Source organism: Diadema antillarum, unplaced genomic scaffold, assembly GCF_040938485.1.
Source record: "Diadema antillarum isolate AM-2024a unplaced genomic scaffold, OU_Dant_1.0 seq00000222_RagTag, whole genome shotgun sequence".
In the NCBI taxonomy this organism is placed as follows: Eukaryota; Metazoa; Echinodermata; class Echinoidea; order Diadematoida; family Diadematidae; genus Diadema; species Diadema antillarum.
The window spans coordinates 450,646-511,593 of record NW_027271276.1 but is presented as its reverse complement, the minus strand read 5'-3'; the positions used below and the strand labels follow the sequence as shown (position 1 = coordinate 511,593).

General features: G+C 38.0%; 2 protein-coding genes across 2 annotated transcripts; both read left to right on the top strand.

Moving 5' to 3' along the window:
• The first annotated feature begins 590 nt into the window (after positions 1 to 590).
• Positions 591 to 31,299, top strand: LOC139729169 (DNA-binding protein RFX2-like). The gene is made up of 15 exons (XM_071640100.1): positions 591 to 626; positions 12,674 to 12,787; positions 13,463 to 13,637; positions 14,569 to 14,731; positions 18,909 to 19,215; positions 20,101 to 20,282; positions 21,035 to 21,154; positions 21,772 to 22,003; positions 22,849 to 22,940; positions 25,091 to 25,242; positions 26,913 to 27,010; positions 27,794 to 27,943; positions 29,124 to 29,332; positions 29,838 to 29,986; positions 30,679 to 31,299. The coding sequence occupies exons 3-15, from the start codon at positions 13,469 to 13,471 to the stop codon at positions 30,837 to 30,839; spliced, it is 2,184 nt and encodes a 727-aa protein (XP_071496201.1). The 5' UTR covers positions 591 to 626; positions 12,674 to 12,787; positions 13,463 to 13,468; the 3' UTR covers positions 30,840 to 31,299.
• Positions 31,300 to 37,835: 6,536 nt separating this feature from the next.
• LOC139729168 (tetratricopeptide repeat protein 4-like) lies at positions 37,836 to 50,819 on the top strand. The gene is made up of 10 exons (XM_071640099.1): positions 37,836 to 37,975; positions 40,578 to 40,692; positions 41,713 to 41,874; positions 42,488 to 42,640; positions 43,120 to 43,169; positions 43,664 to 43,750; positions 46,362 to 46,588; positions 48,091 to 48,181; positions 49,269 to 49,351; positions 50,104 to 50,819. Exons 1-10 carry the CDS (start codon positions 37,844 to 37,846, stop codon positions 50,192 to 50,194), a joined length of 1,191 nt encoding a protein of 396 aa, XP_071496200.1. The 5' UTR covers positions 37,836 to 37,843; the 3' UTR covers positions 50,195 to 50,819.
• Positions 50,820 to 60,948: the final 10,129 nt, after the last annotated feature.

Here is a 60,948-nt window from a genome sequence, read left to right as displayed (position 1 = left end):
CTACTGCTGCCATACAGCGAGTTGCCATGGGTTTTACGGGGTTTTACCAGTAGTATTCGGAGGGAATTTCTTAAATTGCAATCGAGATAAGTTGACCACATCATGGTTACAATGGAACGCCAACATCTGTAAGGGATTTTTCGAATTTAGCCTTCTCCACATCATGGTATTCCTGTGATTGCAACCTGTCGTCTTGTTAATCTGTAGCTATGACAACGCAGTACAAAATGGCTGCAGTGTGCATCAACGCGAGATAGGAGGATGGGACGCTCACCCTCTGCTGCTACCGCTGCCTCTTTCTCTTATTTTCCGTTTCCTGTAGGACGGTTTGCACAATGGTATTCATGCACCTGGCAACGAACTGTAGTTCCGTGTGCGTTGAAAGCAAATGTTAAACCCCATAAATTTGTAGATTTTGACAATCAATCGTTAAAAAGTTCTGTTTTATACATATTGAAGTGCAAATGATGCTGATATATGTCAAAGAAATCAGGTTGTTGAATAAATATATCTCCGGTGCGGACTAATACACTTGATTTCCTTGTGATGAGGTTTAGCAACAGTTGCCTTGAGAATAAACGCCATAGTCACCGTAGTCCTGGCGACTGTTACCCGCCAACGACAAGGTAATTTTTTCCCTTTTTATCCTACGTGTATACGTTGTGTGTTCCTTATGGTGTGTGGAAGCCATTCGCTGGACTTCACAGAACAGAGTTAATTTATCAAATTGTTTAATAATAATCTGATGGCTTAGGTGTAGAAGAGTAATTCATTGTTCCAAAATGGCGATTTTGCAATTTTCAAGTGCGTTCGTGGATATTGGGTTGTGTGATGTGGAGAGTGGGAAGTTGTATTGCAAAGTAGTACGAACACGCTATTCAGCCATTGCGTGTTGTACGCTGATATGAGTGTTCCTGCTTGATCACGCTACGTAACGACTTAGCGACTGGACGATTTTATGCCGACTATTGGACTTTGATTCTGCAGCTGTGCAGGCCATGACCTTACTTTAAGACATTAGTAATTAATGATCATGTATATTCTTTCGCTTTTATAATCATAAATCGTCAAATTCGTAAATATTCATGGATTCTAATCTGGGCACTTCGCATGCTGGCGATTAGGCAGACTCTTGACGCTTGACGGTAGTAACGGTTGCGCAGCTTGAATAGCGGTACGGTACTTGCGTGTTGGCATGCATGATACTCGTATGTGATATGCATGCATATGAATGGGAACGCGGGTAAACGGGGCACAGCGTATGAATCTCGGATCGGAAAGGGAAACGTGTATCGGTATCATCCGGCAACAACTATCCACACATAGTAAAAGAAGAGTTAGATTATAGATAGTTAATCCAATGAAAACACACATTAGTGCTCAGCTGATCTTGGGAAAAAAAGAATGATGTTACAGGTTACAGCTTACATTGGCATTCATTGCAAAATAGTGGATAGATTACGCTAAAATGTTAGATGTGGATCTCGGTCTAGAGTAAAACCACCACCAGTTTCCAGACACTTGGGCTTTTTTGCAATATTTGTTTACCTAAGATAGACATGCCTAACGTCACAGAGTCATATCTACAACAATGCATGTTAACTATGTCCAATTTCTTTTATTTAATGTTAAATTTTCCATCATAGAATTTCACTAAATCCCAAAACAAAACATCACTTTGATTTGATAATCCACCAGAATGCGGATGCGCACTACAAGTACATGCGCTTTCAATGTCAGTGAGCTTACAAGGCTGCTGAAAAATGTGCTGCACCATACCTTGTTGGTGCAAGGTTGTATTGGGGACACTGTGGCACCCGTTGGTGTCCGAATTCTGGCAAGTTGGCACTTGCATTCAACCCCTGTATGGTACATTTAGTCACTGAGCTGCATTGGCCCTTGTGGAGATTTTTTTTTTCTTTTGTGTTTTGGAGGATACCATCACACTTTGAACTTGCGCTAAGCGAAACTCTCGCAACGGAACGGCTAATTTCTATATTTTTAGCTCTCTTTCGCTGTAAATTTCGGCAACCCTGGTTCTTACCATGGTAATTTACGCGCTCTTTGGAAAAGTTGCGCCGATTCTACATTTTTTTTTTTTATTGTAAAATTTGGGATTTGAGAATTAGATGGATTTTTGGAGGTGATTTTATAAAGCCACCTTCCTGATCCTGTTATGAATGACAGTGCCAGCTTTTTTTGTGATGATAGAATTTGCTGACTTGTGATAAGTGATAGGTGTTCGGATTCTGAAGGCCAGCCCAAAACTGGGAGTTTTACTCGAGTTACATGTACATTTCTAATTTTTCAATTTTAGGAGCATTCTTGAAGTTGTGGTTAATGTTACACGTCTACTGTTACCGGTAGTCTTTCTAGCTAATGTGTGAAAGATAAGGACGGGAGGTGAGGAAAGATGTGATAAATTGGCAAATAATAATTCATGTTAAATTATACGGCCAGTTCTTACGAGAGAAGGTATTTATGGACAGGATGCAACATATGGTACTTCGTTCAGACAACATCTTTGTATTCTGAACATAAGACATTATATGTTTTCTGAACATTAGACTGTCAAACATTCTGTTTTAAAATTGAATTTTCTATAGATATAGTCAAGACTCAGAAAATACCTGTAAAAAAGAAGAGAGAAGGGAAAAAGTTTGCTCGATTGAATTCAATGAAAGGGATCATTAAACAGCATTTAGCGTGATTTTAAAAAATGGAGGAAAAATGGAATATGTGTAGAATTATATACAATTGTAAGCCTACCCTACTGAGTGAGTTACAAGTGTTCATTTTGCCAAAATCATGCTAGGCATCGTACAGAAAAAATGTCATACAGACATCTAATCATGAAAGATTTTTTTTTGTTTTGTTTTGTTTTGTTTTTTTTTTTACGATTTGCTCAATCTGATTAACGTGCTATAACATTAGAACATAAAATTTTATGAAATTTGTATAGGTGATGTACAGAAAAAAAAAAGTTGTGTTACATTGTAGGTCCTACATGTATGTGTTTCAAAGAGCTGTTACTGTAAAACAAATATTAAGATCTATTCCCGGCATGAAATTTCCGCGAATTGGAGCCAACAGCCTCTTTTGTGAATTTCAACTGGCATTCAATGCATGTAGTGTAGACAAGAACTTTCGCATGCATTTTAATTTTGCGAATCGGGGTCTTGGCTCTTGCAAAATTTGTGAAATCAAATGCAGGGCTGCCAACACTGGAAACTAGTTGAGAGTGAGACTCCCATGGGCCAATGCTATAATTTAGGAGTCAAAATGAGTGAGATCAATAGAAATGCATGCAAATGAAATAAACTTTTAGAGTGAGAAAGGACCAAAATGAGTGAGTCTCACGCTCAATGTTTGAGAGTTGGCAGCCCTGTAAATGCACACAAATGTTCCTTGTTTTACAGTATTTGCTTTCACTGGGGAGAGATAAGGAAATTTTTTGGATCATTTAAATAATATAACCCTACAAGTGTATGTCTGTCACATTTGTCGTGGTATAGGCCCTAATTATTTTGAAGCTTCAGGGCACCGTTTCTAAAGTTGTCAACCCTAACAAGTTATCAGTCTCAGACAGTTACCATATAGTAGCAGTCAGTGACCAGAGCATCTCAGGCAATCAAAACCAAGAAGTGTCACTGAAATTGTCAATAGGCTAACCCTATTGCTCCTCATACCCTTCCCCGCTGGCTCCGGCTAGAGACCCATTGCACCCCTTGATGAATAGTTAAAACTGCTGTAGGGGCCTGCTGTACTTTGTAGCACTGCAAGTCGGTATGAAATATCCATCTGATGTATTGTACAAGTACATTTCCAGATACGAGGCAGATATTACCAGAGTTATACCACTTCACAGAATTCGAAGATGTTGAAATACCTTTTCGGAATGTTTTTACTTCATATTTTACTATTTTGACTGATATGAAATAGATGGAATACCCCATACACAGTCTTTTTCTCGCATGCCCCAATTGTTATTACAACATTGATTCGTGCAGATTCTCCACACATGAAGCCTACATGTACATAATGGCAAAACTGTACACAATACATTGCAGTCTGAATGCAAATGAACATGAACAGGGCCACCACAAATTCTTGATCTTTTGGAGGGCTTTCCTGATTGGTTGAAGGGAGTGAAGCAGGGTGCTACATACATATAACTTTTTTTTCCCCACTTGCCCTGTCAGATAAGCAGAATTCAAATTGTTGCAGAATACCTTCCCAAACATGAATTTTACTTGCCCAAAAAAAAAGGAAAAAAAAGAAGTTCTAAGAAAAGATCATATCTAGACAATTACCTGTACATGTAAGTCAAGGGCTTGATGAAACACAATTATGAATTTATAAACAGTGCTCACTTGTTAATTAACACACTTCAGAGACATTCAAACACATTCAAACACTTAAAACACATTCAAGTAATTTACTTGGTTTTTCTGAGTGTTAGTGTTGCATTGCATTGGGGGTTCTTCACAAAAGTGTAGGAAAGTTGCTTAAATGAAATTAAAGTGCATTTCATCTCTAAATAGTCATCTTTTGACTTCTTTATTGTTGACTTCATTTCAAGGTGAAAAAGAAAAGTGGCTGCAGTAGTTTTTGCTCGCAAGCATTTTCCCCCGTTGTTCCAAAATGCATGCCTGACTTTGATTTTTAGCAGTATTTTTGAATATAGGTAAACAATATTGTAACCAACATTTCCTTGACAGAATTAGGAAAGCTTATGATACATTTGCTACATGATGTAGTGATATGATTTTAAGATGAATATCAATGCAGAATACACATTAGGATTACACATTTTGCCAATTGTTATTGAATGTTTCCGGACAAACATGAGAAGAAAATGTCAATGAGAACTCTTTATCAGAATAGAAAAAAAACAACAAAGAAATCCAAATAAGAAGACGGAAACAGAGGGAGTTGTACAGTAGAAATGTATCATTACTATGGCATTAGCAATTACAATCCTTGTAGGTGTGATCGACTGTAGAGTACTAGAAGCATAGTGACTTAATTGTGAACTGGAGATAGTATACCTGATACTTACAGTGTTGCAAAAAATAAGCAGAAATTTGAGTGCACTGCATAGCATACATTATATTCCAGAGGTGCTTCCGCTTTCATGTCATTGAATATGTAGCATCAATTTATAGTCTGTTTTGATAATTACTACAAGTTCAGAGGATCATAAACGTTAATTATTGTTCATTACAAACCGTATCGAAGGCCATCGTCAGTGCATACACTGTCACTGCGATCTTTCAATCTCACAATCACACTTGCATGAATCATTGTGACCTTTACCAGCCCAAGTCATCTTCTGCACAATTGACACAGTCAGCCTGTTTCCATGCAGCTCTATAGTTTCTGAATCATGTGGCAACCTGTCAAGTTTTTTTGGAAGAGCATCAGAATTTTTTTGAGTAAATCATTCATATTACATTGACCAAATATATTTGTTGACCAATAAGAGGTCCTGCAGAATTAATATTTTTGCAGTCCCCCCAAAAAAAACAAAAACAAAAACAAAACACAAGCAAACAAACAAACAAACAAAAATCAGAGCAGCTTCAAGTTGCCCCCCTCCAGTGAGTGGCCCAGGGTCCAATTTTTTTAAATGACAGATGTTAGCATAGCAATGCTTGCTAGAGAATGAGCAAATTGTGGTACTGGTATTAACAGTCAAGCAAGAAAAACGATTAATACTAGTACTTGGCATTGTAACAAGAGCTGTTATTATACAGGTGTAGAACATGGAACAACTTTTTAATAGAGAAGTTGATGTGGGGCCCAGGGTCCCATATTGTAACAGATGTAAGGATAGCAACTTCTTCTATAATGACAACTTCGAGTCGAATAGTAACTTGCAGTAGCAACAGCCAATCAGGAATCGAGATTATTGTCAATTCTGTGACGCTTGTCAGTGCAGCAGGAGCTGCTAACATAGCAACTTTCTATGAGATCTGGGCCCTGTTCGTGACAGTGAAATTTCAGGGCAGCCTCAAGGTGCTCCTCCAGAGAGTGGTTAAAGGACAAGTTCGCCTTCATAGACATGTTGGTTGAGTGAATGCAGCAATATTAGTAGAACACATTGAGAGTTTGAGGAAAATCGGACAATCCTTTCAGAAGTTATGAATTCTTGAAGTTTCTGCTCAGTCACGACTGGATGAAAAGGCTATTATAGCTTGTGATGTCACATGTGTACAACGATATAAAGAAAGCATAAAGAAAATTCAGCATATTTCCATGTTTCTCGCATAACAAATGAACGCTCGACTTCTCTCTTTCAGAAGGCGGGTGGAATAATATTACCCTTAACATACGTCAGTTATAAGTCGAAGAAATGTGCACTTTATTCAAAAAGTAAAGTTTTGTGAAATTCTCTTTTTATTTTTCTTATAGGGAATATAGTTGTAAGCATGTGACATCATACATTGTAGTAGTTTATTCTAATCCAGCAGTGACTGCACAGATACTTAACAAATTCATAACTTTTGAACGGATTGTCTGATTTTCCTCAAACTTTCACTGATGTGTTCTACAATGTATTGCTGCATTCTCTCAATCCTTATGTACAATGTACATGTATATGAAGGTGGACTTGTCCTTTAAGGTGTTGCTCAGTAAATTTCAAGGCAGCCTCAAGGTGGCCTCAAAAGGGTGGCCCTGGTTGTGTCCATTGATTTTCAGGTCAGCCTCAAGGTGGTCCTCTAAACCCAGAGGTGTTGCCCCTTAAAATTTCAGAGTGGCCCCTAGGTGGCCTCCTAAAACTGACCTGGTGGTGTCTATGAGACAGTGTGTTTAAAACGAGTGTCTCTGATGAGGACTCTTTTTAGACTGGCAGTGTATAACATGTAGAATATGATATAGTTCACAAAAACAGTACTACATCTGTATGTTGTATCTTACTAGATACAGAATCTCATTAGTCAGGACTCAGTCACATTGCAGTCTCACCACTTTTTGTATCAAGTTATGAAATTATCATGAATAAAGCAGTAAAGTCATATTGAGAGATCTTATGGTTTTGTGTTCACAGTCACCAACAAGCTTTAAAACAATTGTTCTGGTCCAGAGATTTTGCTTTGATGTACAAGTAAAGTGGATATTCATTCTTTTCTAATTGTATTTTTTAGCCTCAAGGCAGATGATAATTTTGACACCCCCTCCCCTACAAGTACATGCAATTGAGACAATTAAAAAGTAAGTTACAATGATGCACTGTACTCCCTAAAAGTTTTGATGGTTGATTACAATACCCAAGATGTTCATTCCCAAGAATACCAGGTACCTGCCATTCTGTGGTGCTGTTGACTGTAAATGGTGGTCAATGAATTATTCATTGTATTGATTGACGGCTCCATGCCGATTGTCCCTGTTCACACTTAAACAGAAGAACCAGATGTTTGCCTGACACACATCAGCGATCACACAAAATCCTTCCCAGCCATTGGAGAACACTAGAAGTGTGTACGATTGCAGGTTGAGCTTTCTTTTGTGCCTCTGTCTGTTTGCATTTGTAATCATGGTGCACTCTCCTGCAAGTATACAAAATTTGTGTTATCTTGAGGGGATGGTATAGTACTGGTGGAGATGAGGATTGGGCTTTTAACTTTTTGTGAGATAACCAAGAAGCCACTCATGAAATAGTACAGAGCATACCATTTAATTTTATTTGATGAAAATTGGTTTTGGAATGGCTGAGACATACAGTTGTAACATCTAAAAAGTAAACCAAAGCGATTGTAGTAAAAGGTGGGTCAAACCTTTTATTACGATTGCTCTGTTTTGGATCTCAGCCATTTCAAATCCAATTTTCATCAAATAAATGGTTAATTTCTCTGAAAATTACCTGTTCTTTCATATTTCATAAGAGATTTCTTGTTATCTCACCAAAAAAAAAAAAGAAGAAAATGTTAGAAACGTGAAAGTAGGACTTAACCCAAACTATGTACATGTGTACATGTACTACAAGTAGCTTAGTATACATTTCACATCCATACTTCTTTCAGTCATGGTGTTCATTCTGTTTATGACAGTCTATGACTATACATGTACCATTGGGGGGGGGGGGGGGGGGGGGGGGGGGGGGGGGGGGGGGGGCGAGGTACATGTACATTGTAGCATGCAGAAATGCCAAGTTGCCCTGATTCTGCTGGAATCTCCCTCATCAGTTAAATCATGGGGGAAAAAACAAAAAAACAAACTATTCATTTCTTTACATTGTACATGTATGTCCAGACAATAGAGTATGGAAAGTTTCCTAATTTGGGAATCAAACTTGCTTTAAACATTTGTACATGTTGCCCATCAAGACGACATCTGAGACTCCCAAATAGCTGTTTGGAATCTTGATTTTGATGCATGAGGGGTAGCAGCCCTGTTAAATGTGTAGGAGTACCTGTATTTTTGTTTACCATCATCATTGCAGTGCTTGTAGGTAAAACTGCTCCTCTCTTGAACCTTAGTTATTGGTGATTTTGAGCCCAAGTTTTGATTTCTTGTATTCATTATGGCTCGTAAAACACATACGCTGGATTCTCAGAGTATGGCATTCATGGAGTAAAAACATAATACCTTGTACCTTTTGTGTTAGGGGTGTATTTGCTAAACTACATGTAAGCCAGAAGAAATTGTCAATTTTGTTGTACTTGTGAGTTGTTACCCTTCAAGTACATTTTTTTTTTTTTTTGGGGGGGGGGGGTGGGGGTTGGCTATTAACTGTATAACTGAGGCACTACTGGCATCAGCTGAATTTCCCTTTGATCTTCACCAATGTACGTACATAAATCTCTATCAGCATGGACCAGAAATGTCACGTGATGGGCAATCGACCAATCGGATAGCTACATTCTAAATAGGTGTTGTATGTTTGTAGTCAACAGCTAATGTTAGGCTTTGCACATCCATCAAAAGGAGAAAATGTTATGTGATATTTGTGTACTTCCTTGTATGTACTGCTACAGTAAGTGCTCAACTATGAGTAGGACTTGTCTGCAGCTCAAAGCTGCATCAAATTTTTGCAAACTCAAGGCACGTAAAACATTGCTAACTATTTAAATCCATTTTTTTAAGAGAAGGTTTTGTCAGCTTTGCCATTTATTTATCTATTCGTTTATTTATTTATTTATTCATTTATTTATTCATTCATTCATTGATTTCCAGCAATAGGGTGGATAGCCCTTTCGGCACAGCTGATTTTCAAAGGGGTCCACTTGACATGTACAGTCATCTAAAATTCATTTAAAAACAACAACAGCGATAAATACGCATTAAAACTTATACACCATGGGTATGAAATCATTAAAAAAAAGTGACTTATGGTCGACAAATTAATATGATTCATCAAAATTATTTCAGTAGCAAAAGAAAAAAAATTATACACAAAATGACTTGCAGTCGACATGATGATACGTTAAAATAATTGCAGTAATAGAAATAATCAGACAAAAAGACGATAGAAATATACTCAGAGAACTCGATTTAACACAACTAAATACCTAACAACAACAACAAAAATGTGTTAGAGTTTGTGTGTGTGTAGATCTACACTGTACAATGTATTTATACAGTCATATGAGGAAGGGGATATCCAAAACCTAAACTTGGAACCGGTGACCAAATAAAAGATAAAACAATACTTGATATAAAAACAGATATTGAGAATATAAATGAAATATATCAAATTACAACTTATGTAAAAAGTCTGAATCTCATTTTTCATCTTCTGACAAAAACAATGTATATCTTTCGTGTTCCCGGTGACCAATGTCTATGAATTAAATAAGCTTGAAATTACAAAACTTCTATAAGGTTTCATAAAATTTGTTTTAGGTTTACAGGAACCAAATGCCGCAAAAAAAGCCATGAACTATAAAAGAAGCGCACATAGCCATTGCCTACAATGAATGCTACCAGCTTTAATTTCATAATGCAGCTTTTAATATTTTCTTTTTTTAAGCCAAAGCTTTGCTCCAGTTTTGCATCATACAACTTCATCTTGGCACACAATTGATCCTGAAGTTCCTCTTCATAAGATCTTGTGTGCATAAATAAAAGTTAGACTAAATGCACCACCTATTTTACTGCTTGAAGCACTGAAGTGTGCCTGCAAACAGTATGGAGCTGGATTTAGATGTCATTGTAAATGTCAGGAAGCATTTTATAAGATGATCAGGGCGTTAGCCAGCAGTTCATGCAAGTCCTGAGCAAAGGACATGACCACAACCCCGTAAAGTTCACATGACCTCAGGGTTGTTCTTTTTTCTCACTTTTTTGTTTTGTTTTTAGTGGAACTCTTCTTGACGTTCAGTGGAGTGCAGTGCCCACATGTGAATTGATGGTGTAGGATTTTATTTCGTGAGCACTTCACTTAAAAAACTATCCTATTCTCCTCTCTATCCCTTCCAGAGAAGCAAGCATTTTTGCAGCGCTTCAGGATGTTGTCAAGCAAAATATCCAATTATAGTGTCAAGAAATCTGATGAGTAATAGTGCTGTCAGAGAAGACCCTGCCACAAATGGCTGAACATGACAAGAGAGGTAGCCTGCACTCTTAAATCAGGGATTAATCTTGATAAAAAAAAAGAGCAAAAAGAAGCAAAATGGGAGACGTTGGAATATCGCTCTCAGAACCATAATTTAAAAATACCATTGACATCCTCTATGTATTTTGCTTTCCTGTAGTATGGAAAGTGTTCCCGAGGGCTTTGTAGTCTTCTAGTGAATGGAAAATTGAGTATTGATTTTAAAAGTTAAGGAATACATCTAGTCTAATGTTATCCCAGGTATGTCCCTAGGGATAGCAAACATTTGAATTCAACATGTACTAGTACATTTGTACCTTGCACCCACCTTTTTCTTCACCTGTGAAATTAGTAACTCTAGTTTGGGTGGTGTGCAAGGACCCAAATAAAATGTATTCTGTAGTTGGCAGAAATATGAAAATTAGTGATCCATAGAGCAGCCTACAGTGTATTCTCTCTGCATAATGCATTGTAAAGACACTGATCCTCAGTCTGCTTCACTACCACACAACATGGAGATGCCTGTTTTCAGGCAAAAACCTGAATTGAGGTCCTGAATATCAAATTTCAGGCTTCATCATATAAAGGGTACAAACGTAGCTTCCTACGAGTGACATGTATTTCAAACCCCCTCTTTCTTTCTAACTGGCATCCCTGTGTGTAGCAGCATTAATTTGAATTGTAACCTGAACATGGCCAGTTTCACTCTGGATTGATAGGGACATTCACATTGTAGTAACTAGTATTTCCATTTTTAAAAAAAAGAAAAGAAAAAAGAATTATTTATTTTTTTTTTTTATGAAGATTGATGGCTATTAAAGTCTGCATTAGCTTCTGTCAAATTAATTCAGCTCTTGCCTCTGCTTGCTGTTCCTTTGCTCTGTCTGCCTGTTGACCAGGCACAGTAATCCCCAATTCTTACTCTGTCTAAATTTGTACTCGGTGTTTGACCTACTAGGCTGTCTGCAGTAGGCTGCCTGTGTGAGAGTCGATCTAAGTGCATCTGGTGCATGCTAGTTTGATTGATAAAAAGGCCCATGTTCATTGGATGTGAACGTAGACTGCCTGTGTGAGGGTACAAATGTGTGGCATGTGTGGATTTGATGGCAGCAAGATACTCTAGCAAGCTTTGGCCCCTAACCGTGCCAAATGGCATGTAGTGAAAGGTCATTGGTGATATTAAAGTCTATAAATATTGTACATTGTGCCCGTGTCTACCTACATAGAGACAGTCCCTTCACTAAAATGAGTTTCCGTCATTATTATCAGGGACAAATTTAGTGTTTTTAATGCAGTAATAAGTGTTGAACATCTTGCAGGAGTATGTACAATCGTATAATTGGATCATTATTCCTGCGAAGGCAATCTTAAAAATCTCTGTTGATTGTGTGAGAGGATACTTGTAGGATTGCAGTAAACCTTGTCACATTCTATTTCTGTTTCAATGTTTACGTCTGTGAGATTTACCACTACAATTTTATGTTTCTCATGGTTTATCACATTTCATGTGTATCACACATGTACACCATAGCTCACCATGATCACACCTACTAATCAACACATTTTAGCGTCCACTTGGAATTTGTGTGCATTGTGTGTGATGTAATTGGAAGGTGGGCCTTTGATTCAAGCTTGATACAGGATATACCTGTTTTCATCCATGTTGTTATTGCTGGATTTTGATGGAGAAATTTGCAAATTACTGTTGGGCCCCAAATTTAACAACAGGCGAAAATATTGCCATCTAATCTTCATTGCATAAAGTGGCAGAGTGAATGGACAGGCATTAGTGCAATGTTACAATAGCCTCGGTGTCAAATTGTGAAAACTACATCTCACAGAAATGTCTGTGACCTCATTCATAACAATATCTGTTTGTGAAAATAACAACTTTTACAGTTAATTGTATCGGAATAGCAAAGACCCATCTGTACTGTGTGTGTACTTCCTCCATTTTCTTTCATTTTTTTTTTTTTTGCTTTAATGTTCCCCGTTTTTATATTGTGGAATGGCAGTGAGATTTCTTGTACTTTGTAGAATTGTTTGTTGTATGACATAATTCAGTGCCTAACTTTCAGTCTTCCATGCTCTTCATGATCAACTCTTTTCTATCCTGTTTATCCTTCTTCAAAGTGTATAATGGCCACACAAGCTTCATGAATGATATCCATCCATAGTCAAGCTCCTTTTACTCTGAGCCACCTCACACTGTAATTTCTTCTGTCGGGTGAAGCTCAACTAACAAAGGTACGTTTTGTTGGCTTGCACCTAGTCCCACACTGAATCATTAGCTTAGGCATCCCCTTTGTAGTTGTACAAGATTCCTCTCCTTGTCTGTTCACTTTCTGCCATTGTTTTCCTGCATCTTTTCCTCATCATTCTGACTGTGCATTGTTATGCATTGTTGCCATTCAACGTAATTCATTCAAGGTGTTTTTACCTTGTATATAACATCGCTTTGCTGCAGACTCCACGTCTCCAGGCAGAATTTTGTGTATGGAGGTCATTAACATTCCCACCCATCAATCTTGGACCATTCATTTTCTAAAACACATTTCATGCATTACATTTACATGTAGTTCTTAACAGTCATGTCATGATATCTCCTCATCATTGCTTCTATATGTATATTTGCAATGTGGACTGCTTACAATGCACACATGCTGACTTCAAACTGAACGTTGTTCTTTGCCACTTTCAATATGTACATGTACTTTTCCCTTTCTGTAAGCTGTTGGGTTGATGGCATTTCAAAGTTTTCATTTTGTCAGTCAGAGATTCTTGCACACAGATTCTCCACATGCCCATATCATGAATGTAAACAGAGTATTACAGTGTGTATTTATTATTTACAGCTACATGTGTACATTATAGGAAGTATCTGAAATGAATAACATTTTTTATCGTGTTTTCTCATTGCAGTGTATTATGGCAACACAGAGCTTTGTGAATGACATGCAGACTATATCCAGTCAGGCGCAACAGCAACAGACCTCGCAGACGACAATCATTGCAACACAGCCCGTCACCGCCCACTCCATCCAGCCTGCTTCACACACCATTCAGTCCGGAGGCCAGCAGTTTCTGCAAGTAGCAAGTTAGTCACTTCTTCTGTGTCATTTGCTACACTGCAAGTGTGCCCGTAATAGCATGCTGTATTGGTTGCAGCATTGGTTTGAGAGCTGTATCAGCTTTAATCAGGATAGTGAAAGTGAAATACTGAAACATGCCTTGTAATTCTACGAGTGCTTGAATTTCAAGAAGGTGATTAGCACTACTTGCCCACAATATGCTAATTACAGGCTGATTTATTCAATACATTCTGTTCTGGACCACAGAATTCTTTAATGAGGCAGGCATTCTGAAGCTACTTACGAAATGCAGGTCAAATCCATTGGCTTTAAGATTATGAAACAAAGGAGTCAGCTAATAGTCTTCTCAGTTTAAAAAAAAAACAAAGAAGGCACTGGTATATTGATTGCCTCCTCTGCCTGCTACAGAGTGTCATTTGGTTGAGCCAGTGGCTATTGATCGTTGAAACTTATTTCATACAAGGCAGATCAAGTCAATGGCTTTGAAATGTCACACTGCCAGTAAATATGAGCAATGAAGAGTTCTTGTGCTCCCCTCAAATGTCCTTGTCTAATGTGGGCTTAATGTGCTTGATATACCTCTTTATGTGCTTTTTGCTCTCTGAAAATATAATATTTGAATGTGGTAAATATTTCCTATTAAAAGACACAGAGCAAACACATGGAAATATTTGTAGACCATGTGAAATACATACATTTCACAGACAAAGGAAATTAGAGCAGCACTTTCCACAGCAAATTCCAGAATGTTAATGACTTCTTTCTATTGTTAATCTGATTCTTGGGAGTAAGTTCTGTAGAGACCAGGAACCAATATCTCTATAGAAGAATTATTGCAGTGCTACCTTTAAACTCCAAGCAGTCACACACACATGTTCTCTTGTAATTGCCTCTTCCATACCATCCTTTTGCCTCCCATCCCTTTTTGACTGGCAGAGGTGATGGACACGCCCAGTTCCGGTACCACCGTGACCCTGCAGACTACCCCTGCAGGCCAGCTGCAGCGGGCTGCTCAGCCCACCATTTATCAAGGCCAAGTGCAGTACGTACAGGGACCAGACCATCGACACTCAAGTCCCATCTATGCTAACGGCGCTATGTGAGCTCATTCAGAAAGATCAATTATAGTCGTGTGATGAATCTTGTCTGCACTGGTTTTTCCATTTACTTTTTTTTTTCTTCTGACATTTTCTGTTTTTATTCTTTTTACTGTTTCTACTTGAGCAATGCTTAGAATGATATGTGTGAATCTGACACTCTTGTTTTCATTTCTGACAATTTTGTTCTTATCTATCTTTTGCCTTGCAATGCAGTGCACTTATAATTTTGACTTTCCTGGAGCCAAACTTTTCTGTTTGTCATAACTCACATGACTCTCAAGGTTGAATCTTTAAATGAGCTCATAAAGTGATTTTTCTCAAAGTTACCCCCCCCCACCACCCCTGTAAAGTTACAACCCTTAGACATGAGCAATGTGAACACCATTTTGTACTTGAGCAAAGCACCACTTTGATTACAGCCGATGCAATATCTCCTCTGGGATACAAAATATTTTTATTTAAGCCATTACAGAACAATGATCATTGGCTTCAAATTGTAGTTAATTAACCCGTTGAGGACGAGTCCCGAGTATACTCGGGCAGGGGTCTGTGGGAAATGCGTGTAGCAAAATCAGCCTGTCCTCAATGGGTGTAATGAGTCAAAATAAGGAATTTGTACAGACTAAAAGAGACTTGAAAAAATCAGTTTGTATAGCAAAGATAGCAGTGAATACAAGAAATATAAACCAGATAGTATACTAGTACTCTTCCCTAAAGCTGCATGCTTGCTTCTAATGGTGTCCACTTAGCTCATGTACCAGGGTGCTATACTTAGTAGACATACTGATTTTGCTCTGATGTAAAAAGGTTTAACTTTATGTTTTGGTAATTTTGTTATATATTTCAAGCTAATGCTGGTTTCCATCCAAATCACATTCCGCTCCCATTCACTCAAATAAAAAATAAAAATAAATGGCCAAATTTTCATGTATTCATCGATTTCACCTCTAAATTTATTTAATCTCTGAATAATGTACAAGTTTAAACTATTCATGGGAATCAAGGAAGTTTAACATTGGAAGTGTAACTCACTGAAGATAACATTGATAAAGAGCTGTTCCACGTGCCAGGACACACATGCATGTGTTGTTATTGTACATTAACCCGCATGATTCTGTCTTGTATTGGTGGAATGTATGTTTTGCATATCAGTGCAGTTCAGTATTTGGAAATTATACTCTCTATCTGTCGCATGACTATTGTCACAACGTCCTCTTCGCATGACAACACAAACATTGTTACTTGACACCCATACTGAGATACAATTTGTGTAATGACTTCATTCACTGTGTAGTGAGTGCGTTGAAACACTGATCTCATCTCTTTATTCACTATTCTTTGGGCCAACATGTATCAGGACAAATGGTAAAGTGTCCCTATCAAAGCAGATCTTATGGGTTACTATTCTCCCCTTTAATACAAGTTTGTACACCTCACATTAGAAGTACATCTTAGCGGAAGAAAGAAGTATATCAGGCTCATACATGAATTGTGGACAAGTAACAACCAGTGACATTGACCAAATTATGCTCAACAAGGGCAGTAACATAGGCAGCAATTGAAATTGAAGTTACCTGCAAAAAAAATTGATAACACATATGAATAGTGGGTTTCACTCAGTTTCTCAGTTTCGTTCAAAAGATTAGCCAGCAAGTGTTCTCCAGATTAGTCAGCAAGTGTTATCTATGATGTTTACAAAGTTGTGGATTGCATACTACAGAAGAAAATACCCTTCAGCTTTGGGAAGAGCGGGTGAAAGCTACGAAATGTTTAACTAGGCATTTAATAAGTGAAACTTTTGTCAAAGTTGATGAATCATAACCAAAGTCTGAGTGCTTGGATTTTTGGCAAAGAGTCAAAATGTGCAGCCTTGCAAAGGAAGCTCAAAGTAAATTGATCAGTCATCACTGCATTGGATTTTGAAGCTGTCCTTCCATATTTTGATATGTTCATCACAGGTAGTATATTCCTGCTCGTACACCAGCATGGAAACTATTTTCTGCTCTCATATGTACCATTATGCATATTTATGCAAGATGAAGAGCTAGAAAGAATACGGATTTACTGTTCAAGATGTCGTAAAAGAGTCCCATAAGAGTGCTGCATTCCACATGTGAAAATGTTTTTGAATCATTGCACATTTGCTGCAAATGTTTGCTGAGTGACTACTTGGGTTCAGCTCAAAGAGATTTTCCCCAGTGACTGCTAGAGTGCGGACTCTTCATAGGCCCTATACTATTGTTTTATGAGTGCAAGGGGAGCACTGGATGGCGATGGCGGTGGGCTCACCCCTCGTGCTAACACGCTAGCAAACGAGCAACCCAGGAGCAGCCAAGTCACAAGGATGTACATTGTACTCGCGTAAAAGCTCAAAAGCTCGCGTAATAGGCACTGTAAAAATGTTACTGTAGTACGCAAAGTCCGCCATTACTAAGTGGGTACAATGGCAGCCCCCATGAAATCACTGACACCATTGTAGAGTCCGCCCTCTAGTGGTGGGGAGGAGAAAAATCTCTTTGGTTCAGCTAAATTTGGATTGATAGTATTCTCATTCCCCTCTATTCACATTCCATCCGTATGATCATCTGATCACTATGCCATGCCGCAACAGCCTTTGAGCCTCATCTGCATTGTGGAACGACATTTGTAGATTTTATATGTCATCATTAATACATGTGTTTGCATACCTAGCTTGTGATATTAACGAGACTAGTACTAACACCTATTTGAAAATCCATGCAGTGTTTTACAAAGGCACCCAGACATAAAATTCGAAGTTAATCCATACAAGAAATTGTGGCATGATTGTAATGTCCCATAAAAGGGACTCCCTGATAGAAGTAAATAATCTTTCTTTTTTTTCTTTTCTTTTCTTTTGGTCTGTAAATTGTTCTTTGATAATGACTATAGCCACATTAGCTGTAACTTTCATGGAACTTCTTTGATATCCATTTTGGTGTGATCTCTTTTATTTTTTGTGATGATAGAGGACCCCAAAACGACAACAAGCTGTATGATATTCACAAGATAAGAATAACACTTGCAAAATAGAGCACTGAGGTTGTTAAATGAATGTTGCATACAGAATTACTAGAGTAATTTGCTATTTGAAAACTTGTCATAAGCAATTTGAACTGACATGCATGCCAAGTTAAACTTTAGTGATAATACTACCTCCCCACCCGTTATTACACACACACACACTTTTTTGGAATGGAAAATGTATTACGTACATATAAAGCACCTTTTTTTTTTCTTTTTGGAATGGAGTATGTATTGCATACATATAAGGCTTGCTTTCTAGTTGCTTGTACATTGTTTTTACCATTTTTGCCGAAATATGGTCTCGTGTATCCATCAAATTTAAAAAATGTGAAATTGGATGGAAAATCATTTATCATTACTTTGATTTTTAGAGTAAGTCTCCCTCAGTTTTATTAGATTTTGATGTTGTCCTCTTAAGCGATACTGCATGGAAGAGACTTGTTTTAGTCGTCATGTTACATGTACTTATTTACAGTTTGTTTGCAGTATGCTATGTATAAACTTGGCCTTGGATGATAGACAAGACAATATGGCCTGCCATAAATGCTGTATGAATTTACTGTAGATATACTATGTGTGTGCGTCCTGGCAGAGTTGCTTCCCTATCAAGTATTTATTATTTCCCTGTATATTATTCCCCTAGCTCATATCATTAGTCAGAATGAGTGTGGCAATTTGTTTGTTAGCTTAGAAGTTTGTTTGAGAATATGATACCGTATGCTGTAGATAAATCGCATGGGTGGAGTCCCCAGTAGTTAATCCAAGACTGTTTGTGCCCTGTATCCTACAGAAGAGTGCAGAGAATACTGAAGGAATATATTGTACCCATTAGATCTTGCCAAACTAACATGACTAATCCTGTGTGTCTTTCCTCCAAACATTTATACACCTTCCTTCCTACGCTGCGTTCCCATCGCTTCATCCTCACCTTGCTGTTTTGTATCCTCTTGTGTGCTGTCATCTCATCACCACGTGGGGGCGCTGTCTCTATTTAAACAAAATCCGTGTGTGGTGTGCTGTGTCAAATCACCATACAACAACTACTCAACCACCACTACCATCCGAAATCTTTAAAAAATACCACCTACTACCAAAAAAAAAAAAAAAAATCAACAACGATTGATGAAACAGGACCAACCCCTATCCTTACAGTGAAGGAACAACGATGTACACGCAAGCGACACCGGTTGCGAGCTACTTTGCATCGGGGCAGGGCACTGGCTCCTCGACAGCCAACCTTCAAACGCTGGGCACACAGAACACCATCACTGGAGTAATGGGTGGTTCCATTGTTCCTGGAGGGGTCCTTGGGGGATCAGTGCTTCAAGGGGCGTCACAGCTGATTGCCCAGCCAGGGAGAACATACCTAGTGCAGGGCCACAGCATAGATGGTGATGGACACCCCATTACACACACCACCAGGGCGTCGCCAGCAACAGTGAGTTTTGACCTTGACAAGGAACACCATTTTCAAAAAGTTTTATTTTCAGAAATTAAAAAACATCAGAACATAATTTCACCACTCTGTAGATACAGTATCTCCATACATCTATAAATGTTCAGGGTGCTACACAGCTTTATTTTACCACTTGCCCGGTCAGGGAAGCAGATTTTCAAATTTGCTGCAAAGCACTTGCCGGAACATTAATTTTACTTGTCTGAAAAGAAAAATCAAAACGTAAGGAAATAAAATAGAAAATCATGTGTTAGTAAAGGGCTTGATGAAACACAGTCATGTGGATAAACAGCATGCGTTGATTCACACACTTAAACACAAGTATGGAGTAACAAACTTGGTCCGATCAAGTATTGCAGTTGCATTGCATTGGGGCATCTTCATGTAAGTGCTGGAAAGTTGCTGAAATGCAATGTAAAGTATGTTGCATCACTAAACAGCCATTATCTTTGGGCTTCTATATGGTTGACTTTATCGGCTTGTGGGGGGGGGGGGGGGATAAGTGAAAAAGGTGGCTTAAAAACTTTTTGCTTGCCTAATTTGGCAAGCATTTGTTCTCGTCGTTCAAAAATACTTGCCCAAATTTGATTTTTACTTGCCCAGGGCAATCTGACAAGTGCTTATGTAGCACCCTGCTGTTGAGAATAAAATGCATAGTGTGCCATCATGTGCTTGTATAAGTCAGCAGAGAAAGTATAATTCATCATTAGACTGCAGGGTAAAGATGGGGGGTTTGGTTGATCATGATGGGTTTAACATCAGGAGTGTATGAGACTTGCGCTACATTGATATTCCTTCCTAGTTTGGATGTTGGCTGAACAATGTATGCTAGCCTTTGTCTGTATCCCTGTATCACTGGTTCAACAGGTACAGTGGTTGCTGGATAACTATGAGACTGCGGAGGGGGTGAGTCTGCCACGCAGCACACTCTACAACCACTACCTGAGGCATTGTCAGGAGCACAAGCTTGACCCCGTCAATGCTGCCTCTTTCGGCAAGCTCATCAGATCCGTCTTCCTAGGGCTCCGGACAAGAAGATTGGGCACAAGGTACGTGTTCTATTTCTAGCAGTTTTGTCTCTGCTGTGTGGTGTGTGGAAATGAGGAATTTGGGTGTAATGTACCTGTAAGATTATAACAAACTGTCTCATTCTTAAAGTTGAGAGCATTTGTTGGGTACATTATTGTCTCATGCAGTTCGACTAATTCTTGCAATGTTTGAGGTCAGCTGCAGACTAGATGGTTGCAAAAAAAAGAAGAAAAAAAAGTAAATCATGGAATTCTTCATGAAAGTGATTGCCTTAGTTTCCAAGCTTTCTGTAAGCCATGCTTCAATTTTATCCATAAAAAATGATTTCTCGGATGGAATGCACATAATCATATCCATGCATATTTAAAGTGTCTTACAGTCACTTAAGTGAAAATGTTAGGGTACTCCTTTTGTATTACAGTCTCATGTCCATATGCTGCTATGACAATTTTATTGAATAAATCATAATCTGGCACCATTGTGGGCCATGTTCTGAAAAAGTCTGGGAAGCGTGCCCCATACAGGAGAGTTACTGTAGTGACGAGCGCATAGCTAACTGGTTAAAAAGCAAGAAAAAAAGAATAAGATATGTGTACAGAGGAATACCAAAAATCCCAGTTTTAAATAAGTTACTCAACCTCTCAAATTGGATATTTAGCATATTTTGTGGCAAATTTGTATGCTTCTACTCAAAGACAGATGGCCCTGATCATTAGAATGCTTATGCATTGCAAGCATGTGTAATAGTGCAACATCTACATATTCTTTACAGAGGGAACTCCAAGTACCATTACTATGGGATTCGCATCAAGAGCACATCCTCCCTGAATCAGTTCCAAGATGACGGTGGGCATGCTGCCATGAGACAACAGCCTGTCAACTCGGCGAAGAGGTGATGATTGCTTGCCTGCGACCTTGCAATATGGAAAAAATTATCATGAAATATGAACAAGCTCTAGTGCCCATGCATACACAAGGTGTAGTTTGTAACAATTCCAAAGTATCAGAACAGAAGTCATATAATGGTTTCTGTTTGTGAGCAAGAAGTAAATGCTTCAGAGTTTTAGACATGGCAAAAAAAAAAGAAGGAAATTTTTATTGAAAGAAGTTGTATCATAAATGAAATGGCAAATTGATCTTTTCTCTATATTGTTCCGTATGTTTGCCAAATTTGAAAATGATATGGCCTGAGGAGTTCACATATTGTTCAGTATTTTTTTTTTACCCCAGTATTTATATATTTTGTGGTTGAATATATTTTTGTACTCATAAATGGATCAAGTAAGCAGATATCAGCTCCTGGCAGGTCACCAAATCTTGTGAATGGAATATCTTCCAACATGTGCATTTCATGTGCACCGATTGATGATGAAGAAGATTCACTGTAATCAAACAAAGGCAGGAAAATGGCGAGTTTTCAATGTATATTTACAGTATACATGTTGTGAAAGGAGACATATTTGCTATCTGTACATGAATGAAAGTATGTGGGACTACTAACTCCTCCAGATTCAAGCCATCCCCCATGGGTGCCAAGCCGGAAGATGGCGCCAACGCAGGGGCGGGTAATGCAGGTGACCACCCCCAGAGCCAGACGCAGCAACACCAACAGTTCCTTGGAGATTCTACCACAGTGCTGCCGGAATTCAAGGAACTGATCGTAGCCACTGACATGCTGCCGGAGGGCATCGAACCAGACGACATCGACATCTTTCAGTCATTATATCGGGAACATTGTGAGGTAGGTGGAGGATACAGTGTGATAGATACAGTGCACTCCTGTTAGAACTAACACGGTTATAACGAAATTCTGGTTACAACGAAGTAAAAATCTAGGCAGCAACATTAACCACTCTATGTATTTCTATTGTTTATTTGTTCGGTTACAACTAAATTTCGATATAACGAAAGAAAATTGCCGGTCCTTTGGACTTTGTTATAATGGGAGTCAACTGAATAAGCAACATTTGCATTGAGTTGTGCTTATGCATCATAGTATTCATCATAGAGATAGATGTACAGCAGTCATGGAGTAACAATAGCACATGTTTGAATAAATTTGAGCCACACAGAGGGGTGTTATGATATCCCAGGCCTCATAAATGACCACAATCTTTCAGGGTACATGGGTAGCAAGATTGTCTTACAAGGTTTGTGTAGAGTTACTTACTAAAATAAGAATGAAATGAAAATTGAATAAATGAAATTGAAAAATAAATGAAATTTTAACTTTTCACAAAGCTGCAATGTCAGATGCAGTCACATTATGCAAATGAGATGGGGGAATGATGTCTTCACCTGATAAAACTCCCAGTCACTAGCTCACCGGTCTTGGGAGAGATTTTAGGCACAACTGTCAACCCATCTTTCTTTTTCCCTCTACCATGGCATACTTGTGATAATACTCAACAGCTTCATATCTCTGCTAAATATGAGAGCTTTGTATAACAAGGTCTGTGGATTTAGTCAGCCATGTGCTTTTCAGCTGACAATGTTATAGCCAAGTGAAGAGACTGTACCTACAGTACATGCCGACTATGGTACACTCACTGGTATCTTTTGTCTCTGCCCCGCCATTTCTTGCAGTCAATACTGGATGTGGTGGTGAATCTGCAATTTCCACTGATCGAGCAACTCTGGCAGACATTTTGGAGATGTCCTCCGCCGGACACAGCGCTGTAAGTCTTGTGAAAAGAGTTTTTGATGTCACCACTTGATAGTCCCAATAAAGGACTGTTTGTTTTCTATTTGGGTAGCTTGACCAAAGTTCTAGGGACTGATCAGCTGAATAGGAGGGCCACCTTTCAGAGCAAATTGACTGTCGTGTGCTTTATCGTCTAATTACCTCACCAAGTGTTTCAGTGCCGTAGTATTGTGTTCTCATTTTGGGAAATAAAATATGGTCTGCTTGCAGTTTAGATATTGTGAATACAATGTATAAAGATATTTTGACAATTAAATTTGAAAAAGATCAATGTAGAACAGTTACAAAGAAAACAAAATACCCTACTCTTGAAGTATTAACTTGTGATAAAATAGAGCTCTACCTCACAAATCTGGTGTGGTAAATGAGATGACAAGATTATGATACCTACAACCATATAGCCGTATGAGAACTGAATGTGAAATACTTCATACGTTAACAGAGTGCCGTGAAATGACACAATGGAACCAAGATGGAGTACTTTTTAATGAATATTGTTACTTCATATTCTCACGATGATATTTTCAAAACCTTTTGCTGTGTCTCTGAAGAGAAAATGACTGCATATTTAGTATAAGTTCTATGTTCTAAAGTTCTGAGTGCTGTAGACTGTGAAAGTCTGACGTAATCATCTCTCTGACAGAAGTTAATTTGTGACCGTGCACCTCAAAACGAACATAAAGTCGCACACACTGATTTTGCGTGAGGACTGAAAATAAGTGAAATGGGTCAACCTAGCCGAACTTGACTTTTTCATATTTTCTGAAAGAGCGGGTCTTCTTTTACATTATGCTAAAATTTGGTATCATAAAATGGGCAGGAAAGTGTGTTTTTTTAGCAGTTTATCTCGAACATTTTTGGTAGAATAGTGTGATTAGGTGTGTCTTTAGAATCCCTTTCACTTCTGAAAAACCTTGTCCACACTCTTCACTTTCAACTCTAATAACTTTTGAAAGGATAGTGCTACCGCTTTGAAAGTTGGCATTAATTATGGGCAGAATGTGTTAATGAGGCATGCTTAATTTCACTTTAATCTGATAATCCCTTCATTGTTGTTACTCTGGTGATTTACTTCCTGTTTTTTTTTGTCCCATTCATCGCACAGCCAGCAAGGTTTGGTAAAGATTAAGTGCTTGAATAGACACTGTACTTCAGAGCCTCTTTTCTCAGTTCACACTTTTCCTGAGTTTGTGCTTTCTTTCCAATATTTAGATAGGTTACGAGAGTTCATTTGATTTGAGTTATACATCATTTTAAAACTTAAATTCTGCTCTTTCAGAATATGGTCTGAACTAAAAATTTATGTCTGGCAACTTTTTGTTTGTTTTGAGGTGCAGGGTCACATTTCTTCATTGCCTGGGAAACATACTCTCATGGTGAGAGCTTGCCCAAAGGGAAATTTATGTCCATGTTCAAGCTTACTTGAATGATGGAAGGTAAGGTGAAATACAGAGGATAGTGATATGAGACAAAAAGTTAGGAATTGACTGACACAAAGCAGAAACATTAGCCAACATAGCTGGAGTCTTGCTCTGTGAAGATGTCACTTCAATGGTGTTTGCTGAAATTGGGTTGTACATTAGTGAGTCATCTGTAATAGTCGGAGTCTTCACTCATTTTGCAATGCGGGGGGCCTTTTGCATAAAAGCTGCAATCAAATGTATTTCAGAAAATCAAACATAAGTCAGGTATCAGCCAATCAGAATTGAGTATTTAGAGACTTTTGTCTGATTTTCTGACCTGAGTTTGATCTCAACTTTCATGCAGTAGGGCTCAGGTTTGAAAATATGTTATTGTGCTGATAAGTTCTTTCCAATTGTATATTTGACTTCACTTACTGTATACGCCGAATATTCGTGAGATTTTTATTTTCGCAAATTTCGCGAGTCAGGTGCTATTCGCGAAATTAAAGACGCACGAAAATATTGACTCTGATCGCGATGTGAATGTGACGTGCGCATGCATATTTCTCTGTTCAGTATAGGACTCCATGATGGCAAATTTGACCACTCGCGAAATTATCGCGGATTCCCGATTCGCGAAATTTTAGACTCGCGAAATATATGGCGTATACAGTACCCTGTGTATATGACTTTATATGTTTTAAATCAACCCTGATTTCAGAGATGAGGAGCAGGAGAAGCAGCTGTCAAAGGAGAAACTCTTTCAGCTCTGTAAGCTGCTGCCGATCCAGACATACATCAAACACTATGATCACATTCTTTACCAGGGGCTTGTCGAGGTTCTGATTCCAGATGTCCTCAGACCCATCCCCAGTGAGTATCCCACTCCAACCTAGCTCTAGCCATCACAGAGCTTGTCTTACATCAGCTGATATGAATGAATGAATGAATGAATTGCTTTATTGTCCATAAAGGAAATTCTCTTTTCACTGGTTTTTTTACATGTAGTCCACATAATGAACAAGACAAAAAATTTCAATTACATATTACAAATTGACAAATTCATCATAGTTCAAAGGTACATATTGCATAACATATAATTCTGCTTGCCCAATGTATACATAAGGATAGCATATGAAATAGACCAAGTATGGATAATATACAACTGTCTTGTAAATCAATTTTGGCCAAAAAGTTCTGTATCATATAAGTCATAAAAAGAAAACTTTCAATAATTGCTCATATAATGTTTTCGTTTAAAGAAAAAAAAACAATATAATGATCTTTAATTACAACATATGAGTTTAAGTTACGAAAATATATATATATATGGTGAGATGTATGTGTGTGCAATAGCATTTGAGAGTAATATGAGATATAGTGTGAGTAAGGGTGGTATGTATTTTGTATGTGTGAGTGTGTGTATGGGTGCGTGTGTGTGTGTGTGTGTTTGTGTGAGTAAATTCTTCTTACACACAAATATTTCAGAATTACGTCATCAATGTAATGTTACATCAATGTTACATCTGATACACCAAAAGAAAAATGAGATTATCCATAATTATTACAATCAATTGATATCTGGGTAAGGTATTCATGACGGGTGTGACACAGACCTTCGGACTTGCGCATTATAGAGATGTATGGCGTTAGGGATAAACGATTGCCTGAAACGGGTTTTCTGAGTACGTGGAACACACAAGCGAATACCTGAACGGTTGAAGGTAAAGTTTTCTTTGAGTGGGTGGGTGGGGTCCTGCATAATCTTCCGCAGTATGGAAGCAACTCTCTCTTGATAGACATCATCGAGGGATGGCAAGTCTAGCCCTAATAGGCGTTGGACTATTTTTCTGGGACGATTAAGCTGATATGGGGCCTATCAGTTAATAGCAGTATAAGTTTCATTTTGTTTTCTCATCTGGTGTTGATGCATGGACTAGCAATGGAATTAAATCAATTATATAATGTTGGCTTCTGCATACTGTCTTTTTTAAAGAAGAAGGAAGAGTGTGTTTAACCATTTTCCGTTGTTCGGAGATTATTTTGCTTGTGGATATGAGATGATCCACATTTAGGGAACTTCTAGCTCAAACAAGTCGTGATAATCTGTACACTATAACCCCATCTTTAAAACCACAACGACTAAAGACCACACTATTTCTCTTCCGTATACAAGGTGACCACCTCTTCCTTACTCATTACAGATAAAAATGTCAGCACATAGGCTACAGTCTCTTGGGTAGTACACAAGAAGAATAGTAGAGCGAGACTGGATATCGAAATTTGACCATGCAGAAGTCAAACTACAGGTGATCCCCATTATAAAATCCTCACAGTTTCCTTTTGTTATCAAAATTTCATTATAGGCAAACAGTAAAGTATGTAAAGATATAGATAGATGACAATTCTGCCACCTGAATTTTTACTTTGTTGTAACGACAATTCCGTGATAACCATGTTCCTTAAAACGGGAGTGCACTGTATCACTAACATGATATTAAAGTCCAGGTAAAATTTGTAAGTCTGTCATCATTTTTTTGCAGGTGCCTTGACACAAGCTATCAGGAATTTTGCCAAGAGCCTTGAGAGCTGGCTGAGGAACAGCATGCACAACACCCCACAAGAGATGCTGAATTTAAAGGTCAGAGGTCATGATGGAGCTACTCAGTTTACACCCATTTGATGGCTTATCTGTAGGAGAAACATGATTTGCATTCCACCTCCTCAAATCTGAACATTGCAAGTAATCACTTTACCACAAGAGATGACAAATTAAGTGCAGGTTATGCATTTGCCTCCTTGCATGAGTGGACTGTAGTCTGAATTATCTTTACACACAGATTTTGTTCTGCATCGACTACAATCAAATTTTGATTTCATGGAATTTGCTCCTCTCCTACTAGTAGAGCTAAATATTGTTATTAGCGCTTTACATTTAAAAGGGTACTACCTTCATTGATATTTTCTGGAGTTATTGCTTGTGCAGATCTACCAAGTCTTCCTGATTCTGCCGGAGTCTCTCTGAAAAATGTTGAAATCTGTTTGGGTCTGAATAAGAGAATATTAAAATCTCCCTGATGTGGGAATTATTTTCGCCCATTGAAATGCATGTAACACACAAATATCTCCCTGATTGCTGTGTGGAAACTCCCTGATTTGGATGTGGGAATGTTGGCAGACCTGCTTGTGTAGTTCTCACTTAACTTTTGGCTATTGTGTCTGTTTTTTGTGTAGAAAGTCATTCTTATGTGCTTATTTCTTGGCAGTGCTTATTTTTGGTAGTAAGCAGAGATTTAGGTAAATTCGAAATGTTTTTGTCCAGTATAGGCGAGGTAATTTGTAGATATTTGTTCCTGATTTTACACAGCTCACAAAGGGTCTGATCTTTGTCTGTAAACAAGTATTTCTTTGATCAATGAAACAGGTTGGAGCTGTGACGGCGTTTGCTCAGACCCTTCGACGCTACACCTCCCTCAACCACTTGGCACAGGCAGCCAGGGCTGTCCTACAAAACACATCACAGATCAATCAGATGCTGAGTGATCTCAACAGGGTAGACTTTGCAAATGTGCAGGTACGTTACCATGGAAACTTGGGGATTCTTTCCGTCTGTTGGAAGCCAAGTGTATCGCTATCTGTGTATCTTACATTTTTATAGCTATGTGGAAGCTATCAAAGCTACAGAATCAAAGCTACAGAATTTTTCCAGTTGTGCTGGAACCCTGTTGAGTTATTTCACAGAACCACTTGACTGCACACACTTGCCAAATAATCTAGGTAAAGATATGTATGCTTGCTTGCAAACTTTGTGTGTATGTCTGTGCATTTTGGGGAGAGTCCTGGAACACTGGTTCAGTGCAGCTTGAAATTGTACCATATGCGCAAAACATATCTTAATGTTTGCTTACTATTAAAAATATGACATAGCCGAATGACAATAGATCATATCAATACATGGCTTGGAAGCTGCCTGTGTAATTCAGGGAATATTGTAAGAAATTAAAAGGATTTCCTTTCAGGACTTTGAAGTTTGCTGAATACCTGTGCCATGTGCTGATTTCTGTGATTATGATGATGCACCACTCATCAGTAATTATGTTGGATGTACACAGGTTAATGAGGCAGTAACCAGAATTGTGTATTTCAGTCCAATCATTATTGAAGTGGCATCACTGAAAGCATGATAGACTCTCTCTCTTGTACAACAGCAGTTTCATCTGCACTCATAGTGGCAATTATTGTCAAACGTAATGCTCAAAAGTCTGGCCTTGTCAGTTTTGTTTTGACAGTTCTGTAGTAATTTTTTCTTTCTGTGAGCAGCTTTTAAGAAATAACATCTTCGTATGAGATACAAATCTTTAGAGTTCTCTCTTGCTTTGAATTGTATTTTTTTTTTGTCACCTTAAAAATTCTGATGCTTGCATTTTGACTAACATTTTTTGTAGGGAAGGCACACACCTATTGAGATGGTTCTCAGTGATAAAGAATTATTATTTTTACATATTGATCAAAGTTAAGTGATATGTTTCGTGGCAATGCTCTCATTTTGATACAATCTCCCAAATCCACTGTTATACTGCAAATCATCAAATGACTTTACAGGAAATAGAACTTAACCACCTGCTTGGATTTCAGCCAATATGATTCAGTTGCTTGGCACCATGCACTGCAGCCAATGTGAAAATGATTATTCTGGCTCATGTTACCATGGCTACTTCCAAGTGAAATAAATGAATTGACCTTTGCCTGTGCAGGAGCAAGCATCATGGGTATGCCAGTGCGAAGACTCCGTCGTCCAGCAGCTCGAGCAGGACTTCAAGCGGACATTGCAGCAGCAGAACTCCCTGGAGCAGTGGGCGGCGTGGCTGAAAGGCGTGGTCAACCAGGTCCTCCAGCCCCACGAAGGCTCGCCTCAATTTGCCAAGGCAGCTCGGCAGTTCCTCCTCAAGTGGTCTTTCTACAGGTGTGTAGCTGCGTTGGTCTGTTGGTATGTTGTTGGTGGTTGGCTGGTTCTGGGGGTTCAACCAAGGCCACTTTAGAAGTCTTCATGCTGCTTGAAGATGTTTTTACAAAATATCTGGGTTTGTCAGAAGAGAAATTGACTAATTGTAGCCAGCTATAATAAGTTCTACAGGTGACTCCTGTTATAGCGAAGTCCTCAGGGCCAACAGTTTTCCATTGTTATATTGAAATTTCATTCTCGATAGCCATTATAGATAGTAATTTGGGCCACTGAATTATACTTGACGAATTTTCCTTATATCTGTATGCGATATAATGGGAGCGTACTGCAGTTGAAGGGCTACAACTGGAGACTCTGCAATACAGTATCACTCACGAGAGAAAATCAAGTATCTTTGTCTTTATTGGAGCAACTGGAAAGTAAAGTAATCCTTGAAATAGATAGTCTTTTCAATAGATATTAGTGCTTACATGCTTGATGTACTCCCTGTGTGCTCCATTTGCAGCTCAATGGTCATCCGAGACCTGACACTCCGCAGTGCAGCTAGCTTCGGCTCCTTCCACCTCATCCGCCTGCTGTACGACGAGTACATGTTCTATCTCATAGAGCACAAGGTGGCATCGGCTACAGGAGAGACGCCCATCGCTGTCATGGGTAAGGACCACTCTTTCCATAAACAGTCTTCAAATAGGCTTGCTTCCGGTTTCAAGCGAGGGACAATAGTCAACACTGACAAATTTATACCCTGTGTAATATGTATGACAGGGGTTGGGTTGAGCTTTTGTAGTTTTCTTACATAAAGGGGCAAACCTCGAAAGTGAGGGTGGGGGATAAGAACAAAGAAGCAAGAGCTGTTGGACCTGAAAAAATCTGTGATCCGAAGATCATCATTATATACATTGCTTTTAAATTTCATGTGCTGAAAAGCTGTGCTGGAATTGGAGCAGACTTGTTATAAAGGAGAGAGAGTGGAAATTGTGGTCATGGTTGAAATATGTCAAAAAAGGGACAAGATAGATTTGTTCTTTGAGAAATTACTAGTAAACTGTTATAAATTGGTAACTGCCGGCCTTTTTTGCAGCATAAAATTTACAAGAATTATCACTGGCATACAATGCATATAGCGTAGAGAAATTTTCCGAGCATCTTGGCTCGTGCCAAATTTGCAAAATTAAAATGCATGCAAATATTTCTGGTTTTACAGTAGTCTGAAGTATACTCGGACAGGTGTTTATGGGAAATGAGTGTTATAGCAAAATAAGCTTGTCCTCAATGGGTTAGTGTGCTGACACGAGTAGAGAATGTGCTGGTAACGCGATCCTTTTTCTCTTGTCTCTTTGATCCAGATAAAGTGGACAGCAGAGGAGAGAGGATATCAATGAGTGGGGAGAGCATTACCGAGAACGGAGATGTAGTAGAAGAAAAGAAGAGTCCGGTAGAAACAAGCAGTGCCACGACGAATTCGACCATCACATTAGCAACTGGAAGCAACGGCAGTGCAAACTGAACAGGGTGTTGCATCTGCCTACCCTGAGAAAGAGATGGGCTGTGTATATTTCTTTTCTGGCCTTTTAAATCTTCTTCTTTTTTTCCTCCCCCCTCACAAAAATGTGTAGGAATGAAAATGTTGGTTTTCAAACATCTTGTACGTCTGACAATCATTCTTTCATAAGGCTGAGTTAGGGTCGCCTTTCGAGTGTGTCCATGGGTCGCCAGGTGAGCCAGTGAAGCACTCTTTGTCAAAGCCTGCTAAGATTTTGTTGTGCCCGTCGTCATCTGTATGGTTGTGAAGGATCAGCCACTTGATGGCAGGCTAGTCTGTAATCCTAAACCCTTGGCTCACCACTGACTGGCCGTGACCGCCTAGATCACTGTAATAAGCTGCACAGGAGGTCAACTATCAGGGCTTTGCTTTCTGTGTGCAATCTTGTTCTGACCGAGCCTAGCTTGGGTGACTCGAACCAAAGCAGTGGATATAGTTTTGTTTTTGTCTTATGTTTTCTCCTTGTCCGTTTGTATTTTGAAATCATTTGGTTGGCAAAAATTATGTTATTTAAATAGTTAGTTGACTGATATGCACAAATATGCTGTATCAAGAAGGGAACTTTTCTTAAAGAGGTGGTTAAAACAGTATAGTTCTTCTGGGCATTTCATGAAGCATTTTAAAGGACTTCTGCAGTAAGTATGAGATCTCCTTATAAGCCTGTCTGTGCAGCTGCTATAACACTGATCCTGATCCAAATTTTCCCGGCATGAAATTTGTGAGAAAAATTAAGTATGCTAAGCAAAGATGAAATGACAACGATTACCAAAACAATTTAAAAGTGAACAGAATGATGAGAAGAAACCATGTGTTAAAATTGCATTGTGTGGCATTAAATGCACAGGCAGTGCGATCTAACAGATTAGAAGCAGCTGTGACCTTCACACAGATGAAACTATTACGCACATTTGCAGGGCTAATTCAAAGTATCGCTTGAAGAATTGCAAGCCTTATGCTTGTGTTCGTGGCATTTAGTTGTATTTTCCTTTGCGAGTGTAATGCCAAAGAAACTGACAAGATGTCTGTGTAGTGTGTAAATGTGGAGGCAGCAACAAATACCACAACTACATTTTGTCTGGAATTTGGAGAGATGAAACTGATTGCCTATTATGTTTTGCTGTTGGAGAATATACAGAAAATGTCTCTAAACCTGCCATAAGAATTGCTTGAAAGTAGGATGTTGATGTGCGTGTTTCAGTTGTCATGAAGTCAACAGTCTGGTTAGTGAATAAATTTTATCTTAATGCAGATGAGTGATATATAGCGCTCTGAATTTATTTTCTCCACTGTAACATTGGGCTGCTGGGTACTGTGAAGCATTGACTTCAGTACTGGAATGTACTTTCAGCCATTTTATTATCAGGCTTGATATATTTTTCTAGAAGGCAATCTGTAAAATTTAAATGTCACAAGCTGCACATTACTGCACTTTTGTTGAGACATCAAAACACATAATTTTTTACTTCAGTCAATTTCATGCTTGCCACAGCAGGTTTTTCTTTTTTTCTTTTTTTTTTTTTGGGGGGGGGGGGGGGGTTGTGGTTTTTTTTTTTTTTGGTGTACGAAGTTGCATTTGGACAAAAAGCAATAAGAAAATATTTCGTGGATTCTTGCAGCAGCACAATTAAATGACAAGAAAGAATAGGGATGTTGAAAAGCTAATGAATGTATGAAGTAAACTGAAAAGAGGATTAGAGTCTATTTTAAGAGTTGATTTGGAATTAAATGTGATGAATGGACTAGTGTGCAATATTATGACATTCACACTATGTGGCAATGAAATAAAGAATTATGTTTTAGCAACTGCAAAGAAATTTAGCACATTAGGCAGCACTTTAATGAGGAGAAAGTGTTTCAGAAGTCTGAGGACTTATTTTACCATGTCCTTTTTACCTTGCTCTGTACAAAAAGTACGGTGCAGAGTCAAACTGAAGTCAGTCATCAAGCATTCCTATTGAAAGATAATGGTTAATCAGTCTATGCACAGTAAATCATTACTCAGATAGCAGTGAATGTGGCTCGTGTTGTTTTATTCAGTAGATTTTTTGCTGTTGCAAGCTGTATGCTTATGATTCTGTGAAGTAGTTGAGCTCGATCAATTTTGGGATACAAATAGTGCATGGGTGTCAGCTGAAAGAATGAACTTGTTAAATTATCAGTAATGTTTCTGCTGCCAGGCATTGTCTTTGGAGAGACGATTCCCCCTCTTAAACCAAACAGCCTTGATGTTTTGACTACAAAACAACTTAGGCAGCAGTGTCTCGTATTGTTTGAAGGATACTTGGAAAAGGGGAGGATAAATTATGTGTGGTTTGCTGACTGACATGACTTGGAAAAAAACAAAGGGAAGTGTGGTGATGGTGTACATTTCTTTTCAAGTCGCATTAGGTGCCTATCTTAACCTGTTTTACTGTCTTTCTCACATGCTCCCTCACACGTTAGAGATGAGCGTGTGATGCGTTTTCTTTGCCGTTTCCTTTGTTGACTCTGTTGTTACATTCCAATAAGTGAAATCGAGTCCTGTTTCTTCTAGTCATGCAAATTTGAGGTGTTGTTGAAAACTTGTGTGTAGTTGTGTTTGTGTCATTACTGAATTTGAAATATCGAGTCACCGTTTGATGCCGTGTTCAAAGATGAATATTTATTCAATTCTGTTGCTGTATTTCTTCCCTATATCATTTGGGCTGTGATGCTATTTTGATATGTTATTGATGATAAGTAGTTGTTTTCAGTGAGAAAGTTTAAACTCTAAGTGTGACTTAGAATTTGCTTTGCTAGAATTCAATTATTAGAAATGTATCCATTTTGTGATTGTAGACTGTTACCAGAATTAATTTCACAAGTGAAGCATTATTGTCCTAGGGTATTATTTTCAGTTAAGTTTAGCAACATGCTCAGTTGTAGAAAGCTGCTTGGATTTAATCCTTTCCAGAAGTCTTGCGCCCTCTCTTAGTGTCGACAACTCAAAGAAGAAATTGGCCTATAAATTTGCCATCTTCTGTACAAAGTACAATTGCATTTAGTTGTGCTTTTATTTTGCACAAGAAATGGCTCAGGTAGATCTTTCCCTTTTGATATTGAAATATTAGAACAAGTAAGATTGCACCATCGTTTGCTTTGTTGTGGTAGAACGTAGCATTTGAATATTCCTAAAAGATTCATGTGTGGTTGCCACCATTCTCTGCTTGGTAGTAGAAGAAAGTAAGAGTTTGGCCTTTTATAAGTTTGAGTAGCACACATATTTTGGTGTTACCACACAAAGAGATGTCATATGTAAGTGAATTTTCATGCAATCCGTTGACCATGAGTCCCGTTCCACTGATGCAAGTCGTTTGCTTTGTCTGTGTGTCTCCTGTTTGTACAGTAAATATGCTTGGTTTGTAAAATATTTTTGAAGATTCTGATTTTTAAGAGGTAATTTTTACAATTTTTTATGTACATGTGTTTGTATAGTGACTTATCACAAAATCATAAATGGATTGCACTCTCCATGTACAGACACTATTTTGTGAAGTTGTTTGATGTGCATATTTATCAGATTTATTTCTATCTTGATTATCTTTGATTAAAGATGATCACAATTGTACAATTTTAGTAGGTGAAATAAAAGTAGGAAAGGCAAGTGTGAGAGTTAGAAATTTGTAGGTATATGTGGATGCATCACTTTTTTATATGAATTACAACGATGAAGCACCTGCTTATTTCTAATTTCTGCCAAGTAATTTTTCTAAGGATTAATTCTGCAAATGCATTTTAAATGTCAATGAATTAGTTACTTGTTGAGAATCTTTCATGATTGTTGATTTTTGTACGTATCTGTCACACGAAACCAAAAGGAGATTTACAGTGATCCAAGGAAGAAGGCCATTCATATGCTATTCCCTCTCGTAATAATATCACTGAATTATAGTGGTGTTTATGTGAAATTCAAGAATGAATTGCCATTTTACAAGATTTCTACAGTTTTCATGTGGCCGTCTCCTGAATGCACTTGGCAAGGAGGTGGTCCAGCTGTGCAGTTTTTTGCACTTCTCTCCGATAATCAGTGCAGCGTTTTTTTTAAAGTAATTTGTGAAAGTGCTTACTCAAGATGGATGACTGTAATGCCTATTCTAATTTTCCTCCGAGTAGAGAATGTATGTGATGTGCTTATTGTGCAGATAGTATTTTTCCTGAAAATTTAATGTGTAACGAGAGACTGTAGTGTCTAATTCATGAGAGACTGGATATCCCAACATGAAATGTATCGGAAGCCATGAGGGCTTCTCAACAAGAAACAAGTGCCTGTAAATCCAGAGTTTTTTTTTTTTCTTCAGTATTTTTTTCAGACTGGGAAATGAAAACATGATGCACATTGTCATTGATATCATCAGGTCACAATGCCTCAAATTAATTGACAGTTATGCATTATGATTTGCAGTTGATAAAAAGGACATTGCCTGGCTGTATTTTCATTGGGGGTTACAATAACTGTATTGACCCATATATAGTGTTGTGGATTATGAATTTAATGCGAAACTGAAACAGTGTTCTCCCCCCCCCCCCCCCAAAAAAAAAAAAAAAAAAAAAAAAGAGAGACCAGAACAGAAAAATGAATAAGGCCATTGAAACAAGGAAGCACAATATGTGTGCCAGCAAACAATGTAAAAACTAAAAAGACAATAAATCATCCCAGTCTTCGTAGAACATTGTCACAATGCAACCTGCATGGCTAGTTCAAGATGCCGAGATAAACTCTGACTGCTGATAGCCTGAAATGTGCTAAAGTTGCATCAAGTCTGGAGTGAACACTATGGTTGCTGTCAACAGTGAATGTATACATATAGCTTACCTGATTCTCAAGAGGGGTTGCATTATCCATAACTTCAGATAAAATCAAAGTGTAGAAAGGATGAGTTGGGGAAATACGCTGTATGCTCTTCTGTTGTCTAGATTTTGTGCTACCATTCTCCTTCAGCTGAACAAACAATGTAATGTGTGTATTCTTAAAGGCATAACAGGATATATCCTTACTCCCAACTTTTTGTGTACAGCTCTAAAAATGTTATTTATTATTTTGTGTAGCAGTATGTATCATGGAATTATTGGTGTGGTTTTTTTTTTTTTTTTTTTTTTTTTTTTGTTGGTGGGCCTGGAGTCTTGTTCCCCACTTGATGGTAAAATGAAAGCAATAGTTTTGTACTTAACTGCTGACAATTGAAAGTTATGAAGTGGCAAAGTTTTATGTCCCAACTATGTATTACCCAACAAGTCAGAGCTTTGACGTTGAGAGAAGATGAAGGAGGAGATAGACAAGAAGAATTTGATTGCTACTCCATTTGATGACTCTTATTTTATTGAAGGCCTTAAATACCTCCCTTTTCATCCTTAAATGCTATTTGTGTATATAGAATAATTTCCTCTTGCTAGGGTATACTTGCATTTGCTTTGTTGTTTTGTTAGTGCAGTGAAGGCCTGAATGATATTGATCACTGTATCTTCAAGAAATAAAGTGACACAAGCTCTACTTTTCTTGTGCATGTGCCTCATGTTTGAGTGAATGAAATCGAGGTTGTTGAGTGTTGGTGTGAAAAGCGAGTGGTTTGGTCAATACAAAAGTATACAAGCTGTGATTGGTTCTTGAATATCTGGCACATCTCACTCATTAGCAATTGAAATCTTTTACAAGATGTGGTGGCTTGGCCAACACAGTGCACTGCTCCTGTTTTAACAGAGTTCAAAAAAAAAAGATTCTTGGTACAATGAAGTAAAAAAATCAGGTCCCCAAATTATCATTTATATTATCCTTAATATTTATATTCTTTATCCTGTTCAGCTATATTAAAATTTCGACATAATGTAAGAAACTTCTGGTCCTGAGGACTTGGGGTATAACAGGAGTCATGTATCTCGGTACACATCTCATTTTGCTCCAAAGACAATCGTTTATGCAAATTTCACTTGACTCAGTTGCTACCATGAGCATGAGCTATCTTATATACCTACATGTAGGTACATGCAATGGTGATCATACTGTCGGCTCTATCAATTTCCCATGCAATATGGCACCTCGGTCATTAAAGAATTGGTGCTAATTTTTAACAAACTTGTACATGTCTATGAATAACTGAACTCGTATATGAAAGTGTTTTAGAGACCTTTCACAGCCCTGCACACTTGGGGGCAGTTAACCTTCTGTTGAATAATAATAATAATAATGGTATGAAAAATTCATATAGTGCTTATGACCAAAATGTTTCTAAGTGTTTTACAATAAACAAGAGAAGCAAACATGTAATCAGTTGCAAATACAAATTATCCATAAATGACACAATCGATATTGCTCTTGAAATAGTGGGTCCCGAGTTTCCTTTTGAAAATACTAGTACAGCTGTATTTGTACAAGCTCTGCCTCTACTATTGAAGTTAGGGCCTATATAAACAGTACCAAGGCACTAGTTGAAGAAAGTAAAGGACATAGTTATTTACGAGTACTCATTTTGTTCTTAAAGTGTTTTTTGATATCGTACAATAATTCTGTCTTCCATGGCAGTCAGTATCTTGCTGGCCCTCGTCTATTAGAATGAGACATAAACTGGTTTGAATATAGTGCCTAAAGCAGTTCCAAAAACCCTCTGTATGCGTTTTTGTTTTGTGTTGTATGCGACGTTGAATATGGTTGTATATATTCGACTTCTGCTCTGGACAGCGGTACTGGTGCGGCCTGGACGTTGCGCAATACCCCGCACACGTGGAGCATGCACTGCTTCGTACGTTGGGTGTTTGGTTGTGAGCGTGCGCGCGGTGCGCATGTAAAGCAAGTGCGTGCCCGTGCGTGGCCCGTGCCATGTCCACAGTGTGTAGAGTTCTGTGCACTGATCTCGGGAGATCAGTGGTTCTGTGCCTGTGCCCCTTCCTTGCAAATGCACCACTGCTCGATTTACGCACGCATCCCCGAAAGAGGTCAATTCATCGTAGTATCCCAAACGATGGCAGAATCAGCTGATAAAGTCGACACACAGAAATTAGCAAAAGAACTCGATGAAAAACTTGACAATTTCATCGAATCTCTTCCAAGAAGAAATTATGATGGTGGACTATCAGAGGAAAACTGGGAAGAGGTAATACACATTCTTTGTAACGAGCGTATTACATATCGTTTTCTTCGCGGTGTTGGTCAGTAGTCCCGTCTGTAGTAATACATGTACGTAGGCCTACATGTCATAACTCTTGACGGGCATTGCATTGCCAGTCAAACTCAAAGGTTAACCGTTTCTGGGAAAAGGATCTATAAAAGTTCTGGTTTAGAAGGTATGGTTTTAGATGTGGTAAATAGAGAAAAAATTTACAAGCTGAATTCTTTGTCTTGTTTCTCTGAGTAATTAGTCTAAACAAAATATACAGAGGCAATCACTCAGCTCAGCAAGAAGCAACCAGTGATAAATTTAATTTTATTTGAAAAGTTTACAAGTGATGGATTTTACTGAAATCAGACCCCTCTCAATCTCAGCTCAGATGGTTACAAACCACTGCAAATCTAATTGTTCTTTATTCACCATACTGAACATGTTTAATCAAGAGTGAGATATTTTGCAGATCGGGACTTTTACAACAATTTTGTGAGTGGTTGAATTTGCTAAGCTGGATCTGGAGAGCCACATAAATGAAAAGAAATTGAGAAAGAAATGTCAATATTTAAATGGGAGAAGATGGTGTTCCCACCTAGTGCACCTTGGAGATGATCTACAAATCTACACATTGCATCTGTGTCTTTGGTAACTACACGCAGCCGCTGTCGCGAAGCGACAGCGGCTGCACGTCTACCCTCTTGTAGACGTCATTTTCAACGGTGGGTGTACGTTTCCTCCATGAATATCTTTATTTATTGTAGAAAACTAAAATATAAGGAATCCCCATAGTCTATGATATTCATTCAATAATCGGTATGCGATTTTTGAAAAAAATTACGTCAAAAACCCACTGAAATCTGTGATTAAAATCAGGTCTGTAAGCGTCCGTATTGCTGCACTCCTCATCTTCTGCGTGTTATTTGAATGGCAATCACTCTCGTATACTACAACGTAGCGAGTCTGAAAAGTTCATATGACCTAGTCGCCCGACTAGGTCAAGACCTTGTCGGAGCGGAGTGACGCAGCAAAGGTCAGATCATGATAGCAGCACGCGCGGAAATACTTGTACGTAGCAGACGACAAGCTTTACGTAACACACAAAATGCACGGGCGTACGTAAAATGTTACCACGGTGCTTCCGGTTGAGTGTTCGTGGTAGTTTGTTGATTTTGTGAATCATCGCACAATCTACTCCGAAAAATTCAACAATAAGGTCTGGATACCAACAAAACACCAAATTCAACTCGACCATCAGCAAAATACGATGTAGGTGAGTGGTAAAAATCATCTTACTGGTAAAATCAAACAAAATAAAAGACATTTTATGTGATTTTGCCGTCAAAAGCGACGATGGTTTACAACGTTTAAACACTAGTATATGTCAGACTGCTGTACGAAGCACAGCGGTCTGGTCAGGCTATGTCTTTGGAAGCAATATTTTTCGCGAGATGCTTGTGTTGCAAATATCGGTTGACTTACAAAAATCAGGAAAATAAAAAGACTTGAAAATACTCTATATGTACCGGTACATGCAAGGTATAAGTTCAAGTTCAAGTTCAAGTTTATTTAACCAATTCATTAAACATTTGACATTTTACAAAAGGATACAGCATTAAGAATAATGAATGGTTTGGGACCCCAAAAGAAGCAGAGCTTGTAAAAAAGGGGTCCCGGATAAACATATAAAACAAAGCAAAACATACTAAAGTTTTAAACATATTAACAAGAAGTATAATAGTAACATATTTACATAGGACAGATGCAACACAAGCACACACACACACACACGCGCACACACACACATTCAATCATACAAACACGTGTCACAAAAACTCTCATGCACACACATATAATTTACATGAAATTGCAGAAAGATACTTTCTATTTTACTATACTTTTAAATTCAGCTTCCCTGATCATTCTTGTTTTACAAACTTCCCTCAAGATAAATGCGACATGTACGTTTAAAGTTGGATAGTGATGAGGCTGACCTAATTCTCAATGGCAATACAGTTAATGAAAGGACAATAAGAAACCACTAATTTTCAGATTGAGGAACTGTAACCATTCTCATCATGTGCATTACATTGAATAGATTTCCAACTGTTGGATTTACAGACTCATTAGAGTGGAGGGTAGCCTGTGTAAATTAAAGCTCTTCCAACATATTCTCAAGATGTGTTTCAGTGATACTGAATCTGCCCTTTCCTTGAGCTTATCTGTATGTGCATTTTTTGCTCAACGGAATTTACTTTTGGGAGCTCTAGGCAAACTTGGCTGTTTCTGATCGTGGGGTGGTCCATGCAACTCAGATTATCCACTGGCGGACTCTTTTCGCAAGCTTTTTACAAGTGCAGATCTTTTACAATTACCATGTCCCACATGTTCATTTAATCATGTGCAATGATGATGATGATGATGATAATATTAAATAATAATGATAATTATAACAATGATAATGATAATGATAACAATAATAATGATTATGATTAACATACTGTAAAGTGAATCGAATACTTAATTGTTCATGTTTACTTTAGTTCTTTTTTTGTGATTTTTTTTTCTGTGCCCTAATGATTCTTCTCCTTTCTAGGAAATTGAGAAAATTCCTCTGTTTATGAAAGAGCTCCCTGAAGACATGAATGAGAGTCCAAGCCTGGTTGGTCTGCAGGAGATCAAATACGCCAGTGAGGAGAGCACAAAGGAAGGTGTGTTCTCCTTTCCACCATTCATTCATTCATTCATTCATTCATTCATTCATTCATTCATTCATTCATTCATTCATTCATTCACTCATTCATTTATTCAGTCAGTTATTCCTTCAATCATTCATCCATTAATTTAATCATTTATTCATTCATTCAAATGTTCATTCATTCATTTCTGCATTCATTCATTCATTTTTTTTAATTCATTCATCAATTTATTAATGCTTTCATTTGTCTAGATTCATTCATCATATGCTCATGCGTTCATTCATGTACTACAGTTCATCCATCCATCCATCCTTTCATCAAAAACTTTACCTTGCCCAGTGGAATGTACATCATATGAATGATATTTGGAATGTAAAAGAAGTTATGACTGCTTCATTGCTTGTGTGAAAAGGAATACGATATGTCACAAATATGACCAAACTAATTTGCAGATTGCAAAATTCTCCAGTGTGCTTGATAGAAAGATTTTTGCCCCTGATAAAGGTATTGTTAATCCTTACAAGATGGAAACTGAGCACATCTCGTTTCTCTGGGCAATGAGTTAAGACTAAGAGCTCGAAATATCATTCACATCATGTAAGTTCATGAACAAAACATGCTTTGACACAATGAATGGAACTCCTGGTACAACAATAATGGAACATCCAAAATGGCCATGCATGTGTTCTTGTTAACATTCCAATTTCTAGAGGCTGTACATGCATTGTAAATACTATGGATAACAGAGTGAAGTGGCCATAAGATATAGATAGATGTATAATGTATAGATTATGTAGATAAATTAATCATTTAATCATGTATTAAAAGACAAATTATCTTTCCTATTTACAACATTGTTGTGGGTAAAAAGAACAAACCACCCTGAAGTTGATTTAGTAATGTGATTGTACACTCTGAAATGCTTTCTTGTCCTTACTAGTAACTTTGTATTTACAAGTCAAGCATTCCCCCGTAGACATGGATGTATTGCTCGTCACACAGTCTTTTGTCATTTGTGTTGCCATCTTGAAGATAATGCTCTGACCCACAAGGACGACGGCAACCACTGGTTCAAAAAGAAGTTGTACAAGCAGGCTGTCAGGGCCTACACGGAGGGTCTGAAGGAGAAATGTGGGAACACAGAGCTCAATGCCATCCTTTACACCAACCGGGCTGCAGCTCACTTTCACTTGGGTAAGTTTCCCAGTGTCCTCCGGGGGTTGTTGAATATGTTTCATTGTTGGGGGGGGGGGGGGGGAAGGGGAGGGGGATAGAGAGTTTGTGAAAAATATCTTGGTGGAGCCCTCCGAAAATCATGGGTTTTCTTAATGTGTTTTCGATTTCCATTTTTTTAACTGCTGTAGCACCAGTCCACTCCCCTATTTGCTACAAAAAGATATGATTGATGGTTGTCCATGTATTACACTGTGACCTAATAAATGATTCAAGAGAAGAAATGACAGATATAATGAGAATGATATAGATAATGATGATGATGACAATGATTATGATAGTCATGATAATGGTAATAATAACAATATGATAGTGAGCATGGTAATAATGGTATAAATGCTAGTGATTATCCTACATCTGCTTATCTTACCCAGAGTTGCCTCTTTAATTGCAAGAAAGGTTTCCTTGAGTTTCCAAACAGTTGGGTAAAGAGGCACATATCATAGTGGATAGAATATCTTGTCTGAAGATGTACTAGTATGCCTGGTTGGGTTTAATCCACCAAACCCCTTCCAAAGAGCTCAGGGCCGTACCCTATGATACCACGCCTGTCTCACTGTTGTCTGCCTGACAGGTAATCACAGGTCTTCGCTGAATGATGCCAAGGAGGCATTGAACCTCAAACCTGACCATCTGAAGGCGGCACTGAGAGTCATCCAGAGCTGTATGGAGCTAAAGGATTACAGCGAGGCGGTCCTGTGGTGTGACCGGGGACTTCAAATATCCTTTGATTAACTCATTGCTGCTCACTCTACCACATATTGTAATTTGCAGTGAATATCTTTGGTATTCTTTATTCTTCAGCTAATTTTCATTTAAATAAGAATTTCATACCAGTTAAAAGTTGTGGAAAATCAAAGGAGTACAATTTTAAAAACACAATAGTGAAAATTTGAGCAAAACTGGGTAAAATTTGGAAAAGTGATTGTGAGGTGATGTGAGGGGATGATATCGTTAGCTCTCTCATTTGTATATTCATATTGACTACGTGTATTTAGACTAGCTTTTAACTGGTCCAGAATTGCCCCATAGGTTAGAAAAATTTCTACTGATACATTTTACTGCTGTATGTTGTTAACGTCTCTACCTCTAAGATTTCTTATGCCTTGAAGTCTTCAGTTCCGTGACAGCTGAATTGTAATTCTTCTTTTCTCCAAAATGACAAATCATTCTTATTCTTTCTTGACCACAAAAACCACAATCATCCCAAAAATGAAGTGATGATCAATACAAGAGCAAAAGCTTCCAAGCTGAAGGTGAGTCCTTGCTCTGTGATGAAAAATTTGTTTATGTCAGATGCATTTCCAAAGTTTTTGATGCCAAGGTGTTTCTTGCCAAGTCAACCTCTCTTCATTGAATGAAATTGTACATTTCATGCTAGTATTGGAGCATAGATAACACAATTCAGTGATAAAGGGATGATATGGAACAGGAAAAGTACTCTAGTTTCATTTGCTGAGGAGTTCAGAAACTTTTAGAATCATAACTTTTGAAAGGGCTTTCTACTTTTCCTCCAACTTCACAGATGTGTTCTACCATAATTTCTGCATTGACTCAATCAACATTTATGTTTGGCATTCATTCCCCTTGAAAGAATATTTTGCATATTCTTTGTATATAGGATATGTCATGTGTAGTCATGTGTTTTTTAGGTTGTACTGTGTATGTTTAGTTTTTTAGTGTTCTGACAGTTTGAGAAAAGTAGATCAAGAATTCTTCAGTCTCTTTTATTTATTTTTTATTTGGGCAGAAAACGGCAGACAGGGAGAAGAGGAAGGAGCAACTGAAAGAGAAGAAACAGCGGGCGATGGATGAAAAGCTGGTTAATGCAATCAAGGTTGGTTAGCTGGAGGAATAACAGGTCTATGAGATTAGACTGGACTTAACAGACTTTGAATGCCCTGATGGAATATTTATATTATATTGGATGGCTATGAATGGGATACCAAGGAATATTGCACGAGTTAAGGCCAATATTGCATGAATCGAAGATGAGTGCAATATTGACCCTAACGAGTGCAATATTCCCTGGTATTCCATGAATCAAGGCCATCCAATATAATTATTATCATCTATACAATCAAGCAGAGCAAGCATAAACTGCACAAAATTATCCGGCTTCTACTCGTCTTGGAAGTTGACTCAGCAGTCACATCCCAGCGCTGAAAAGGGGAAGCCCCTAAAACTGCGTATGAAACAAACAACTAGCAAGATGTCTGCGCGCTTGTGAATTGTAACAAAATGACGCGCACTAGTAGCAAGCGTTTGCGCATTCAGCAAGCGCTCGCGCAATAGATGAGACAGAATTGAATACAGTGTGATCTTGAACGGCAAGTAACAACGGTAGCCTATGGAGAATTAATACGTTGGCCTATGCGTTTCGTTCAATATGCTCTGATATTGAACGGTAAAAATTGAGCGGACTACAATACGCGTTTTTAATGCGCCGCTAAAAAGTCCTACATAGATGATAATTGGCAGTATGGTTATCATTTTTTGAAGTTCCGAATGAACCTTTTGTTTTATCCCTTATTTGACTTGGTTAGCAGTTACTACACAATTTAAAGACTGATGGCTTGAGAAGTACATAGGTAGGCTCTGTTATGGCATTCTGCTGTTTATGTGTTTATTTTTCCTTAGGAGCTCCAAAATAGCCAAAAAGTGGTCATTAATCATAAATGATTGTTTAAAGTGTATACTATGAGATATGATGCAATACCCATAATGTGTTGATAGATGTAAAATGACAAAATCTCAATTATACAGAAACACGTGGTTGTCTTCAAATGTGTTTGCAAGAACATATCAGCTCTGAGTAAATACCAATATATAAATATTGTGTGCCCTTTACCGGTACATTCTTCTAAAAGTACATACAGTCATTCATATCATAAATTTGTTCATGAAATGAAATTTATTATACAGCTGTATTAGTATACATTGGATCCAGAGAGGTTAGTTGATACAAGTGAAATCAATTGATATATCATTTGAGTCGACAGATAGTTGCCAGAACTTATTGAAGAAATGGACAGATACTGATTTTTCTGATGTGTAGATGAATGACTGACATCATGCAATGGACTCCCGTTATAATGAAGTTATCGGGGCCGGCAGTTTTCTTTCGTTATATCGAAATTTCGTTATAACCAAACAAGTAAACAATAAAAATACATAGAGCCGATAATGTTGTGACCTGAATTTCTATTTTGTTGAAACCGGAATTTCACCATAACCGTGTTCGTTATAATGGGAGTGCACTGTACAGTGCACTCCCATCACAACGAACACGGTTATAACAAAATTTCGTTATAACGAAGTAAATCCTCTGGTCCCAAAATTATTACCATTAAAGTCTATGGTACAAAATTCGCTTATAACGAACATGGTTATAGCGAAATTTCCGTTATAACGAAGTCTTTTCCGAGCGCCACAGACAAAAAAAAACCCCAAAAATGTGTTCCGTTATAACGAAATGCGAATTGCTTTCGAAAATACGTAGCGGAACAAGCATGGGTGAATGTTTCACACCACTGTGTTCGCTCCTTGTGTCACGCACAGTTTCTGAGGGGAACTTGCGTTTATTATTGTAATACAGTTATCCCATCACATTTCACATACAAAGTAGCTTTCCAGTGTATGATGAGTATTCAGCAAACATAATATGATATATGATATACTTGGTTCCTTGTTTTCGTTATATATTGTATTTTTTTCGGTTATAACGAAATTTCTTTATAACGAAAGAAAACTGCCGGTCCCGAGCATTTCGTTATAATGGGAGTACACTGTATTATACATGGTGAGCATATTTTATGCCCTTTACATTAGGCTAAAAGCATTTACAGACATGCATAACATAAAATAAAACTTACACATCGGTCATATTCAGTGATAGTTTTAGTTGTATTTGTATTTGAAGTCAGTGCTTTTTTTTGTGTAATAATGCATTATTTGATAGTGTTTGTACATGTAGCTGTTTTACATTGATATAGCTGATTCTGGGTGCATGCACTGGTCGGGGAGGAAGGTCTCGAGCCTCGGTGATTAAGTTTGCCTTTTACTCCCCTGGCAACCAGTGGCATGCACCTGGAATCGCCACAATCTTTATATCATGTAATACGATCTGTTTGTAATCTGTTTGTATTCTATGTCCGCTTGTATTGTATGTTGAATTGCTGAATAAATAATAATAAAATTGTTCAGCTTATTTCATAAGTATACATTGGATTCAGAGAGATAAGTTAATATAAATGAAATCAGATGAGATATCATTCAAGGTGACAGATAAGTCACCAGCAGTTTGTCAAAGAAATGGACAGATAGTAATTCTGCTGATGAGTAACAGACATTATACAAGGAATGAGCATTAAGCTACTTAAAGACTTTATGCAACAGTCAGTGTTCATCCTGCTTTCAACCAGCCTGCTCTTTTTCCTTGATTGCAGTCACGGAGCATTCAATTCTGGAAGGAGCCTACAGAGGAAGACGATGACGAGGAAGAGGACGAGGGTCAGAAGATCAGGTCAATTGTGACATCATTGACCTCGAATGAAGTGTCGGGACGTGCCATTGTCTCCATCGACGAAGAAGGCGTTCTTCACTGGCCAGTTCGGTTCCTGTACCCAGAACATGGACAGAGTGATCTTATCTCTGCCTTCAATGAAAACACAAGGTAATGTGTTAATGGAATGTTTGTTGTGTGGATCTTGTCACACGTAGCACAGTTGTGGGATCATGTTAACAGTGCCAAAGTTTTTTTTTTAAATAGTTAGATATTATGTATTATACAAACATTTCATCTTTGTAAAATTTGTGTTATTACTTATATTGTATCAACAACAAAATTAAAGGGAAGGTGAACCCAAAGAGCAATGTGGATTGAGTGAAAGCAGCAACATTAGCAGAACACATCAGTGAAAGTTTGAGGAAAATCGGACAATCGATGCAAAAGTTATGAATTTTTAAAGTTTTGATGTTGGAACGGCTGGATGAGGAGACTAATAGAGGATATGACGTATGAGTGGACAACAATACAAAGAAAATATAAAGGAAATTCAACAAAAATTCACTTTTCTAGAATCATGAAAGAGCAATGGACCAACCGCTTTCAGAAAGTAGAGGGAATAATTGCTACTTAACATATGTCAATATCAATTTGATGGAATTTGTAATTTTCATGAAAAATGGATTTTTGTAGAATTTTCTTTATATTTTCTTGGTATTGTTGTCCACTCATACATCATAACCTCTAGTAGTCTCCTCATCCAGCGGTTCCAACACCAAAACTTTAAAAATTCATAACTTTTGCATGGACTGTCCGATTTTCTTCAAACTTTCACTAATGTGTTCTACTATTGTTGCTGCTTTCACTCAATCCACATTGCTCTTGGGTTTTATCTTCCCTTTAAGAACATATTAAATTTGTCTGTTTAGACTAAATGCGAAAAATTGATCACAGACGTTTTTACGAGGTTGAAAAACCTGATGATTAAGTAATGAACCCATTATAAACAAGAGTTTCACTGAGTTCTCCTGAAACATCTTTTGATCAGGTCATGATTATTGATTCAGATATATTTATGCTATATGTGTGTGCTACTTTACTCTTTTCTGTAGTTTTGTGTAATCGTGAGCCTTTCGGAGTGCTTAGAAATCAACACTTTTATTTGTATTCATGCCAGGTCAGGTTATTATTATTATTCATGATTTATCCAAATCGTGACTTGCAGCAATGAAATCGTTGAATTGCTTACAATTGTACTAGGAGTAACACTACTTTGGTATGTATGTATATTTGTTTCTGTTTACAGATTGGGCAAGTAACTCTGAGTAATACACCTATGGCCCACCAACTCCAAAAAAGTAGAAATTATCATGCTGAAAAGAATTCAGCTCATTCTTCACAAATTTTGTCAGATACTGTTAAAGTGGAAATTTTCCCGATGTGGAGATTTTTGCATATTTTGCTCAACAAGAAATTAGGGTGAAAACGAAAGCACTCAAAATTTTTGCTCGTAATATGCAACACTATTGAATGTCTTGACTCAGCAGAATTAAAAGCATACAAAATGAATTTAACCCAGCCGAGCAAGAAAATTGCACAAAAATTTCCACTCTTACAGTAGGGGACATAATGCGTGGTGTTGATCAGTTCTTCTATGTGTCAATGTGCAGATTTCTAGACCACCTTGAAGTCATGTTTAGTGTGAACGAGGCTCCTCCAGCATGGGATCCCAGCAGAGAGTACAGGGTGGAGAATTTGAAAGTAAGTCCGCAGAGAACATTCGCAGTGCGTCCATTCATATGAGTAACAGAAAAAAACTTTGTGTTAACCCTTTCTGCGCCAGGAACTCTGTACACTGTGTACAATGCTATGGGGTTTTCTGTGCCAATCATCGCTCAAGGCACACCAAGGTTTAGGTAGCTGAACACTGGAATGTGTGGGTAGTTGAGACAATGAAGAGACTTGATCTATTCATACATAAACAGTTGTGTTATCGTCAAACAGTATTAAAAATCACAGAATTAAAAGGGGAAAGGGATGGAGGTGTAACAAGGAAGTACTTATATGGCTCTGAGCAATTAAAGTGGGCCAATCTAAACAACAGTAACAAATGATGAAGTTTGTAGGCACAAGAGATGCTGTGATCTTTAGCAGAAAAGTGAGTGAGTTGACTAGAAATTCATTAGAAGAAAAACAAAATCAAAAATAGGTTAGGGCATTAGGAAGGAATAAGTTGACTCTTGGATATATTCGGTCAAGAGAGATAAAGAGACAATTACACTGGAAGAAGATGTAATATGTTTGAGTAGGAAGTTGGATAGGATTAGTGGAATGACAAGGATAGGTATGATGAAAACAATCATTCAGATTTCTTTGCCTATTTTGTTTGTGACCAGGAATCTGTGTAGTCATCATTTCAAGTCGCAGATCAGTAGCTAATGGTAATTTTATGATATTATATTGATGTCATAACAAATCACTTTCTTCGATTGTCACACCTTTTCAGAAATTGGTCTCGATATTTCTCATATATAGATAGTATTTGAAAGTTATAAGTGCAGCATTACTGGTAGTGAGAGATGACTTGAAAAAAAAAAATTTAATGTGGCGGATGGAAGATACAGTGGACTCCCATTGTAACAAAGTCCTTGGCACCGGCCGTTTTCTTCCGTTATATCGAAATTTCATCATGACTGAACTAATAAACAATAAAAAGATAGAAGAGTGGATAATGTTGCAGCCTGAATTTTTAATTCGTTGTAACCTGAATTTCATTATAACCATGTTCGTCATAACGGGAGTGCACAGTATACAATCTATGACACATCTCCTTCAAATCATCCCACAGGTGTACTTTGAAGATTACCATAGCAACAGCCTAGTGGAGGTGAAGCCAAAACAGACTCTCCTCAAGACGTTACAACATCCAAGGTGAGAAGATGACAGAGGTAGAGATGGAAATGATGAGAATGATTAGGAAATCTGTAATGATTGTTGTCCTGATGATGTTATTCTTTAGCATGATGACAATATTTGTAACAAATGGATGTACATACAGCTGTATAGTATTGCTTCTGTGTGGGTTGTGATATTCCTACTGTGGCAGATAATGATGATAATAAACATGGAATTAATCAAATTAATGAAAATGTGGAAACTGCAAAAGTACATGCATAACAAAGACATTATTATGCCTTGTGATACAGTATATACTTTGACTGATAGCTAAATGAAGATTAATAATGAGATTTGAGTAAATATACACAATTTGTTGTAATAAATAAAGTGGATTTATAACACTGATGTAAACATAATTTACTAAATTGCAGATGATAGCTTTATTATCAAATTTAGTACCGTATGATTTGGTAACCTATGCCTTCAAAATGGAGTGAAAGTTCATTTATTGCACTTCCTAGTACAGTGCACTCCCGGTGTAACAAACACAGTTGTAATGAAATTCCAGATACAACAAAGTAAATTTCAGGGCCCAAAATCATCATCTATTTATCTTTATTTGTGTGGATATAACAAAATTTTGATATAGCAGAAGAAAACTGCCAGTCCCAAGGACTTAGTTATCATAGATATGCTATTTGCTGTGACTGTATTTGGAGTGTATGACATGGAGTTACACCATATCACTGTTCTTTATGTAACACCCATTGTCTGTTTTATTGCAGGTATGTTATAGTCGGAGGTGTTCCCACGTTCTTCCTCCTGTCAACTGCGACTCCGTACCATGAACAGTTTTTACAGAAATATGTCAAATAACCGCAGGACACGGTGAATGACCAGATGTTTCATGGACATGTTGCTCCTGCACTCCCTGCACGGAAGTTTCAGATAGCCAACAACAGCTCAGTTCAGGATGCTGAACAAGAGTCATACATAGTGACGGTATTTGTGAAGGGCTGTAGACCTCCATCTTGCCGCATGAGAGCAGCACACGATTGAATCAGTTATTCATTCATACAAACATGGAGACATACATACATACATACATACAAACATACACACATCAATACACCTACTTGCATTCATACATACATACATACATGCATACATACGTATGTACATACATACATACAGACATCGACACAGACTCCTACAAACTACATACACACATATACATGCATACACACATACACACATATATACATACAGACAGACAGATGTACATATATAGTACACATGGTAAGATGTGCTTGGTTGATTACAATTCGCATACTATTCCTTGTCTATCGGCACACACTACAATGACTGAGTATCTTTCACCCGTTTACCGATGTGTGTTCGTACTGGACTGATGACTTCACTGTGTTTGAAAAATATTCTTTCTGAGACGGAAAATGTGACCGTATACACTCACTAGTGTTGACTCTCTTGCACATGGGATTTAACCTGTTGAGGACGAGTCCCGAGTATACTCGGGCAAGTATTTATGGGAAACGCGTGTTGTAGCAAAATTAGCCCGTCCTCAATGGGTTAACATCCAGTTGAAGTAACTGAATACAGTGTATTTTTCGCCTCTTACCGACGGGGACAGTGATGACTCACAACTTAAATTCACTGGACCCACTGTTCCTCAGACCCAATCCATTTTAGATGGAGCTTTCACTTCACCCATTGAAGACGGATCCCAAGTACTGTATGCTCTGGCAGGTGTCCGTTGGAAATATGTGTTAGAGCAAAATCAGCTTGCTCTCGATAGGTTAACAGGTAACTTACCACTCACTGAAAATGCTGGATGTTATGCACTGTAGCCAAGGACCGTGAAGATATCATATGGACAAAAAAAAAAAAAAAATAAAGAAAAATATACTGCCCTGAAATGGCCAAATGGTAATTTATACAATGGTAAACCAGTCAATCTTTGTACAAAGGCAATAGAAGATGGAATGTTTACAACTGTGTTTAGTTTTTTGTTGACATAATTTGTAACTTCTCGATAAGTTCCTTGGTAGTGTATGAATGGTAGTGATTGATGGTATTGAAGAACTCATTTAGCAGGCTTTGATAGAGATTAGATGGAGGGTCCCGGTGACATGATGAATTTTAACTCTAAGATGCATGGAATGCACATGTTGCATCAACATTTAAAGGACAAGATCACCTTTATATACATGTGTATTGAGTGAATGTAGCAATTAGTAGAGCACATCAGTTAAGGTTTGATGGAAATCAGACATTCCGTTCAAAAGTTACGAATTTTTCAAATTTTTGTGTAGTCACTGCTGGATGAGAAGATTACTGCAATTGTTACATGCGTAAAATGATACAGGGTGTGTACTGTATAGGGAAATATAAAGCTGCAGTAGTCTTCTCGTCCAGCGATGGTGACACTGAGACTTCAAAAATTCATAACATTTGAACAGATTGTCAGATTTTCTTCAAACTTTCACTGATCTGTTCTACCAATACTGCTGCATTTTCTCACTTCACGTACGTATATAATTTATAAAGGTGAACTTGTCTTTTAATGGTAGACCCTTGTCATGTGTACATTTTCATCACTGATTGGTACATTTTGTTTTAAATTACAGTCAAAATCTAGATATAACAAATTCTTTATTATACAAAGTCTTGGTCATGATATGAAGTATATTGTTATATTACCAACCAAAAGCAATTAATAAAAGAAGGACTTTATTTATGAGGACCGAAGAAATATGTTAATTGTATTTTGTCCTGTGTACATATTGGGCTCCATTCCTTTTTAGGTAAGGCATTTGCATGTTTTCTATTGTGAGATCATTCTTTTTTAAAAGGGACCTTCAAAAGCATACGCCATTGCAATATCAATATCGTGAAGAGAGCACCAACAAATATTTTACGGAGATGATGTGTTGAAGAGTTCATGGGAGAATGACCAGTGTTAGGAAAAGGAAAATTTGTGTCTTAAAGGACAAGTTCACCTTCTTAAACATAAGGATTGAGAGAATGCAACAATATTAGCAGAACACATCAGTGAAAGTTTGAGGAAAATTGGACAATCGATGCAAAAGTTATGAATTTTTGAAGTTTTTGTGTTGGAACCGCTGGATGAGGAGACTACTACAGCTTGTGAGTCTTTTTGCGTACAACAGTATAAAGAAAATGTAAAGAAAATTCAACATATTTTCACTTTTTTCGCATAACAAAAGAGCACTTGACTTGCCTCTTTCTAAAAGCAGGGGGAATAATATTACCCGTAACATATGTCGGTAATGAGTCAGGGGAATGTGTACTTTTTTCAAAAGATGAAATTTTGTGAAATTTTCTTTATATTTTCCTTATATTGTTGTACACATGTGACATCGAAGTTATTCATACACTGCAGTAGTCTTCTCATCCAGCGGTTACTGCACAAAAACTTCAAAAATCCATAACTTTTGAACGGATTGTCCGATTTTCCTCAAACTTTCCATGATGTGTTCTACTAATATTACTACATTCTCTCAATTCTTATGTTTATGAAGGTGAACTTGTCCTTTAAAGCGGATATTCAGGCATGAACGTTGCACGTATGTATTTTATTCTGATGAACAAATATGAGTTAATCATGGTAACAGTCTTTGTATATGGTGTAAATTAGATCTCAAACTTCTAGCACACTGTAATGGATTTAAGAGATAGCCAAAGAGAGCGTTGGTTTATATACTTTTAGTTTATTGGAGGGATGTGATATTTATGTTCTCACACTTTGCGCCTATGTCTGACCTGCCTAAAATGTAGCCTTTGGCGGCTCGCAGTGGACTCGCATACGGCGGGCGGTGGACTCGCGCGCACACAGCGATCGGATGGGAGCGAGTTCTCTACTCGCGCAGCTCGCCGGTCGCGCACTGTGTGTGCGTGTGCTAAAATAATAGCGAGCTACCTTTGCAAAAGGCTACCTAATGCGGAGCGAGCAAAAAGTATCAAGAGAGCCTCGAGTCGGCACTAATTCTTAGGCAATCCCTGTAGAATTCCCGGCTTGCATTATCCATTGTCCACTCCAGTCTTTTAAACTTAATCCTCGCCCATACTGGAAGAATAGCGTCAGAGTTCCTATTTACCCGACAGCATAAGGTGTATACCAACAGGGGGGCGTTTCATCAATGAGTTCGTCGGAGTTTTCACCGACGAATTTGCTATCAGCCAATCAGACGCAAGGATTTACGCTGACAACTGTCAAAAGCTAATGAAATCCTTGGTCTGATTGGCTGATAGCAAATTTGTCGGTGAAAACTCCGACGAACTCGTTGATGAAACGCCCCCCTGGTGTTTTAAAGCTGCTACCGCTATTTACAACCTGTAATACAAAATCCCTAGGACAATGGGATTGTGATTTCGAGGGGGTTAACTCTTTACTTTGTGGCTACATTGTGGCCATGTGATCCGGACTATAGAGGGTTTCATTTCCACAGGCAAGTCTTTTTCATACCACTCATCATAATGTGCATGGTTGTGCATGCTGTATTGGACCCTGTCCTCCCTGGATTTTAGAGAAAACGGCTAGCAAGAAAAGACTAGGCTACTTGGGAATCATTCATGCAGAACACTCAAAGTCAATACAAGAGATGCATCCCCCGGATGAGTGGACGCGCAGCACAAGCCCCTCGCGCACCCGCGGACACACCATCACAAGCACAAGCACCACCACCACCACCCACACCCACGCCAACGCCCACGCCCAGCAACCACACACCACAACCACCACACGCACATTCACTGTACATCCCTAAGGTATCAAAGCTGCACCTGAATTTAGATGAATCAACTCTAAACCCTTGAGAGTTTTGAGATATTCAAAATGGTGGCAAAAATGTGAAATTTATTTGGATGTTGTAAAGTGATTCAGGACGTAAAAACTAATCTGTCACATCATGCAGCCATACCACTAAGTCACACAATGACTCTAGCCGAAATAGAGTATAGATAACTTGACATCTTGGGAGCCATCTTGGCGGGGATTTTAGGAGGATGTTATCAACCGTTTCAGGATACGCGTGAATTACATCCTTTCAAACATTCATCGAGATTATTAGGATATCTTATTAAGATGTGAAGCCATTTTAGATACATTTCTTGCTGATTTGACAAATTCACTCGACTGAAATGTACATGAAATACGAATTATTGTTTTATAATTCGAATCACTTTAGTGTACGATTTTTCACCAGGAAATACAGTTGTTCAGGCCTAAAGGAATTTCAGATTTTGGAAGCTATCTTGAATATCGATTACCCTAAAGGAATTCAAGAGTTGTATCATCCCTCGAAATGAAGTATAAGCCTCAATTTGTTTAAATTTTCACCAATTTTCACCAATTCAAGACATGTAGCCATTTTGGTTGCCAATCCGTTGGTCGTCTTGAGTATCTCAATTGAACATCTCAGTGAAAGAGCTGAATCGTCTAGATTCGGATTTAATACCCTGGAAACGTGGTTGAAAATCAAATTGTATTCAATAACACCATTTTCACCATGAGAAATATTCTGCGAATTTCAGTTTTTGGCAGTCATTTTGGATGCCATTTTGAGTATCTCTAAACTTAGAGATCTAAAACTATAACTCTAAGAGATGAAAACGTTGCGTTATCTAAAGTCAGATTCAGTACCGTCCAAATAGGGTAAGACCGTGCACTAGAAAATATTGAACGAAGAGTAGAAAACAAGATTCAGCCTTTGGCGTCCATTCACAGGGGATAATAATAGCCGTATCATATTACGCATGTGCACGCGTGGTTGTTGGCGATCCGGTGCTTACAGGGCACATAATCTCCCTGCTGGAACCCCACAGAGCTGCAACCCAGGAAAAGACTGCACAATCAAGGCAGAAGGGATTTGTGACATGAAAATGCGATATTCTGCTAATGTATGCCTACAGGGGCGTTGCAAGAAAATCGAGTTGTAATCAATTGCAAATTCGCATTCACTCGCAAGACCTATCGTTACGACTGATTTTAGGGATTTGCAGTTATTGCAACCTTCGTGCAACGCCTTCCTGAGTGGTATGTCAGCATGTTATAAAGTGTCCTTCTCGACTGACTTTCCCTACTGACTTTAGTATCTATCCAAAAAACAAGCCTCGGCTAACGTCTTCAACTTGACGAGTTTCCAACAACAATGTGCCTGAAAATTTCATAATCCTTGACCGTCAACATCATCACTTTTACCACCATAGTCACCATTTTTAATATCTTCATCACCATCACCACCCTCATCATTAATACAATCATTATTATGACCGTGCCATTACCATCATCACCTCCATCACCATTATCATCGCCATCGACTATCATCATCATCATCGTTGTCACCATGATCACGACCATAGTCATCACCATCATCATCACTTCCATCTGTATCACCGTCATCGAATATGATGTCTATAAACACACGCTTATTGTGAAATGTAGAAATGTCGTTGACATCGTTCGTTGACTAAATCAAAAAAAGTTTTTTTTTGAATTAATATGATGTCCACATCCAATCCTTTATTTCACAAATATATACAAATATACATATCTTGCATGTACTTCGCGGATGTAGATATGCTTGATATTACAATAAGTATGCTGGTACAGGCAAATACAGAATATGTTGCACATGTCTCGGTCGACCAATCAAACTGTGATGATAGGTCACGTAATAATGTGTATTTTTAGTGCTATGCGTGAGAACCATTTCCTAGAAGCACATTTCATAGAAGTAAATTGTATCTTCCATTCATAAAATTTTCATATCGTGTCAAGAGTAGTTAGGAGGAAAAGGGAGACGACTTTCACTGAATGAAATACGAGAAATTTTCCGCGAATATATTTTACCTTCTTGAACATTGAATGATGTAATTTACTACGCGTAACGTCGTTACAGCGCGAAGTGGTAGTTCCGTATGCGTGTCGCGCGTATTTGTCCAATTCTATTTCCTCTCGCGCGTTTGAATCGAATTGTTCCAGTGCACCCCAGGGGGGCGTTTCATCAACGAGTTCGTCGGAGTTTTCACCGACAAATTTGCTATCAGCCAATCAGACCAAGGATTTCATTAGCTTTTAACAGTTGTCAGTGTAAATCCTTGCGTCTGATTGGCTGATAGCAAATTCGTCGGTGAAAACCTCCGACGAACTCGTTGATGAAACGCCCCCCTGGTTGGCTGTTTATTGTCGTTTAATTAGATTCACACGGTTCGCCGAGTATGCACACTGAACGAGAGAATTTGATTAGTGGAGGTAGCGTTAAGATCAATAGTTTTAATTCATGGCTTGTACCTGCGTGCAAAGCTTCCTCCTGTCGAGTTTGACAATTGTGTGTACGTGCGTGTGTGTGTGTGTGTGCGTTTGTCTGTTTGTGAATGTATGTGTGTTTGAAAGATAGAGAAAGAAAGAGAGATAGAAAGGGTCTGAGTTGTGAATTGAAAATGAAGTAGAGCAGAATCGATCGCTGCAAAAATTTCCGCGGACCAAAATAACAGGCAAGTAGGCCTACAGAATATTTCTACTTTGACCCCATTGGATGTTTGGAAAATGTGGAGTAGAAAGAGGTCCAATGCAGGTGGTAACGATAGCTTACATGTAAACCAGGTTAAACCCCTCGGGACCGCTGTCTCTGAACGACATTGTAAGTGTATCATTAAGTCTCGCCTTCGGCTCTCGTGGGGTTGATAATGAAGGAAGCATTCTGGGGCAACATTTTCAGCATTTTCAAACTGTTACAACGTATAGGTTTTCAACGTGCTGTATTCATAGACGGTTATGAACGCCAATCATTTTCTTATTACAGGGAAAAGTAACACAAGACCAAAACAAATGTGGCAGTTTATAAAATACCAGCCAACGTATTGAATGTCACAATACATACATTATGTACTCGCAATGTTAAAACTCATCGTGTATAAGGTTGTTTAAGATTACGAAAGCGTGGGAGGAGACCCCGGGAGGACACGGAACAATTTGTGCGACCCAGAACAGAAGCCATATTGCGATGTCTGGGCTGAAATCGCCAAGTCAGTGTTTTCAATAATTCATGTGTTGCTATCTTCAGAAGAGTGTGGTAGCTTTTGAGAGCTGATAAAGCGAAACCTGCTCGCCAAGGGTATACACACTAAGAAAAAAAGGTTCAATAAGGGAGCTAGAAGGGTTCGAAGTCGCGAAAATGGGTGCAAACTACACGATTTGAGAAAATGGTGGAACTTTGCTTCTTATATGGTTCATTTTGGGTTCGATCTTGCCACGGTCATTGACGGTGCAATATTACGCCCCAAACTAGTCTCAAAACAAAGGCCATCCTATGGTGTTGCTCGGCACTAAAATGCAATAATACATATCCTTGTGCTGATATTATGAACATATATTTTTTGATATCAGGAAACTTAAGTTTCTTTCATATTCTATAATCATTCATCGAGAGTATATTTTCAAATTAAGTTGAGTCCATGATGAAAGGGGTCTACTAAAAAAATAAACGTAGAATACCTGATTGCTTGTCTGGTATTGACCAATCACATTGTACACATAACCTAGGAGGTTTAACAGATGAAATTCCAACTGGATGTAATTATTCAAATAGTCGTCAGATTTCTATTGCTGTACAAAACAATTCCACAGGTGCATTTGTGCCTTCGCTGATCGGGATTCGATGCCGCCGTCTCGCTGAGCAATCTGAAGATTCATTTTGGACGTTTACATAATTTTGGCTATATTTTGCTGCAAATGAAATCCTATACTTTAAGATAAAAACATATAAAACAAAAGTCAATTCTGAACAGAAATATTATTGTGCAAAAGTGTTAATCAGAGCTGTTTCATGTGAAAGTATTTAAACTGTACCCTGGATAGCCGGTTTATTTTATCACTTTTCCTCATGATTCTGACAAAGCAAACTGATATGAATCTTCAAATAGAATTCTTTATCAATAGAAACATCAGATTACTGCCCAGGCATGCCTATTAGAATAATGTTCGTTTTATTTCATTTTTTTTTTGAGCAATTTCTATTCGTGTATCCCCGTGTCTTTAACATTCACCTAACCTATCTCTTATTGGTTGGGATGTCGAAACGTAATTACCATTACAAAGACATATCTTCCTGTTTGTGGTTCATTCTTGCTAAGGTGCAATATTGAGCCCATAACAAGTCTCAAAGAAAGACCCATATGGTGTTGATCGACACTTGAATACAATATTGCATACCGTCGTGGTGCTACTATGTACATGTTTTTTTTTTAAAGACATCATAAAACTTGATGTTCTCTTATAATTTCATAATCATTCATCGGAGCATTTTTAAATGAAGTTGAGTCTTTGATGAAAGGGTCTGCGAACAAGCTAACGAAGAATACTTGACTGCCCGTCTGGTATTGACCAATCGAAATGGAATATGTCACAGCATTCCCTGCATGCTTACTGTGCGATGATGGAGTCAAACCCTACTACACGCTAAAGATTTTCGTTGCGACTCGATCTCGGGACAGAAAAAAAGTCAATATTTTTTCAAGGCCCTCAAATCTTGAATTCCATCCACTCTGATGTGAAATGTAAGAAAACGGTACAAAGTTTTAAGAAAGCTTTCAAACGTATTTTACTTGAAAGGTTTTCTGGAAGTTACCAATATCATTTTACGAATTTATAAGAGACTAGCAAGATAGGGTGTGTTTGTGAAAATGACATCTTGTGTATTGCTAATATGCGCTGGTCCATGTTTTTGTCTGTGTATGCATGTGGTGTATGTGTGAGTGTGTGTGTGTGTGTGTGTGTGTGTGTGCCAATGTTTTTCTCTGTATATACAATGTATTTACTTTTCCGGGATTAGTTTTAAATAAGGCCAATTGCCTTCTCACTCACCCCTTCACTTGATATCATTTGCTGTTTGTTTGCTTTGTTTGTTTGTTTGTCACATTGTCATTTTATTCATACCATTGTCACATTTTATGTATGCATATCTTATTAAGTGAAAGTAAAGGAAATGATAAACTAAAATCGTTAAGAGAGCAAACTCGCGGATATATAAGGGTGCAAACTACACGATTTATTTGTAAGGGTTGATTTTTCCCCCTTTTTTTCATGGATTCATGCACGGTAAAGCCTAAGGGTAAAATACATGCACATGAAAAATGTAAGCACATGTTTCCGTGTGCTTGCAAACACCACATTTTAGAATGAATAAAGACTAGCTGTGATAGTGGAATTTCTCATGAATAAATAATAAAGCATTCAAACCCTGGCCATTGTTCAACACCATTGTCAGGGTGTTAACCACATACTCCCATACACACCCATTGACCCCTGTGCAAAGTGAAAATTTTGTACAGAGGGTTGGAAATAGAGCAAAATCTGTAACCTAACTGTGAAATTGATCATGGATTTCATGAAACTGATTTGTGTTTTAAACCACCTCCAACGAAATTGTACACTATACAACTATCTCCCACATCAATGATAGTGTTATCTGATATATAGTTACTGAATTATTAAGAAACAAAAGTGGAAAATGTTTTTTTTTTTTAAACGCCTATTAATCCATAGAATACATTCGATGCAAAATAATGACATGGATGTTTCCTAAAGCGTCAATTCACGGACCCAGTAGTTTGGTCACCTGGTGTGGGCATGTTCATTCTTTTCTTGAACATGATTTATGAATTCAGTGAATTGCTGAGTCGTGCAAACTTATGTGCACATAAGTTGACTCCCAGATGGCTCATTGTACAGCTCGTCCATGCGTGTTTGAGCTGAGCATCTAGCGCAAATTCCATTTCCACAGCAGATCAGCTCTTCTGAGGCTTTTCGTAGCGGCTTACTGCAACTCTGCCTTCAAAATTATTTTGTCCACTTCATAATATCAAGACCCCGCAGATTCCTACTACGTGGAAAATGGTGAGTTAAAACATCATCGTAAAGCATGATTTGAAATATCCACAATGTTCTCGACCAAGGCCTTACTCTCGATATTACCCTTCATCAAATTTCTTGTATCTGTTATGTTTTTGCCGGTTGTATAGCCATGTCTTATAATGTAGGCTTGCAGGCAGTAATATTAAAATGTTCATTTTAGAGTTCTGTTAAAACTGGCTAGTTTTATGCGTGCTGTTTTCTGTTCTATTTTGTTTTGTTTCGTAACCATTCTGTGGAATTATTTATTTATTTATTTATTTATTTATAAGTTTTATTTTCACAGGGTGGCTCCGTCAGTGGGTTAAACACTGTTGTTCTTGGAGGCCCTGCATGAACACATACATACAAATAAACACAAAAATGTATGATAATCATACAATACCAACAACAAAATCATATTTGCAGTATCAAATCTGTATATATCTTAATATACTGTATACTGATGTGTATTAAACTCAAAATTTAACAAATATTATGCAACACATTACATCCTCATATCCTTAAATTTCCCCTACCTCAGAAAGAAAAAAAAAACAAACAGAAGAAAAAACAAGAAGAAATGACAACAGAACTATACTTGGGCACAGTGGAGTGCCCTCCAAAATTGGGCTGAGAACGAATGTTTAGATGGAGCATGCCTTAAGTTTATTGGTAAACTGTTCCATTCGAGTGCGCC

Excerpts from the sequence above, each read along its gene's own strand:
- LOC139729169 (XM_071640100.1), top strand. The coding sequence starts at position 13,469 with ATGGCAACACAGAGCTTTGTGAATGACATGCAGACTATATCCAGTCAG. Across the intron at positions 14,732-18,908 it reads ATCTATGCTAACGGCGCTAT|GACCAACCCCTATCCTTACA; the intron begins GTGAGCTCATTC and ends TTGATGAAACAG. Across the intron at positions 29,987-30,678 it reads GACGCCCATCGCTGTCATGG|ATAAAGTGGACAGCAGAGGA; the intron begins GTAAGGACCACT and ends TCTTTGATCCAG.
- LOC139729168 (XM_071640099.1), top strand. The coding sequence starts at position 37,844 with ATGGCAGAATCAGCTGATAAAGTCGACACACAGAAATTAGCAAAAGAA. Across the intron at positions 37,976-40,577 it reads CAGAGGAAAACTGGGAAGAG|GAAATTGAGAAAATTCCTCT; the intron begins GTAATACACATT and ends TCTCCTTTCTAG. Across the intron at positions 42,641-43,119 it reads CCGGGGACTTCAAATATCCT|CCAAAAATGAAGTGATGATC; the intron begins TTGATTAACTCA and ends ACCACAATCATC.